Source organism: Dipodomys spectabilis, unplaced genomic scaffold (assembly GCF_019054845.1).
Source record: "Dipodomys spectabilis isolate Male_0828 unplaced genomic scaffold, ASM1905484v1 ptg000316l, whole genome shotgun sequence".
Taxonomy (NCBI): domain Eukaryota; kingdom Metazoa; phylum Chordata; class Mammalia; order Rodentia; family Heteromyidae; genus Dipodomys; species Dipodomys spectabilis.
Window position 1 is genome coordinate 77,179 of NW_024870993.1, and position 72,089 is coordinate 149,267.

Sequence of the window (72,089 nt, forward strand, 5' to 3'; positions counted from 1 at the left end):
AACACCCAGGCCCAGACTTCAACTCTTACAACTGACAACAACAACAACAATAAAAAAGACAGAAATAAACTAACAAAACTGAATTAGAGGGCTGAGAATGTGCCTTAGGGGTAGAGTGCTTTACATATATGAAATCCTGGCCTTGATTTCTTAGGACCACATCACTAGAAAATGTCTGAGGTGGCTCTGTGGCTCAAGTGGGAGAGGGATATCTTTCTACAAGAGAAACTAGGTACAGTGCTCAGGTCCTGAGTCCAAGCTCCAGGACTCATGTATGTGTGTGCATGAATACACACACACCAGCACACACACGCGCGCGCACACACATACACACACATTCACAGACCAGAAGTGATGTTGTTACACAAAATGGTAAAGCACAGGGCTTCTGCACTGAGCTCATGGTCAGCACCCAGGCCCTGGGTTCAATCCCAAAACCTAGCCATCCAGCCTTCAACTAGGAGAGGTCAAAGGTTGCAAAACCTGTTGAGCTTCACCAGCCCTAGATGATAGGAAGCTTTGTGATATCAGACATGTGTTTGGATTTCCAGAGCTTCCAGAAACCTAGGAGAGGCATCATAGGCCCATCATTGCCAGCAATGAAACATTTCATTATGTTCAGTGCCCTAGTTCTCTGCCTGAAGGACTCCTGAATTATATTGAGCACTGTATCTGAACTCCGGAATATAGTCCACAAAGGCAGGATAAGTGCACAGAACTTGGCCTGCCATGGAAGGTGGCACAAATGAAGGCTTCTTGTTAAAACAGAGCACTGGTGAGAGGGATAGCTTGGGGTACAAAGAGGACTTTTTCTCCTGGCCTTCAGAGCCCACCTACACTCATTCTCACTAACTAGTCCGGTTGGAGTTGTTTGTTACCTAGCTGTACAAGAGTGAAGCCTTTTGTCTGCCTGTCCACACAATGAGAGAGACTTTTTCCAGCAGGCCTGGGATGCAGAGAAACCCTCAGGCTACATGGGAACAGTGAGATGAGCCCCAGAACATGCACTGTCTTGAAGGAAGTCTCTGTGTTATGAACTCATTATATTGAATACAAATTTCCTAGGTTGGTGCCATTCATCATAGTTACTCGGGAGCTTCACCTATAGGAATATATCCATACATAGACAAAGACATGGAAGTACAGGCTCTTTTTGAGGGGGCAGGTCCTGATGTTGAACTATGAGCTTAGGCGTTGTCCCTGAGCTCCTTTTGCTCAAGGGTAGTGCATTAAGCTTGACAGCCTCACTTTTGGGTTTTTCTGTGATCTCTTAGAAATACCTGTGCCATGGACTTTCCTATATTGGCTGGAATCAAACTAAGATTCTCTACATCTTAGCCACCTGAGGAGCTGGGATTACAGTCAGCAGCCACTGGTACCTTCTTTCTTTTCTTCTTCATTTTTTACTCTTGACAATCTAACTTCTTAACAGGGTCATTCCAAAGGTTAGAATTTATACGTAAAGTACCCAATGTTTATTTTCTTTCCTCATCTTACCATCTGGTCACAGGTTTGAGGCCAAAATTGAGAAATGAGTGTCACAGGATTTGGGAGCAAATATCCAGAGGACATGCCAGTTCTGTCACTTAGCATTGAGCTGCTGTGAATTTACTGTCTCAGGATGAGAGGACTGAAAACTGGAGCAATCCTCATACTGTCTGCATTGCTCCTTTTCCCTATAAAATGATCTAATAATTATGAGTGTTTTGAGTCTCCAACCTTAATATCTAGAACACACTAGTAGCATCTTCATGTTTCCTTTTTTCTCTAGTACCTCTCGAGATTTATACGTAGGGTTTGTGTGGAGAGGGCTCCTCGGTGAATCCCTGAGGAAAGCCACTTGAAGCCTCCTCAGGAGATCGTCATTTAAGCTGGCCGAGCAAGAAAGTCTGTGAGACTCTTATCTTCAATAAATGACCAGAGAACCAGAATTGGAACAGTGGCCCAGAGGGTAGAGCTCCAGCTTTGAGAGAGAAAGCAGAGCAGGAGATGCAAGCCAGACCAGGCAGGAAATCCTGGGAGTTGCTTATGTCCAATTAAAGACCAGATAGCTGGAAGTGGAGCTGTGGTGGTGGTAAAGCCTCAGCCTTGTGCAAAACAACTCAGGAACACATCAGGCCCTGAGTTTAATCCCTGGGATGGCTTCAAAAAATTTCAAAAAGAGACGGCCAAGTTTATGTATCAGTGCCCTACCTACTTATGTGTGTATTTATATTACCTCCCCGAGTGCAAACAGACTTATGCAATGCTTCTGCTTTTATTTACTGGTTTATTTTTCAGATGCGCTAGTTGCTCATACTGAATCATTCTCTTCATTTCAGGCCCATAGCTTTTCTCTTCTAGGGTTGCAGGCCTGTGTCCTTATATGATGCACACTGAAGCTCTCAGCAGCCTTTATTTACATTTTATTATGAGGCTAAGGCAGGAGCAGTCTATAATCAGGCAGGGGAATAGAACATCAGGTTTCGTATAAGTAACTCCTATTCAGAAAATTAAACTTGAGAACATAAAATGATAGCATACTCATGTAAAAACTACCATTAAAAAAGATGAAGGGGCTGGGAATGTGGATTAGTGAGAGAGTGCTTGCCTAGCATACAAGACACCCTGGGTTCGATTCCTCAGGCACACGTACACAGACAAAGCCAGAATTGGTGCTGTGGCTCAAGAAGCAGTGTGCTAGAGGCAGTGCCTAGGCCTTGAGTTCAACCCAACAACTGGCAAAGAGATAGCTAGGTAGGTAGGTAGGTAGGTAGGTAGGTAGGTAGGTAGAGAGAAAGAAGGAAAGAAAGAGCAAAAGAGCAAAAGGGCAAGAAAGAAAGAAAGAAAGAAAAAAAGAAAGAAAGAAAGAAAGAAAGAAAGAAAGAAAGAAAGAAAGAAAGAAAGAAAGAAAGAAAGAAAGAAAGAAAGAAAGAAAGAAAGAGAGAGAGAAAGAGAGAGAGAGAGAGAAAGAAAGAAAGAGAGAAAGAAAAAAGAAAGTAAGAAAGAAGGGAGGGAGGGAGGGAGGGAGGGAGAGGGGGAAGAAGGAAACAAAGAAAGGAAGGAAGGAAGGAAGGAAGGAAGGAAGGAAGGAAGGAAGGAAGGAAGGAAGGAGGGAAGGAAAGAAGGAAGGAAGGAAGAGAGAGTGAGAACGAACGAACGAAAGAAAGAAAGAAAGAAAGAAAGAAAGAAAGAAAGAAAGAAAGAAGAAAGAAAGAAAGAAGAAAGAAAGAAGCCAAGAAACAAAGAAACAAAGTTGATAGATGAATCTGGTCTTTGACCTCAGAAGGAAAGAAAGGAACACTTCCCAGTCATGAGGCCTTCTGCAGTGTGTCAGGACACCAACATCACCTTCACCCAAACACAGAGCAGGAAGAGTGTCTCTGTACCACTTCTCAAGCAGACAAGAGCTTCGGAGTCAAGAGGGCAGAGCCAGGTTCTAACTCAGGTGCTTGGAGACAGAAGAGAAAGGGCCCTGCCTTTTCTTGGACTGGGAATTTGCATTAATGATGTGGAAAATGAAAGCAGGAGAATGGACTGGCAGAGATAGAAGGGCCTTCAAATCTGACAGAGGAGAGTCAAAAACTCACTCCCTAAGATCAGAGAGCAGAGTTTTTCTACTCTGTTCCTTTCTTCTCCCAATTAAACTGGCTTTCTATTGGTAACCAAAGATAGCCTGAGGCTCCCTTTACCTGAGGAAGGAAGGTTAATTAGTCATTGTTTGAAGAGTCTGAGAAAAGCCTGACCCTGGTGTACCTCTAACAAATGTTTCAGGTTTGCCCCCCATTGCTGGCTATGCCTGGAATAAATGAAGTGGTTTTGCAGCTCACTTCCCTGTTCAGTGTGTACATTCTTCCTCCTAATCCTGCAGTGCTAGGTCTCTGAACCTAGCCTGGCTTTTGCAACTGTTTTCTCTCCTTCAAATACAGTGTTGCACTGGAGTTCTTCCTGCTAACAGGGATAGAGCTTGGATCCTGAGAACTGAATTTGAACCACGGATGGGTCAATAATGTTTCTTTTATTTTTATTTTTTTGTGAACATACTGTACAGAGGGGTTACAAAACATGGGCAGGATAATGCGTAAATTTCTTATCAAGCATCACAGCCTCCTCCTTTGTTTATCCTTCACATCCCTTCCCAGCCTCCCCCAACCCCCCCCCACCCAATCCTCCTCCCCCCACCCCCCACCCCCGCACCAACTTTGTAAACCTCATTTTCGACATGACACCTTATACTTCTCATTGTTGCACAGGTCCACCTGTATCCTTAAACGACTTGTTTTTCCCCATCTCCTCCACAAGTTATACTGACATCAAATACAGTGAAAGCAGGGGTTATACTGTGGGGGAGGGACATACAAAACAACAAAGATAATCTTATAAATGCGTTAGAAACAAATGCATGGAAGAAAATCATGTTTCTTTCCTGCTTCTATAGCTCAAGAACTCTAACAACATTAACAGTTAAAGTAGCTTCTTATCACCAAGGGAAACACAGGAAGCTCTTGAACATCTGAACTTTGAGAAGTGAAAGTCAGTGTGTCATAGACTTTCCTACCCTGGCTGATTTCACCCTGTGATCCTGAGACCTCAGCCTCCTGAGCTAGGGTGATGGGCATGAACTCTTGGTTCTCTGCTAGCTTCAGAAGTGTAATGACATTGACAATACAAGTCAAATGCTTATCACAAAGGGCTTGGGGAGCATATTAAGCCTTTCAACAATGGACCTTTCAGAACCCTGTAGGACACGAGTTTATAATGCTAGAGTCTGAGAGGCTGGGCATATGGATCTGCTACACTTGAACCTTGAGCCCTGACTCCAATTCTGGTGTACATCAACGTTCATTTTCCAGAAAATGTTCTCATAATCAGCAAATAGGAAAAGTACTTTGATTATCCTTCACTCTATTTCCAGTTTCGTGTCTCAGACTGAAGCCTGGGCTCAGTGCCTGAGCCCTTCAGCTCAGGGTGAACATTCTACCACTTGACCCTCAGCACCACATGGAATCTTTTGGTGGTTCATTGGATTTAAGAGTCTAACAGGCTTTCCTTCCCTAGGCTGGCTTCAAACTCTGGTCTTCAGATCTCAGCCTGAGAAGATAGTGTTCTAGGTGAGAGCCACCGGAATCTGACCTATTACTTTTGCCAGACCTGGGGCTTAGGGCTGGGTACTGTCTCTGAGCTCTTTTTTTTCAAGCTTAGTACTCTACCATTTGAGCCATTCCACAGCTTCTGGCTTTTTCTGAGTATGTGTCAATGAGGATTCAAAACCTGGTTTCATGCATGCTGAGCAAGCTCACTACCACTAAGCCACATTCCCAGCCCCAACCTTACAATTTTATCCCTCCACTTGCCTATCCTCAAAAAAAGGCTTCTGAGTATAAATCATCTAATGAAATCCCTATAGGAAGTTGTCCAAAGATAAATGAGATAAAGTTCATACTGGGGATAGACCCCAAATATGTGATGGCTATGACAAATGCCTCCATTTAATTATGTATCATGTTTCAACACTTAATAAGTATTAATAAAAAAGAGTCAGTGTCCTAAATTATTTTGTATAATTTTATATTAGATGTACAAAACATAATAAATAGTATGTGTATTGTACTAAATACAATAAACAATAAAATGAATAAAATAAAAATAAAATTAATACAAAATCAATAATAATAATGATATGAAATAAACATATATATGTACCTATATATCATATATTACACATGTATACAAATATTTTTTTCCATTGCAGGGCCTTAATTCAGGCCCTGGGAACTCTAGCTTGAATTTCTTTTCCTCAAAGACAGTGAGTTTCCCCTTCACAAATGGTGTAAAAGAGTTACCAGGATGGTGAACTCAAATCCCATCAATGGCAGAAATACTGGTCCCAGTTCTGAGACAGTGAAATAATATTTGTAATGGAAGCAGTTATGTTTATTCAGTTCCATATTGAACATTAAAAAAATATCAATGTAGAATTTTGTACAGCTATTAGACATCCTTCCCTTACCCCCAAAGTGCTTCTTGAGCACTACATTATTTTTTGTATGTTTTTTATTGTAAAAATGTTGTACAGAGGGCTCACAGTTGCATTAGCAAAGTAATGAGTACATTTGCTATGGAGCATTGTTGCCTCCTCCTTTGTTTTCCCACTACCACCCCTTAATTCCCATCTCCACAACTACATTTCCCTGCCGAGCAGTGACTTGATTATTTGTTTTTGGTTTGGCATGGGGTTTGAACTCAAGTAGTGGCAACTGTGTACCTTCCCTCACAATTGCTACGGATTTACCAAGACCCTGAGTTCTAATCCCAGGCTAGGAAAGAAAACTGGCAGAAATTCCAAATCAGGGAATCTTCTTTTTTTTAAAAAAAAAATTATTTTATTTTATTTGAGGAGGGGAATCTTCTTTTTAAAAATTTAGTTCATTAATTAATTAATTAAGCAACCACAGGGCTTGAACTCAGGTCGTGGCAACTCTGCCTCAGCTTTGATCTCTCGAGGCTGGCGTGCAGTCTCGGGACCCATAGCCGATCCTGGGCCTAGGCCCAGAGGGCTTGCAGGAAGCAAAAAAAGTGGGACAATAAAAAGTGGGGAGCTGTAGAGGGCTTGGGGTTTTACAATTTTTTCTTTGCACAGTGTCCATCCTGGGTCTGAATGACACGGTTGCAAAGTGGACCTGGCCTGCCAGTGCTGATGGCTGGCAGGCTATCAGGGAAGCCATAAGCCAACAAATCAACATAGGCCCTGGGTTCAAATCCTGGTCCTGACACCAACCAATGGCAAGAGATCACAAGAAACTCATTCCTACGCATAAGAATACCCATTGAAAGAGTAGTTCATGCATTTGTCTAGTCTAAAATTGGATGCAATAATCCTAGGATGCTGACTGATCTTCATTAATAGTTTATTAAGCATGAAAAGAATATTAAATAATCAATATAATAAATAACTAAGATTTGGTAGGAACGTAGTAAATGTCATTCAATCATAGATAGATGGCTCTGGAACTCCTTAACAATATATATTTATTTGTATACCACCCTCTGCCTATCCATGTATCGCTGTTTTGGCCAAACCTGGAGCTCAATCTCAACACCTGGGAACCACCTGACAGCTGGGCTGGGAAGGTGGCTCAGTGGTAGAGCGCTTGGCTTGCATACATGAGGCCCTGGGTTTGATTCCTCAGCACCACATAAGCAAAAAGAAAAAAGCCAGAAGTGGCACTGTGGCTCAAGTGGTATAGCACTAGCCTTGAGCTGAAGAGCTGAGGGACAGCGCCCAGGCCCAGAGTTCAGGCCCCATGACCAGACACCCCACTCAAAAAAACAGAGTTTCATTCTTTCCTCAGAAGCCTGTCATTGCACTTGTTTTCCTCTCCTCTCCTGTGAAAGTCCCGGGTCTCAACTAGGATGGAGAATGCATAGGCAAACATATAACCTTGGGAACAGGTTGTCTTCCATGTAAGCACAGTTATAGCTGTCATCATACTCAGTAAAAACACAATACTCCCATGAATTAGAGACAAAATAAGGAGAAGAAGTGCACTGAATGCAAGATGCTAGCCACACATGTATGTAAATATAGACCCTATGTTTAAATTATGAATTTATGAATATCTGTCCCTCATTGGGGCTCGATGTCAGGTCCTGGGAATGGCCTATCTCCTTCCTTGCTCATAGGTTGGTGTCCTCGCCTAGACCCTTTCCCCAATTGGGACTGCAAGGCTCTGAGTTCAAATCACAACACTGCCAAAAGATGAATACTGGTGTGAGAAGCCCATGGATTCACCTGTCCTGTGAAAGTCCTGTGTCTCAGCTATGATGGAGAATGCATAGGAAACCCTATAGCCATGGCAATAAGTTGTCATCCATGTAAGCACTGGTATATCTGTCACTATGTTCAATAAAATACACAATCCTTCCATGGATAAGACAGAAAGTAAGTAGAAGTACACCAAACGCAAGATGCTGTCCACACATGTATGTAAATATAGATTCTATGTTTAAATAATGAATTTATGACTACCATGGCCCACCCTGGGGATCAATGTCAGATCCTGGGAATGGCCTAACTCCTTAGTTGCTCACAAGCTGGTGTGTTCACCTTAAACTATTTACCAATTGGTCCTGCTAAGCCCTGAGTTCAGATCTCAGCACTACTAACAATTGGATAATGTTGTAAGAAGCCGAGTGTGAATTTTTTTTTCTCTGAGAGTCCAGGGTGTCAGGCATGCTGGAGAACATGTCTACAAATCTAGATGCCATGTGATAGTATGTCATCAATGTAATAGACGGAGTGGCTGTTTTCATAGTAAAATCAAGAGTAAATAAATGAAGAAAACAAAAATTACAAGGAACAACCACACCAAATGTGTATGGACTGAACATCCATAGTTACAAATCCTGTCTTTACAATGTATATAAATAGTATCTTTTCCAGGGCTGAAGCTTGAATTTAGGCTTAGAGTACAAGCCTGACTTTCTTATCTTCAAGTACGGTGAGCTTCCCCTTCTTCCACAGAGCTGCACATTTACCCAGACCCTGAGTTCAAATCCAAAGCCTGGCAGAAAAAACGGGGTGAATTGCAAGCCAGGGAGCTAATTTCTTTTAATATTTTTTTTGGCTCAACAAGGGGCTTGAACTTAGGTCGTAGCAACTCTGCCTCAGTTTCGATCACCCAATGCTAGGGTGCAGCCACTGAACCCACAGCTGATTCTGGGATCCTAGATCCCCAGGCCTTGTGTGGGAAAAAAAATGCATAGAAAAAATGCAGCGAGATGGCTTTTTTGTTTTTTTACCATTTCTTCCTTTGCACAATGACCCTCCTGGGTCTGAATCACACTGTTGCAAAGGTACTTCACCTTGCATTGCTAAAGGTTGGCAGACTATTTGGGAAGTCATAGACCCACGTGGCAATGTAGGCCCTGATTTTAAATCCCCCTCCTGACACCAACCAATGGCAGGAGCTTCTAAGAGATTCGTTCCCATCCATACGAATAACAGTGGACTGATATCAATGTTACGGTTGAATGAGTTGATTGTGAATGATGCTCCTACAAAATTAGACAGCATGATTTCAGGAAACTGATTTTATTTAATGTTTATGAAGCATTAAAAGAATACTATTGCTTACAGGGATGCAATAATTTCAGCACACCCTGATTGATTTACTTAATAGTTTGTTAAGGATGAAAACAATAACATTAATTACATGGAGGCATAATAAATACCCCAGAATTAGTAGGAATGTAGTCTATATAACTGAATATTGGATAGACATCTCTGGCACTCTATAAATATATATATTTGTTAGTGTACTACCATCTGCGTGTCAATCTATTCTTATTTTGTCAACCACTGGGGCTCGATTTCAGGTCCTGGGAACTGCCTGTCAGCTCAATTTTCCCCAGAATGGCATGCTGACACTGACCCATTCATGAATTGGGCCTCAGAGGCTGTGAGTTCAGATGACAGCACTTCTAAAAAATGAATCATGGAGTAAGAAGCTGATGGTGACACGTTTTCCTTTTTTGTGAAAGTCCTGAGTGTCAGGTATGAAGTGGAATACATATGCAGACCTATATCCTATGTAATCAATGTTCTATATGTCATATTGACTATACGTCTATAGTCAATAAAATGAACAGTCAATACATGAATAAAAAATAAAATGAATAATTACACTGAACGCACTATGAAGACAACATATGTGTGTAAATATAAATCACATATTTAAAATGTACACAAAAAGGATACTTTCTAGTGGTGGGGATTGATTTCAGTCCTAAGGAACAGACTTGAATTTCTTGACTTCAAGGAGGCAAGCTTCCCCTTCCCACACAGTCCCACAGTGTTAACCAGACCATGAGTTCACATCCCATTCCTGGCAGAAAAATTGCCACTTTTATACTATGTGACGTCCGATTTTTAGGTATTTCATTATGCCTCCATTTAATGAATGTAATTTTTAAATGCTTCATAAAGTATTCATTAAAATCGATCAGTGTATCATAATGTAATTGTGTATAAATTTATCCTAGAATCATTCAAAAACTGCCCATGTGTGTCAGTCATGACACACATCACATTCCATTGGTAATCATATGGATAGGAATGAGTTTCTTAGGATCTCCTGCCATTTGGAGGTGGCAGAACCAGGATTCAAACTGTGAGCTCCAGCTCCTACCACTTAAACCCGAGGATAGGGAACTCACCGATCTGTCGGAGAATATCATCAAGACAAATGATTAGGCAGGCACCAGTGGCTCTCAGAAGTCCTCCTTCATACTTACAAGGCTGTGATGGGAGGATCATGGTCAAAGTTACCCTAGGCAGGAAAGTTGTTGAGACCCCTGTCCAATTGTGCCAACAAAACCAGAAATAGAGCTGTGTGGCTCCAGTGGTAGAAAGGTAGCCTTGAGCAAAAGCAGCTCATGAACTGTGCCTAGATCCTGAGTTTAAGGTCCAAGAGTGTCAAAAAAAAAGAGACATACAGAACAATCTGTGCAGCCATCCCGCTAATGCAGGTCTCCCTCTTGCCTCCAACTGGATTGGACAGAGTTTCCTGGGAAAGCCACTGCTGTCATCTTGACTCCACCCATTCTGCCTAGATCACAGGATCCAGACCCCCATTCTTTCATGGTTATTTCTGTCCAATGGGATACAAGAATGGTGGCCACACTCACATTCCATTCTGCCCTGTAGCACCAGGACTCCCTCTGTTGGTTGACACCACTACCAGCACTTGAGGAAGGTAGAGGTGACTGAGTGGTGAGCAAGAGATTTGAGGCCTAAGAGAAGAGGCCTTGCTCAGCCCCACCACATGCTCGCCTAGGCCCCAGCCCTCTACCACCCTTCCTCGCAGTGCAGCATTTCAAACCTTGTGCTGCCTACTCAGACCTGTGGTGTCTCTTGTAGTCCTCAGGCAATTGTGCAATAGTGCGCCACCGGCTGGCTTGCGGCTCTGATCTGGTCCTGGTCACCCTGTACTCTGCTCCGGGCCAGATTGTCCACCATGCCTCTGCTATCGCTGCTCACCAGAGCAGCTGCCAACAGCTTCTCCCTGCAGCACATGTGAGTGGCTGCCATGCAGGCCCTCCCTGCGACCCCATATTCCCCTTTTCCCCCCTCCTGACCCAGACCCGCACCTCCCTGGTGCCCCACATTCTGGCCCAAATGTGTCCCAGGGTGGAGGTGGGTGTTGACCCGAGGATCCCACCCCCATCCCTAGTGGCCAGTGTCCCAGGAAAAGGGGAGATGCAGGATTGGGTGAGGAGTGGGTGCCACAGAGTCACTGACTTGGAGCAGTGGGAGCCACACAGCTGCACATCTGCACTCTTCCTCTCCCTGGTGGGAACCTGGTGGCTTTAGTCAGAGGGGAACAGCACCTCCACACCTGCCTTCTGGTGTCTTTTCGTGTGGGTGAAGGGTGTTGGATGCAGATGATATAACCCCCTTGCTGTGTGAGACCTTGTCTTCTGTGCTTGGTCACCCTTTTAAACTGAAGAGGGTCCCAGAAAAGCCCAGTAGGGAGGTGAGAGTGCTGGGGGTCAGAACAGAAGGTGAATATCTAGGAGGAACACACAAACACACACACATACACCCGGCCTGTCTCCCCCTCCCCCCCACCAGCTGTCAACAGTTCTCATAGGCTGATCACATTTTCCAGCTCTGCCAGCTTCTGCTGGGGCTCCCGGTCCATCTGTTCTCCAACAAACTCAGGAGAGACACTGCTATGAATCTGTGTATGTGTGTGTGTGTGTGAGAGAGAGAGAGAGAGAGAGACAGAGAGAGAGAGACAGAGGCAGAGACAGAGATTGAGAGAGACAGAGAAAGAGACAGAGAGATAGAGAGAAAGAGACAGGGAGAGACAGAGAGACAGAGAGATCATCTTTCTCCTTGTACAGCCTGATTGTACTTAGGTGAGTGATAAATTGGCAAATTACAGGTGCTGCATGGATGAGTCTTGTCACCAGTCTGGAAGTGTGTGTGTGTGTGTGTGTGTGTGTGCGTGCGTGCGTGCATGCGTGTGTAGAAGTGGGTTGTAACAAGGAAGCTGGATGCTTTGGTAACTTCTATCTGCTTTCTTTCGGGGGTTCATGGGCTTCACAGCTGAAGTCTGGGGGCCTGGAAGGGTGAGACACTTGATGGGAACTCAGCACATTTAAAGTAAAAGAACAAGGGATCTCTTTTACCTGGAGCTGTGTAATCTCGGGTCTGGTAGTTGGCAGTGGGGAGCTTGGGAAGACCTGGGAGTGGCCCGCAGTGGGTGGCTTCCCAGGGGTACAGAGAGCATGGCCATCACTTAGTAAGGATAGGAGCCCTGCTAGTATGGAGCACAACAACATTGGTCAGACTCCGGGTCTTGTCATCATGATGTCTGATGGGCAAGGCCAACTCTATTTTGAATCTTGAGCTGTGATATTCAGATCACAGCCTCCTGAGTAGCTAAGATTATAGGCATGAGCTTCGGGCAGTGGGCCTCTGGTTCTTAGGTATGTTAGGGATTGACCTCAAGGCCTTAGGCTTGCCAGTCAGGTCTTCTACCATGCAAGACAAGCTTTTCTGTCTTGGGTATTTCTGAGATGGAGACTTAATATATGCTAAGGCTGGGCTGGATCGCAGTCCTCCTATCTGTGACATGTGTGCGCCACCAGGCCCTGTCCTCTGTAGTTGGGATGGTAGACATGTGGTGCTACACTCAGTCATTGGTTTAGATGGATTGTCGCAAATTCCGTCCATGGCAGCCGGTTCTTAACGACAGGTTAAGCTCTGGGTTGGGCCCCCACCATTGGACTTCAATCTCCTCATGGGACAGTTGTGAGGAAACAAGGGATTAATACAGAGAGATCTCTGGAGCACTGCCAGGCACAGACGGAGCAGCCCTCAGATATGGTTCTCAGCAGTTCTGTGAGCATATGACAGAAAGATACGAGGAAAGAGCTCAAATGGTGTGTGTTAATGGTGAGACAGGCATGGGATTATGAACAAAACATGGGTCTCTTACATTATGACCCTATCCCTATGAGGAAGTGGATCCTTCATTTTGTTCAGTTTTACAGATGTGGAAACTGAGGCACAGAGAAGCTGGGTGACCTACATGACTCCCACCTGACAGGAAGCTCAGCCTGACTTGCCGAGTCAGGCTCCCTAGGACAATGGGTGCTATTCAGTACACTTCTTGTGGTAGGAAGTCCACTTCTTTTCAGTCGTGGGGCTTGAAGTCAGGGCCTGGGCACTGTCTCCGAGCTCCTCAGTTCAAGGCTAGCACTCTACCACTTGAGTCACAAGGCCACTTCTGATTTTCTTGTTTTTTTTGGAGATAAGAGTCTCACAGTCATTCCTGCCCGGGTTGGCTATGAACCCTGATCCTCATATCTCAGGCTCCTGTGTACTTAGGGTTATAGGCCTGAACCACTGGCACCTGTCTTAAGTGTATTTCTGAACTTCTTTCTCTTTCTCTCTCTCAGAAACTGATTGAATGGGTGCTGGAGGAGGTGGCCCAGTGTCCCCATGTGGTTGGAACCAAGGTGGTCCTCTCATTCTGGAGGTGGGCTGTGGGTCAGGAGCTGTCTCGTTCAGTCTGTTGTATGAGCTCCATGAGGTAAGCCACTCTGTGCCTGGCTAGACCATGACGGTTATTCATTGTCCATCTAGCCTTACTTGACACAGTATTGTGTTCAATGTCCTTTTATAGCAAAAATTTCTGGACAAAATTATGATACATAGTTACAGAATGAAAATGTAATGCCATCTTAAGAAAGTCATTTAGGGCTCTGGGATTGTGGTTTCATGGTACGGTGATAGCTTAGCATGCCTGCAACCCTGGGATCAATTCCTCAGTACCACATAAACAGAAAAAGAAACACTGGAAATGGTGCTGTGCATCAAGTGGTAGAGGGTTAGCCTTGAGAAAAAAAATCTGAGGAATAATTCCCTATCCCTGAGTTTAAGCCCCAGGACTGGCAAAACAACAACAACAACAACAACAACAAATATTTACCTAGTAAATGCAAAATAAAGAACCTATACTTGGAACATATAATTACTCCTTCCATACTGATACCTGACAATAGTCCCTCATTCATGTACTTTACCTATATTAGGATACTGTGTTGAAAAAAAGTTTTCTTCATAAAGTCTTGGCAATTAATGCCAAGAATGTGCTTAGATGTCAGGTGAAGATTAAACTCTGGAAATTCAAAGATTCCAGGCTTTTGAGTGAGCACTGCTAATCACAATAAGAAGGGTAGTCTAAGTGAGATTTGGAAACCTTTTTGGCCAGTCATGGCACCAAAAAGGCAGAGGCTAATTAATAGTTGTGACAGAAGAGAAGGAATAACTCCAGATGGAAGGAATAAATGATAGTAACTATGGTATAGCAGAAACCGTTCTAGGGTACCATTTTTGGTTATTGAAGAACTAGTTATCAACTAGCCTTATTACTCATTGCCTTTAGCATTCTAAATCTCTTAGGCTAATTCTTAATCTCTGTGTGATATATGTATCTCCTTCTATGCTGTTCTTTCATACCTGATATCCTTTGCTGTCTAAAAACCTCTTTCTGTATATTTATATGAACATTTCCTGATACTAAATACACATACACAGAGAAGAGGATGCTAATGTAAGGGTCCCATAGCTCATGAGTCATTAATGTAACAGCATGGAAAAGTAGGACATGCTTATTGCCACCTCAATTAATCTGACATGCTGCAATGTCACATAATTTGGTTCAGATTTCCATTCTTTGTATTTTGTCTTTTGTCTAGTGTCATTAACTGCACTAAACACAAATATGAGCCGGGTGCTGTTGGTTCATGCCTGTAATCCTAGCTATTCAGGAGGTTGAGACCAGAGGATTGTGGTTAAGCCTAGTCAGGAACATTCATGAAATCCTTATCTTCATTAAACCACCAGAAACCCAGAAGTGATGCTGTAGCTAAAGTGGTAGAGCGCTCAACTTGAGTTGAAGATCTGAGGGACAGTGCCCAGGATCAGAGTTCAAGCCCCACAACTAACAAAAAAGTGCAAATATGACTTTAAGTTTCCCCAAAAGGAATGATGAAGTAAATAGTAATCTTCCCAAGCAGAGATAATAATTCCAAAATGATTCAGTGCACCTACTTTTGCTTAGTTACTTAAGTTATGTCTTCTTTGCTGAACATATTCTCTTCTTTTAAAAATTGTCAAATATTAGCTTAATAATAATCTTCATCTAATATTTCTTAGTTCGAAAGAGAAGTCCATACAGTTGATGTCACTTAGCTTTCTTACTATCTTAGTTCAAACCCAACCCAGGAGGCAGAGTCTGTCAAACTCTTAACTGTAATTAAACACCGAAAAAGCTAGAAGTGCAGTTCTGGCTCAAGCAGTAGAGTACTAGCTTTGGAGGCAGGTTGGCAGGAAAGATAACTGTAGAGGGACAGGGTCCACCCTCTGAGTTCAAGCCCTAGAATCAGCACAAACTAAACAAACAAGCAAACAAAATAAACCGCAAGTATTTCCTTGGGACCCTCTTTGAAGGAATACTGGTCTGAGGAGGGGCTCCTTTTATTGATCATACTCACTGGATCCTGGTTTTTTGAAATCCTTCTTGCTATTGAAAACTCAGGGCCAGACTAAAGGAATTGATAACTGACTCCTGCAACAAGAGAATCATCTCAGGAGTGAAACATCCATCCATAAGACACTTTAAACCTCAATATCTTTGTTTCTTTGCAGTATAACACTTTTTTTTGGGGGGGGGGGGGTCCGGTCATGGGGTCTGAACTCTGGGCCTGGGCCCTGTCTCTCAACTCTTCAGTTCAAGGCTAGTGCTCTACCACTTGAGCCACAGCGCCACTTCTGGCTTCTTTTCTTTTTGCTTATGTGGTGCTGAGGAATCGAACCCAGGGCCTCATGCATGCAAGGCAAGCGCTCTACCACTGAGACACCTTCCCAGCCCTGCAGTATAACACTTGTAAAAGAAAGTTATTTCTATGCTGGCCTTCAAATGGCATAGTGCTTCCTTTTTTAATACTCTCAACCAGAAGTTTACAAACAAGTATTATATGAGTAAAGAGCACCCTCAAAAAAGTCAGGAACAGAGTTTCCTTCAAGCCTTGGATACTTTTCTTGTACAGTAAAAAGGAAAGCAAAAGTTAACTTGAACTTTGTCATTTCTCTATGTTCAATTCCTCTCCTGGGATCAGTTTCCACATCCAGTAACAGTTACTTCCACTTACTTCCAGTAACAATCTATGGTGCTGCTCTCCTGGGATCAGTTTCCACATCCAGTAACAGTTACTTCCACTTACTTCCAGTAACAATCTATGGTGCAGCTCCAGATAAAATGAATATTTTCTGGCTTCATTGAAATAGCAAAAGGACACCTTTGGACACGTGGTAGCACATGTTTCAGAGACAACTTAGTAAAGAGAAAATGTGAAATTTAAATGGCTAATAAATACCTTATTCCTGAATACATTTTGTTCAATCTTCTTAATTACTCTGTAAATTACGGTGAATTTTAAATGGGAAGAAGGTTCTCAGATCTTTATTTGTGAGTGTATGTGCTGTGCATTAATTTCCCAAGTGTACATGAATTAACAGTAAGAGAAACAATAGCAATAATAGGAGAAAGAGAATTTCTGTGTTTAATTATAAGGATTCAATACAATATAGAAGACTACAAATATGACAACATTGAAACACTAAAGCCAAGTCTAGCATGTAGAGTTATGGGCGTGATATAGGGAAAGCATTACTCCTAACTGGAACATGAAGCATGAGGCCACTGTCTTTCTAAGTCATGCTTGCTAATCCCGAAAATTTGTAAAAAGTAGAATGGAAGAATGATTCTGTTTCCAATGCAAGTCAGATATACGATCATGGACTTAACTGGAAAGAAAGAGTCCATCTTAAGAACAGGGATCATATTAGCAATGGACCTGGTAGCTAAGATCACATTAATTTTTCTTTCTTTTTCTCATTTTTTTTTTTTTTTTTGCTGTTGTTGGTCATGGCACTTGAACTCTGGGACTGGGCGCTGTCCCTCTGCTATTCAGCTCAAGGCTAGTGCTCTACCACTTGAGCCACAGTGCCACTTCCAGTTTTATATTAATTATTGGAAAAAAAGGTCTCCAGCACTTTCCTACCCGGAATGGCTTTGAACCCCTGTCCTCAGATCTCACCACCACTCGGCTTACGATCACATTTCTAGCAGTGTACACTCAGGATATGGAATATGTATGTTCATCTATCCTTATATGAATTCTTGAGTTAAAATCTGGGCTACAGCTTACACTTTACATTCACAAAAATGTTTGTAGTTTAAAAGATGATACTCCTGGAAAAATAAAACCTAAGTATGTAAAGGAGTCTGGGAAGTGCAGTTTGCATCCAGGCTGGGCAGAACAGGCTTTGAGACACTACCTATAATTAACCAGCCAAAAGCTGGCATATCAGTCATGATCAAGATTGCTGAATAAGTGCTTGAGACTTTTGCATACATACATACAAACATACACAGACACACATAGGCACTTATATGTGCACACAAAATACAAAATGAAACAATTCTCACAATATGTAGAAAAGTTAGAAAACAATAGAAAATAAGTCCTGAGTAAGACTAGAATTAAGTGATAATTTTTAATATTAGAAAGCCCTCAAATGCACTATCTTCAAAAAAGTTGAGAATTTTACATAGGTAGAGACCAGAGATAGTAAGAGAGTCAAGTAATCATTATTAATGGGATCAGATCCATGGAGGAATGAATCAGAGACCCCTGCAGGTACAGCTGAAAATGTTCATATCCTGTGTCAAATGTAAGAACATCTTTGAAAATAGTACATAAACAGTCTGAGCAGTCAGTCTACTGGATAAGATCATAAGAGAAGTTGAGAATTGCTAGACTGTTTCTAGATTAAATAAACCAGCACATTATGGAAGGGCAATGTGATACAAGCTTGGAATTCTAGCACTCAGACTAAAACAGGAGATTAGAGAGTGGAATTACATAGCGATAACTTCCCTGGACGAGGTAGTATAATTTTGTCTCACAGCAGTTAACAGATGCTTTTATGAAATTAATGTGATACATTTCGTTGGTGATAGTGTTGTTGTTTTTGTTTGCAAGACATAGGCATTGTCCCTAAGCCTTTTTCTGCTCAAGGATAGCACTCTACAACTATAGGCCTAGAGCTAATTTATGTTTTTAAGAATCTAACAAGTACTTTTCTTTTTTTTTTTTTTTAATTTTATTTTATTTGAGAACATACTGTACAGAGGGGTTACAATTACATGGGCAGGATAATGCATACATTTCTTACCAAGCATTGAAGCCTCCTTCTTTGTTTACCCTTCACCTCCCTTCCCAGCCTCCCCCCCCACCCAATCCTTCCCCCCCTCCCCCCCACACCGACATTGTAAAGCTCGTTTTTGACATGACATTTTGTACTTACCATTGTTGCAAAAGGTCCACCTGAATCCTTAAACGACTTGTTTGTCCCCATCTCCTCCACATGTTATACTGACATCAAATATAGTGAAAGCGGGGTTACACTGTGGGGGAGGGACATACAAAGCAACAAAGAAAAAAATTTATAAATGCGTTAGAAACACATGCATGAAAGGAAAAAAAACATTAAAATACATATTTAAGGGATCATTTTCCTAACATCACATTATCTGACCTTTTCCGCTTGACTCATGCATATACTAGATATTGCATATAAGGGAAACCATGGGACCAATGTTTCTTTGGGCCTGGCTTACTTCACTTAATATAATTTTTTCCAAGCCTTTCCATTTCCTAACAAATGGGGAAATGTCATTCTTTCTGATGGAGGCATAGAATTCCATTGTGTATATATATCATATTTTCTTGATCCATTCATCTACTGAGGGGCATCTGGGTTGGTTCCATATCTTAGCTATGGTAAATAATGCTGCAATAAACATAGTTGTGCTGGTAGCTTTAGTGTGGTCTTTTTTGTAAACATTTGGGTAAATGCCCAAAAGTGGGGTTGCTGGGTCATAGGGGAGTTCTATGTGTAGTCTTTTGAGGAACCTCCATACTGCTTTCCAAAGTGGTTGAACAAGTTTACATTCCCACCAACAATGAAGTAAGGTTCCTTCCTGTCCACATCCCCTCCAGCATCTGTTGTTGTTAGAGTTCTTGATTTTTGCCGTTCTAACTGGGGTGAGGTGATATCTCAATGTTGTTTTGATTTGCATTTCTTTTATGGCTAGGGATGTTGAACATTTTTTCATGTGTGTATTGGCCATCCTTCTTTCTTCTTCAGAGAAGTTTCTCTTTAAGTCTTTCGCCCACTTATTTATTGGGCAGTTGTTTCTTTGTGGATTTGTTGTTGGGGGGTTTAATTTTTTGAGTTCCAAGTATATTTTAGATATGAGACCCTTGTCGGTTGGATGGCTAGTAAAGATCTTCTGCCAATCCGTGGGCTTTCTATTGATCTTGCTAGCTATGTCATTTTCCCTGCAGAAGCTCTGCAACTTTATGCAATTCCATCTGTCCAACCTTTCTTTGATTTGTTGTGTTTCCGGGTAGCTATTCAAAAAATTTCGGCCTGATCCAAGGAGACCTAGGGTTTCTCCTATTCCATCCTGTAATGTTTTCAGAGTGTCTGTTTTGAGTTCAAGGTCTTTGATATATTTGGAGTTGATTCTGGCGCAGGGGGATATATAAGGATCTAGCTTTAGTTTTCTACATGTAGTTAACCAATTTTGCCAGCACCATTTACTGAAGAGGCTGTCTTTCTTCCATTGTATTGTTTTAGCTCCCTTATCGAAGATTAGATGGCTATAGGTCTGTAGGTTCATTTCTGGGTTTTCAATTCTAGTCCATTGGTCCTGAGGTCTGTTCTTATGCCAATACCACGCTGTTTTGATTACTATGGCTTTATAGTAGAGTTTGAAATTTGGTATTGATATTCCTCCAGCAGTGTTCTTTCCGTTGAGGAGCGTTTTTGCTATTGGGGGTCTTTTATTGTTCCATATGAATTTTTGGATTGCCTCTTCTCTTTCCTTGAAGCATGAGGGTGGAATTTTGATAGGTATTGCATTGAATTTGTAGATAGCGTTGGGAAGTATTGCAATTTCCAAGATGTTAATCTTTCCAATCCAGGAGCATGGGAGGTTTTGCCATTTTTTAAGTCCTGTGTTGATTACCTTTTTCAAGATTTTAAAGTTTTCATCATAGAGGTCCTTCACTTCTTTAGTTAAGTTAATTCCTAGGTATTTTATTTTTTGTGGGGCTATTACAAATGGGGTTGCTTTCCTAATTTCAGCCCCACTTTTCTCATTGTTGGCATACAGAAAAGCCATTAATTTTTGGGGGTTAATTTTAACCTGCTACTTTGCCAAAGTTTTGAATCAGCTTGAGTAATTTGGGAGTGGAGTCTATGGGATTCTTTAAATACAAGATCATGTCACCTGCAAAGAGGGAGAGTTTTATTTCTTCTTTCCCTATTTGGATCCCCTTTATGTCTGCATCTTGTCTTATTGCTGTAGCTAGGCATTCTAATACTAGATTGAAGAGAAGTGGAGAGAGTGGGCATCCTTGTCTTGTTCCTGAGTTAAGAGGAAATGGCTTTAGTTTTTCACCATTGAGTATAATGCTGGCTGTAGGTTTGTCATATACAGCCTTTATTGTATTGAGGAATGTTCCATGGATTCCTAATTTTTCCAAAACCTTCATCACAAAGGGGTGTTGGATCTTGTCGAATCCTTTTTCTGCGTCTATTGAGGTAACCATGTGGTTCTTATTCTTGCTCCTGTTGATGTGATGAATAATATTAATTGATTTGCGTATATTGAACCAGCTTGGCATCCCTGAAATGATTCCTGTTTGATCATGGTGTATGATTTTTTGGATGAATTGTTGAAGTCGATTGGCCAAAATTTTGTTGAGAAGTTTTGCATCAAAATTCATCAAAGAAATGGGTCTATAGTTCTCTTTCTTTGATGAGTCCCTGCCTGGTTTTGGGATGAGGGTTATGATGGCTTCATAGAATGTGTTCGGTAGTGAGCTTTCTCTTTCAATTTCATTGAAGAGTTGGAGGAGAATTGGTGTGAGCTCTGCTTTGAAGGCCTTGTAAAATTCCACTGTAAAACCATCTGGTCCTGGACTTTTCTTAGCTGGGAGGTCTCTTATTGCTGTTTCTATTTCAATACTTGGTATGGGTCTTTTAAGACAGTTTCACTCATCTTGGTTTAGTTTTGGCATGTCAATATTTGCTAGGAAGAGGTCCATTTCTGTCAAGTTCTCAAACTTATTAGCATAAAGTTTTGAGAAGTATTCCCTTATGATGTTCTGAATCTTGGTTGTTTCCGTGGTGATGTTTCCATTCTCATCTCTGAGTTCATTAATTTGGGTGTGTTCTCTTCTTTTTCTGATAAGATTTGCTAAGGGTCTGTCCATTTTGTTAAGTGTTTCGAAGAACCAACTCTTTGTTTTGTTGATTTTTTCTATAGTTTTTTTGGATTCTAATTCATTTAATTCTGATTTAATTTTAATTCTTTCTTTCTGTCTACTGGATTGGGGTTTATCTTGTTGCTCTTTTTCAAGGAGGTTTAGATGTATCATTAAATTGTTAGTTTCAGATCTCTCCAATTTGTTGATGTAGGAGCTCAGAGCTATAAACTTGCCTCTGAGTACTGCCTTCGCTGTGTCCCAGAGGAGCTCTTAATTTGTGTGTTCATTTTCGTTGAATTGCATGAACATTTGAATTTCCTTTCTAATCTCTTCCATGACCCACTCATGATTCAGCAGTGTGTTGTTCAGTCTCCATGTGATGCCGGACATTCTTTGGTGGCTTTTGGTGTTGAGTTCTAAATTTATTCCCTTGTGGTCAGAGAGAATGCAAGGTATAACTTCAATGTTTCTGAATTTAGACGAGTTTACTTTGTGGCCTAAAATGTGGTCTATTTTAGAAAACGTTCCATGTGCTGCAGAGAAAAACGTGTATTCTGATGCTGCTGGGTGAAATGTTCGGTAGGTGTCTGTTAAGTCTAGTTGATCTATGCAGCTGTTTAGATCTGCGGTTTCTCTGTTGAGTTTTTGCCGAGTTGATCTATCTAGTGGGGAGAGTGGTGTGTTAAAATCCCCAACAATTAATGTCTTTGGATCTATATGGGATTTGAGGGAAAGTAGTGTTTCTTTGATAAATTTGCGTGCTCCATTGTGTGGCGAATAGATATTTAGAATTGTAATATCCTCCTGAAGGAGAGATCCTTTAATTAGTATGTAGCGACCTTCTTTATCTCTTCTCACGAATTTTCATTTGAAGTCTATTTTATCTGATATTAGGATTGCAAATCCCGCCTGTTTATGGGGTCCGTTTGCTTGGTAGATTTTGTTCCAGCCTTTAACATTGAAAAAGTGTTTGTTTCTACGGGCAAGATGTGACTCCTGCAGACAGCAGATAGAAGGGTCTTGTTTTTTAATCCAACTAGACAGTCTATGTCGCTTAATTGGAGAGTTCAGTCCGTTAACATTAAGAGATAGGACTGAGAGGTATTTGGGAGTTCCTGCCATGTTATCCACCTTCTTGGGGGCTGTGAAAACTGGGTTCTTCCTATGGTTCTTGGATTCTCAGTTTGGGTGCAGTTTCTTGGCCTTTATTGCGGTCTTGTTGGTTTTCTATGTGTAGGACATCTTTAAGAATCTTTTGTAGGGCTGGTTTGGTGGAGATGTATTGTCTCAATTTTTCTTTGCTATGGAAGGTTTTTATTTGGCCTTCAGTTATGAAGGAGAGTTTAGCTGGGTACAGTATTCCTGGTTGATAGTTGTTTGTTTTTAAGGCATGGCATACATCATTCCAGGCTCTTCTTGCTTTGATTGTCTCTGCTGAGAAATCTGAGGTGATTCTAATTGGTTTCCCTTTATAGGTGATTACCCTTTTCTCCTTGACAGCTTTAAGGATCTTTTCCTTAGTCTGAGTTGATCCTGTGTGGATTATAATGTGACGGTGGGATGTCCTATTCTGGTCTGGTCTATTTGGGGTTCTAAAGGCTTCTTGTATCTGAATAGGCCTATCTTTTTGCATGTTTGGGAAGTTCTCTGCTACAATCCTGTTAAACAAATTTCCTACACCATTAACTTCTGTTTCTAGGTGCTCCTCTACAACATTATCCTTAGATTAGGCCTTCTGATGGTGTGTTCCAGGTGTTGGATAGATCTATCATATTTCTTGGACTTGTCTTGGATGGCTGTATGTTCTTTGTCTATAATATCTAGGCTGTCTTCAATCCCTGAGATTCGATGTTCTGCATGGTCTAACCTGCTGTCAAGACTCACTACTTTGTTTTTTATCTCTTTTCCTTCTAATTGGTCAGCTTTGATGGCTTCAAATTCTTTGTTGAAGCTCTGTTTTAGGTCTTGTATGAATTTTTTACTTCCTTAATTAGGTGTTCAGTGTTTGTTCTCAAATCACTAAGTTGATTGGTTATGGTTTCTTTGGAGTCCCATTCCTTCTGTTGGGTTCCATTCAGCATTCCCTTTGTGGTCTCCCTGACTTCCTTCAGCTCTTTGTTAATGGATTCCATGAATGCCTTTAGTGATCTTTGTGTGTTCTCTACCTGGTCTCTCAATTTCTGAATTACTCTTTGATTAGCTTCCTCCCGTTCGTGGGATTCCTACAGTTCTCTTTCCTCCCATTCTTGGTATTCCTGCAGTTCTCTTTGAGTGTTCTCAGCCTGCTCACGCCATTCCTCCCTTTCTCTTTGAGTATTCTCACGTTGTTCACGCAAATCCTGTATTAGTTTTTGAGTAGCTTCCTCACGCTTATGATATTCCTGTATAAACTTCTGGGATGCCTCCTCTCTCTCCCTATCACGCTCATACAGAGTCCTTTGTAAGTTGTCAAACTTCTCATTTATCATGTTTGCCAGTAGTGTTTGTAGAGCTATTTGGGAACTTTCCTCTGGGTTATTCATTATCTGTTCTGACCGCTGATTATCATGATTGGGAATTGAGATATCCGAATTTGCCATTTTTCTTGTGTTTTTCCGGCTTACTCTGCCCATTTGAGATGAAAATAGCACCAGTTTTGTGCTAGAACACTATCTTAAGTCAACCATCAACCAAAGTTTGCATTTGTACAGTCAATAGTCTACAGATACAATCTAGTTCAACAGATACATCTATTCCACATCAAACAACTATACGTTAATGGACTTCGAACCGCAGAGAAGAATTTGGAAAACCAGAAATTATTAGGGTTAGGGTGAAATGTGCATAAAAAATAGTGATAGATTGGTGTGGGGAGGCACAGGGAGAGTTAACTATGTCCTAATCACAATGCAGGAAATAGGTTGGGTAGGATGCAAGTAGAGAGAGAGAGGAAAAGAAGAAGGGGAAAGGGGAATGAAAAGAGACCAGAAAAAAAATAGAAACATAAAAATTAATGTTATTTTATAGATTAAAAGACCATCTATTTAGAGAGGAATGTGAATAATTTGAGAGAAGCTGAGGGACACAGAGGAGATGTGAAAAACTTAAAAAAATGTTTAAAATATTATATAGGTATAAAGGGGTAGTACTGCTATTAAGGAATTTAAGTCTCAGAGGTTTTGAATTGAGTAATAAATTTGTGGATTAAGTGTGTACACAATGGGGGATAAGGTCTACTAGTTAAGTACGGGTTTATCTGAGGATGTGCAGGACAAGAGTTAAGTCACATAAGGAAGAACAAAAGAGAGGAAAAGGTGAAACGGATAGGAAAGGGAGAAGAAAAGATCAGAAGTTCAGTAGAGCTAGACAAAAAACAAAAAGATAATTAAGAAAGAAAGAAAAAGAAAGAAGACAAGAAAAGAAAGGAAAACCCACATTCACGTATTCCTAAAATAAAAATTATAAGAGGAAAGAAAAAAAAAGTTTCCGGAAAACGATTATTTTTTCAAAAGAGACAAAAACTAAAGATTAATAAAAGTTTTAGAAAAGGAAAAAAATATTTTTATATATATAAGGTACCAAAAAAAAAAAAAGAAAAAAAAAAAGTTCTTTGATTTTTTTGGGAGGGGTGGGAAAAATCCTGTATCTCCCTTGTGTCTGTAGCCAGCCTCTTGTTGGAGTCTCTGGTCTGCTTGAGGTCCTGTGGCTTGATTGGTTTCTTAAGTCAAATTGTTCGAACAGGCAGAAAAATGCTCTGCTTTCCCCAAGATTTTGAGATCCCCTTCCCAGGTTAGTTTAATGGGAGGGTGATCTGGTTTAAGAATCACAAAAGAGGGGAATGCAGTGATGAGGCTAGGTTCTGGGTAGAGTTGAGGCCTTTCAATAAACAGTAGCTTTTCCTTGGGGCTATTTTGTGAAAACCTCACAGAGCCCAGCCTGGAGCCATTCTCAGGGTTTCTGTTTTTCAATTGATTGTGGAGGCTGCTAGAAGGAGGGGCAGCCTCTGGCTCTGGTTACCCAGTGCGGAAAGCCACTCCTATGGCTGGCGCCCGAGCTGGGTGACTTTTCCCTGGATGGAGCTGAGTCTGGCAGGTCACACCGCTGTTAAGTTCTTGTGATCTGCTAAATGACTCGTTTTATTCCAAGGCCTGAGCTGGAGCTAGCCGCTCCTCCGAGCTTTGTTGGTATCCAAGATGGAGATCACCGGTGCTGGGGGGGAGGGGTGGCCTTCCCCCCTCTGCTCCCTGAGAAGGAGTGAGGAAGTCGGGCTTCTACTCACGCCAAGTCTTGGTTCCTGGGTCGGTCTCTGGTCCGCAAACAGCAGGATGAAGATGTCTGATCCTTGTCCGTTCTTGCTGGTGTTGAGTAGAATCCGCTCGCCCGCCGCCTGGCTCCATCGTCCCGGACTCTGTGGCTCAGTTATGGTGCCCTTCAGTAGCCGCCGCGACTGCTGCCGCTGCGGCGGCGGCGGCTGGCAAGCGCTCAGATGTGTCTTTTTTGCCTTGATTTCCCCTCTCTTGCCTAAACCTCTGTCCTGTGATGGCACACTTGGTGTGGTTCTCTGGCTTAGGGCTGTTCACTGGAACTCTAAAATTGCTTTCTATGCGAGAGCTTGTTCAGATTCCAACTTCTCCTCCGCCATCTTCCCGGAACTCCTAACAAGTACTTTTCTGTCTGGGCTAGTTTCAAACATAATTTTAAGATCTCATTACCTAGAATAAGTTGAATTATAAGAGTGAGTCACTGCCACTTGTTTTGATGTATTTTTAATTTTAATTATGTTTTAAGATTTTTTTTATATCTCTCTACAAATAAATTTAGATATATGTATATATTTCTGATGACAAATAATCTCTAAAAATGTGTGATTGGAAATATAACATTTAAATATATATGCATATATATGTATATATATCTGAAGACAGACTCCCTCTAAAATTTTTTCTACTGTTTTTGACCTTTTTCATTTCAAAGGTATACAGTCTATTTTTCGAAAAGTTTCCTAGTATCAAATAATTAATATTTCAATAGAAAGTAGAGTTTATTATTTTCAAGGGAATTTTATATATACACATGATATTGTAATAACATTTACAGTATATTACTTGAAAAAGTTCTGTCCGAACTCTTAAATATTTTTGTGTTGTGAGGAGGAAAGTGGAAGTTAATTTATACTGGTTAGGAATTTGCAATGCTTCAAAAGTCTATTCCATAATTTGTTATGAGCACCTAGTCAAGCTACCTGATATGGTTTAGTTTTTGTTGTTTCTTTATTTGTTCAAAATGTTAATATGGATGTATGCACAGTGGTAACATTAAAATTATTAATCAAAAGAAAAATAATGCCAAAATCATAGACACGTATCAGACTTCCAATGATTAGCACTATGATGCTAATAATAATTTTGATGAAGATGATGATGATGACCACAGTGTAGCCTGATAATGACAATGTTGTGATTGAAAAGGAAAAAAACTTTAGACATCTTTGAAGGTAGATTTCCCACATTGAATACATGGATATAAACAGTGTTGGATTACATACAATAAAAATAACAAGAGGAGAGTTTCAATATCAATAAATAAAATCACATAAACAGGTACAGACAGTAAAAAACACTAACATTATTCCTACAGTTTCTCTAATGTGTACTCACTTTTCTTGGTGGTATTTTTTTCTAATAAATAAAATCATTTATTTCCACATTTTGATGGACTAAGCTATAGTTTTCGACTAAGTGTGATTAGTTCAAATAACATTCTCATATAGATAGTATTCAAACCAATGTTTCCAATGATATATTAAGAGTATGTTCTTCAGTACAGCTGTAAACATATGACCCAATTTACATAATACCACTTACATATCTGTAGTTACCATAAAAATACACAGGCCGTAGAGCCAATAGTTAAAATTTATTTTTATTTCTGCATGAAACCATTTGTGAATTTATACCAACAACTTGAATTTGACTCTTTATTTATAAGCTAAGGTGGCAAATGTAAGGACTCTTCACTTATCTTTTTTCTTGCTCCAGAAGTCAACAAATATATTCTTCAATATTTCTGGTTGATTACCTCCATTTACAGATGAGAAATGTAAGGCCAATAGTCAATACAGTGAGTAAATAATGATACTGGAATTTGTATCTGTGCTCTTCACTCTGTGTGCTTACAAGGAGAGTAACTTGGTGATGGAGAGGACCAATATGAAAAGACGATGTGGAAAAATCATACTTTGTAAACGGTTGTTTTAGGGCTAGGGAATCAGTGATGAGTATTTGAAACAGGCTGGTGTCAGGCGCATTAAAGGGAGTACATGAAATTGTATTAGTGACAGAAACAGAAAATCTTGTTCATTCATTTTATTTAATGACAGGTAGTAGAAGGGTAAGAAGAAATCTAAAGTGCATCCACATATCTGGCGAGGATTTGTGTTAGTTATATTGTTGGTGATAAGGACTACAAGTGGAAATGATGGATTTAGAGGAAAAAACGCTCAGAAAATTCTAAAGTTTATGTTAAACAGATGCAAAGATAGGTCTGTTGAGATATCATCAAAATATCCACGACCATGAATATGAAAAAATAATAAAATCAGGGGTATTATTAAAGAAGAGGAAAAGGAAAATTCTGACACATATGTGAGCAATGTGAGCAACAGTGTGCACAAGATTAGAAGAAAGAGATAAATAAGGAAACAAAAAAGTAATAAACACAGATTTACAGAAGTAAAGGAAGGAAAGAATTTGCAGGAAGGTATTGAAGAAATATGCTATTTGGATTTGAAAAGTAAAGGACATAGATAAGTTCAAAAAGAACAGTGTTTTGGTGAAAGTCATATTGATAAAATTTTGAGATATGAATGTGAAGTCATGAAATTCTGGATCCATGAATTCAACAGATCCTGTTGATTTTAAAAACAGGGAACAAATGCTTTTATCCTGACCTTAGAAGAATTATACAGATATAACTCTAATTAACTACTTAGAGTTATTCTGTGAATATTTTTGAAGATTTTGTTTAACCAGGTGAATAAAGATTGAACTACAGCACAGGCAAGCCTAATTTGTGCTACAGTTCCAAAGAGTGACCCATGTATCCACACCAATTTGGGATTTTATTGAAATGTCTTTAGATATGTTTGGATATCTTATGAGCCTAATCATTATAAATGTAGGACAATAGCACCAAGTATTAGGATGAACATACAGCTTTACTGATGTGACTGAAGACTCTTCGAATTGATTCTTCTTTAGAATAAAAAATGCCTCAATAGCCATTGACAAATCATAACTGCCATATACTCTATTTAAATCTAATTTTTGTTAGGAATATCTCCATGCTGTAATAACCCTGTCAATCAACCTGCCACAAATTCTTATATGTAGGAAGTGCTCTTATAACCTTCAAGATTTAATTGAATGGAAGAGTTCATACATTACCCTCACCACTAGTATTAAATGCCTAAAAAGATTAGACATTTTGTGCTAATGCCTTTTTTTATTTTTTCATACACATTGGAAAGTGGGGAAGGATTCTGATGTAACAATAATACAATTTTGACTTTTACTAACACAATATCTAGGATCTAGTGTTAATTCAGATACTTACTAATTAGCTCCATATTTTGTGGATATTTATATTTCTCCTGGGAAAACTAATGAGCTCCAAGAAAATGCCCCTACGGAGCCTTTCAATTCCAATATCACTGTATGTCTCATAATGATTTAAATTCAACAATACAACACAAACACAATGAAAACAAAAACCCAAAACCTAGCATATTTCTCATTGTATACAGAGGTACGTAATTGAGGAAATTTCTACGAACTTTACAACTTTGTGTGGAGGGAGGGGAGAAGAAGATTGGGTGGGGGCGGGGGAGGATGGGAAGTGATTGGAAGGGGAAACAAAGGAGGAGGCTACAATGCTTGATAAGAAATGTACTCATGATCTTGCCCATGTAATTGTAACCCCTCTGTACAGTATTTTCACAATAAAAAAAAGAAATTTCTTCCTGTGTTATGTATAGGTAGAAGAAAAAATATGTCTCAAAATAACTCTCTTCATACCATGTTACACCAAAATCTCAAAATATTGCTTTTTCTAAATTTATAAATTACTATCACCCATTTGTTGGCACCTCTTTCTAGATTATTCATATTATCACGTTATACATGAACTGTTGGAATTATCTATTAAGTCCTAATTATAACTCTCTTGAGAGAATATTCTAGACAAATAGAATGTCAGAATCATTTGTGAATTTGTAAATTAAAACTTCTACTTAAAAAGAATTTTGTAACATTCTGTAGAATATGAAATTACAAACAAAATATTTATTTTGAATCTAAATTCTCATTTAGCCAGGTCTACAATGTCCTACATTAGATATCTTTTCTATTTCTCCAGGCTTAAGCTTTTGTAATCTTTCATCATTTCTTTGGAATCCAACAGAATGATGCTTAATTTTTCAAATTTTTGGTTCGGAGTCATGAGCTATTTTGCATCTAGGAATATTCTGTAATGAAGAGAGCACGTAAAACATGACTGAGGATGATATATGAGCTGCATTTAAATAGGAAACTTGACTTCTCAAAACAAAATGACAAAATTATCCCAAACTTCCAATTGTGAATTCCATTCTTGTCCTTTGGTTTGTTTTATTGAGCAAAATTATCGTACCTAGCCCAAGGAAGGTATCTCTATTCAATCCACTCTCTAAACTCCTGTCCTAATATGAGTGCTAGAATTTCAGGTTTGTATCACATTGCCCTGCCATTGGTTGTTGGTTTATTTAATCTAGAAACATACTAGTAATTCTGAACTTCTCCGATGATCTTATCCTCTGGACTGACTGCTCAAACTGTTGTACATTTTTCAAAGATATCTTATCATTTGATATAAGATATGAACATTTTCAGATGCACCTGCAGGGGTCTCTGATTCATTCCTCCATGGATCTGATCCCTTTAGTAATGATCACTTGACTCTCTTTCCATCTCTGGTCCCTACATATGTAATATTCTCAAGCTTTTGGGGGGAAAGTTCACTTGAGGACTTTCTAATATTAAAAATTATCACTTCATTCTAGTCTTACTCAGGACACATTTTCTATTATTTTCTAACTTTTCTACACATTCTGAGAGTTGTTTCATATGTGTGTTTGCTCATATAAGTGCTTCTGTGTGTATGTGAATGTTTGTATGTATGCATGCAAAAACCTCAAGCTCTTATTCAGCAATCTTGTTCATAACTAGTATTACATCACTTGAGCCATTCTTCCAATGCAGCTTTTGGCTGGTTAATTATAGGTGTTGTTGCAAAGACTATTCTTCCCAGGCTGGATGAAAACTGAATTTCCCAGACCTTTTTACATTCTTAGTTTTTATTTTTTCCATGAGTATCAAGTTTTAAACTAGAAATAATTTTTTAATGTAAAGTCTAAGCTGTAGCCCAGATTTTTAACTCAAGAATTCATACAAAGATAGAAGAACATACACATTACATATCATGAGTGTACACTCCTAGAAATGTGATCTTGAGCCGGGTACTGGTGGCTCATGCCTATAATCCTCTCAGGAGGCTGAGATCTGAGGACTACAGTTCAAATGCTGCACAAGTAGGAAAGTTTTCTGAGGCACTTATCTCCAATTAACCACCAGAAAAAGGAATTGACACTGTGGCTCAAGTGGTAGAGCTCTAGCCGTGAATTGAAGAGTGGAGGGACATCACCCAGGCCCAGAATTCAAGACCCATAACCATCAAAGAAATAAAGAAAAAGAAATGTGATCTTAGCTACCAGTTCATTTGCTAGTATAATTCCTGCTCTCTCAACATAGCCTTTTTTTTCTAGTTAAGTCCATGCTCTTATATCTGACTTCATATATCTGACTAGAATAATTCTTCCCATCTACTTTTTACAAATTTCCATAATTAGCTACCATGATTTAGATTTAGTAGAAAACAAGAGTGGCCTCATCATTCATGTTCCACTTAGTAGTAATGCTCTCTATATCCCATACATCTACATACTGGAATGGCTTTATTGTTTCAAAGTTTTTTATTTGCAGAGTCTTCTGTACTGTATTGAACCATTATACTTAAGCACAAAACTTCTTTTTCTTCAATTATTCCTATTGCTTCCCCTAATGTTAACTTATGTACACTTGGGAAATAATGCACAACACACACACTCACAAAAATATGTTTCTGAGAACCTTCTTCCCACGTAAAATTGGTCTTAATTACAGTGCACATAGGAAGTATGAACTTAAACTACTCCACGATGGTTTTTTCATGTTTTTTTATTATAAAATGGTGTAAACAGGGGTTAGAGTTACATAAGTAAGTAAATGAGTACATTATCTATCAAGCTCTGTTACCTCTTCTTTTGTTTTTCTCCTTCCATCCCTTTCCTCCCCACCGCCCCAACTCCCTTCTCCCTTGCTCAAGTTGTAAAGTTCATTTTCTACGTAGTGCCTTGTACAACTCATTGTTACAATGGGTCATACTGTATTCTTTTTTCAGCTTTTTGTTATTTCCCTTCCCCTCCCCATTAGAAAAATGTATATGCAATATGCAGGTCGCCGACATCAAATATAGTGAAAACAGGGGTAATACCATGGAGGAAGAAAAAAATCACATAGTACATGTTAGATACATTAAAACAATAGCAAGAAAGTAAAAGCAAGTTGTGTCCCTATCTTGGGGTACATTTCACTTAACATCATCTTATATGGTCATGTGTACATGGATAATGTTTTATAAAACATTTAAATTACATATTTTCTCATTACAAAGTTATCTCTGAAACACGTTACCACATGTCCAAAGATGTGCTTGTGCTATTTCAATGAAGCCAGAAAATATTCATTTTACCTGGGGCAGCATCATAGATTGTTACTGGAAGTAAGTGGAAGGAACTGTTACTGCAAGTGGAAACTGAGCCCAAGAGAGGAATTGAACACAGAGAAATGACAAAGTTCAAGTTTATTTGTGCTGTCCTTTTTTACTATACAAAAAAATAATCCAAGGCCTGAAGGAAACTCTGTCCCTGGTATTTTGTAGTGTGTCCTTTACTCATATAAAACTTGTCTGTAAACTTCCAGTTGAGAGTATAACAAAAGAAAACAATATGCCATTTGAAGGCAAGCATAGAATAAAAGAAAATAACTTTATTTTAAAAGTGTCCTACTACAAAGAAAGAAAGACATGCAGGTTTTAAAGTGTCCTATGCACGGATATTTCTCTCCTGAGATGATTCTGTATTGCAGGAGTCAGTTATCCATTTCTTTATTCTGGTCCTGAGTTCTCCATAGCAATAAGGATTCCAAAAATCAAGATAGAGAGAGCATGATCAACAAAAGGAGCCTCATCTCAAAACCAGTGCTTTAAGGATGGTCCCAAAGAGATATGTGGGTTTTTTCATTTTCTTGTTTGTTTGTTTAGTTTGTGCTGGTTCTGGGGCTTGAATACAGAGGGTGGACACTGTCCCTGTACAGTTGTCTTTCCTGCACACCTGTCCCCTAACCTAGTACTCTACTGTTTGAGCCAAAACTCCACTTCTGTCTTTTTTAGTGTTTAATTACAGATCAGAGTTTGACAGACTCTCTTGCCTGGGTTGACTTTGAACTGAGACAGTAAGAAAGCCAAGTGACATCAACTGTATGGACTTCTCTTTTGAAACAAGAAATATTAGATGAAGTTTATAATAAAGCTAATATTTGACAATTTTTAAAAGAAGAGAATATGTCCAGCAAAGAAACCATAGCTTAAATAACTCAGTAAAAGTAGGTGCACTGAATCAGTTTGTAATTATTTTTTCTGTTTGGGAAGATTACTATTGACTTCGTTGTTCCTTTTGGGGATACTCAAAGTCCTATTTGCAGGTTTTTTGTTGGTCATGGGGCTTTAACTCTGATCCTGGGCTCTGTCCCACAGCTCTTCAGCTCAAGTTGAGTGCTCTGCCACTTAAGGTACAGCACCACTTCGGGATTTCTGATGGTTAATTAAAGATAAGGTTCTCATGGACTTTCCTGACCAGGCTGTCTTTGAACCAGTTTCATCTTCCTGAGTAGCTAGGATTACAGGTGTGAGCCACCAGCATCCGGCTTATATTTGCATTGATCTGCACTTAATGACACTATGTAGACAAGGAATGGAGATTTCAATCAATGATGACATTGCAGCTTTTCAGAAAAATTGAGGTATCAATAAATATATCCTCCTTTTCCATGTTGTTACATTAATGATTCATGTGTTTTGGGACTCTTACATTAGCATCCTCTGCTGTCTGTGTATGTGGACTTAGTATCAGAAATAGTTCATAGAGAAATATAAAAGACTAAGATTTTTAGAAAGTAAAGGAAGTAAGGTATGAAAGAATAGCATAGAAGGATATACAATTTATCACACAGATTAAGAACTAGTCTAAGTTACTAGAATGCTAAAGGCAATGAGGAATAAGCGTAGTTGATAACTAGTTCTTCAATAACCAAAAATGGTTCCCTAGAACAGTTTGTGGTAAACTTAGTTATTATTATCATTTATTCCTTCCATGGGGAGTTATTCCTTCTCTTCTGTCAAAGCCATTAATTATCCTATGCCTTTTTGATGCCGTGACTTACCAAAAAGTTTTCCAAATCTCACAGACTACCCTTCTCATTGTGATTAGCAGTGACCACTCAAAATCCTGGAATCTTTGAATTTCCAGGATTAATCTTCACCTGATATCTAATCACATTCTTGGCATTAATTGCCATGACCTATTAACAGAACTTTTTTTTGTCTTTTTTTTGTTTTGTTTTTTTGAGGTCCAGTCGTGGGGCCTCAAATCTGGGCCTGGGCTCTGTCTCTCAGTTCTTCAGCTCACTGCTACCGTGCTACCACTTTTGCCACAGCGACACTTCTGACTGTTTTCTTTTTGCTTATATGGTGCTGAGGAATCGAACCCAGGGCCTCATGAGTGCAAGGCAAGCACTCTACTACTGAGGCACCTTCCCTGCCCTTTAAAAAAAATACTATTCTAATATAAGTAAAATAAATGAATTACAGATTATTACTAGGTATCAGTTGGAATGAACAATTGCATATTCCAAGTATGGGTTATTTATTTTGCATTTACTAGCTAAATGACTTTTTTGCCAGTCTTGGGGCTTGAACTCAGGTACAGGAAACTGTTCTTGAGCTTTTTTTTTGGCTGAAGGTTAACACTTTACCACTTGAGGCACAGCTCATCTTTCAGTGTTTTTTTTTTTTTCTATTTATGTGGGATTGAGGAATTGAACCTAGGGTTTGATTCTTGCTAAGCAATAACTGTTCCATTTAGCCACATTCCCAAAGCCTTAAGTAACTTTCTTACTTTTTTATATTAATACGTTTTCTTATTGTGAAAATACCGTACAGAGGGGTTACAATTACATGAGCAAGGTAAAGAGTACATTTCTTAGCAAGCATTGTTGTCTCCTCCTTCCCCTTAATATCCCTGCCCACTGATTCCCCATCCTTCCCCCGCCAAAGTTGTAAAGTTCCTTTTTCAACATAAGGTCTTATACATCTCATTGTCGCAATGGGACTTGGTTAAGATGGCATTATTTTTTCATTCAATTACTATGTATCATAATTTAGGCCAAGGGGTAGAAAAGGAAGTGGAAAACAATATCAAGTCCAGTAAAGCTGACATTCCTATCACATCACTAAGGAAGTACACTGTTAAGGCCTGCTGGACTCATAAGGCTGTTACATGTGACATTATTATGTAAAACATTATTGACCATCATCTCCGACATCCCTAATATTGTGCTTCCACTTTCAAGGTCACAAGCCAAATATCTAAGCCTTTTATTGATAGGGTGTGTTTCCTAGGAAGGAAGAAGGAAGATGTGGAAGGTGATGGTGGAAAAATATGTATATTGGCTCCCTGTCCACATTTTTTGCATTTTTAAAAAGTGCTACTGATGAACTCCCACTTACATCTAATTGACTATACTGTCTGCACAAGATGAAAATAAATGATGACATTTATTCTGGTGGATAATCATATATATTAACAAAATCCATTTCTGGAAAAAAATGATACTAGGTAAGAAAGTATAAAGTATTGTCTATAAAATGGTTTCTTTTCTTGGAGAACAAAAAGTGGAATTGAAATGCTTACTCCAACTTTCTTTGAGATTTGATGCTCTCTCAGGATCAAAATGTTCTCTAATTCCTGTAACATCCAAGCATAAAAGACATGATTTGAAGATCTCAGTAATTTTAGAAACAAAGGAACATTATAGCTTCCTTCTTGCAGAGACATATGATAGCAAGTATGAGTGATTATACTGTAGTTCTCTTTTTTTTCCTCTTTATCTCAAGTGTTGCATATCTGGGCATTTTACTGTATGTCCTGCATCAGCTTCCTGTAGGTGAGATTTACTTCTACTCTGCAATGTCAAGATGGGTCATGTGACTTACTTCCGTTTACAAAAATGAAACAGAAGTGGTGAAAGTCTATTTCTAGGGGAAGATTTCTGTCTCATTGTCTGTGTTTAATAGCTGACTTGTATTCCCTTAGCTATAAAAATAGCATATTTTCAGAAGGAGTCTTATTTCAACTTATATATTGGAAGAAGATAGCATGTGAAATTGAGGCAAAACTCAAATACAGCCTCATAGAGATAACTCAGGCAGAATTAAGCTAATATTAGAATATGATATTAAGATGTTAGTTTCTTATCATTCTTGTATACCTTTATGATTGTTCACTATAGCACATCAGAATTTAACAAATACTAAACAAGAACTAAGCAAATATATAACATTTCCTGTTGGAAATTACTACAATTTTTAATAAATAAGGATTCTCCATGTGATCACATATGAGGTTATATTTTTTCTATAGATGGGGGTATCACTCTAGACCCTTGCATCTAATATCCTTAATCATTATCCAGACCGTGTGATTGAGATGAGGAAGAACAAAATATCTAGAATTCTATTTCTCTTTTCCTCTTCCCCATTTTCCTAGTGTGAATTCTCATGCTTTCTCCAAATTCTTCTATTAATAAAGGAAGAATGACACGCTGTGGATATCAAGGAAAAGGCTTCAAATCAAGAATTTCATTCTTTCAGAATTAGATGAATGATAAATAAGAGTGCCTCAAGGAAGAAAAAAAACATGAATTTTTTTCTCTTTCTGGCTTCCACCATAGAGTCTGAACATGAATGCAAATATCTAATAAACCATTTGCCTTGGCTAACTTTTTAAAAAATATAGTTTGCTAAAGAAAAATTCTAAAACTAAAAAGATAAAATTTAATTAAATAGTAATTTGTGGTTTGCTTTTGAGAGGCATGAAATAAAACTGCATTAACGCTGTGTGAGTTGAGAGGCTAAATTCTATCAGAATCTAAACATAATGAAAAATAGATGATTTTAAGGTAAATAGCTTGTAGGTACATTTTTAATGTGACATACCTACAGAGACATCTATTTTCTTTTCCTCTCCACACTGATTCAACTTCAATAAGCAGTTCACGTAATTCAAATAGCTGTGTTTCAGAAATAGATTAGACACAAAATGTTACAAAAAGAGAACCAATATTGGGTGGTGATTTATTTAAAAATAGCAGTCAAATAAATATTAACCATAATTCCACAATAATAACAATCAACTCCTCTTGAAAAGAGAAGATTGTAGCAGAATGTATAAAAGTGATAGTGCCAGAACTGTTTCAGGAGCTGCTCTCTTGCATCTAGGATTTCTAGTACAGGACAATGTTTTAATCAGGATTAATTGCTTTCAGGAACTAATTTTTTTCTAGTGATATTTCATTGAAGAAATATGTTGTTCAAAATTAATGAACGGATAACAAGTTATAGTAGAAAAAAGTGCTAGAAACTCATTGTGGTTGTCAGTAAAATACCTTCCAATAATGCCTCTCATCCCCTAAATGTCTAATCCTTCAAATGTAGATATGCACTATACATATATATATGTATATATACATATATATATATGTATATATATATGTATATATATATTTGTAAAATATTCATCTCTCATTACTCAAGGAACACCAATTTGAATAATTACCAGATGGGGGAAGTATAACTCAAATGGGTACTTAAAATCCCAGCTATATTTCAAAGGGGAAATGATCAGGTAAGAACCATCAGAAAGATGTAAAGATGCTACATGAGAAGATAAAGGAAAAGACAACAACCCAGATTCTGAATTTCTGAAAAGCGGAATAGGTTGTAAATGCCTTTCCACTAGAATCATCTAAAAATTCTTTTAGCCCTGTAGGTGGCTAGATTTTAATGTGGTGAGACTTCTTTTAGATTTCTGTCCTTTAGAACTGTAAAATGATAAATACGGATTATTCAAGCCAATTAACTTGTAGAAATTTGTTACAGCATATTTGGTTTAGTAAACTAACTCAGCTACAGCCTTTTCCTGATTGCAAGTATAGAGACATCACATATCCTAGTTTCTGAGAATAAGAAAAATTTGCCACTGGCTTTGTACACATGTATGAAGGATATAATACGAAGGCCTTGCATTAATGAAGTCTTCAAATTCTAAATAATATTTAAATAAGAAACTCTCTATCTTTAGTTTCACGTTTGGGGATCAAAGTACTAAAGTTATGTATAAAGCTAGGGTAAGAATATGGAAATGAAATCTGTCTCCTAATATTATAAAGATAATTAATGTCATTTTCAGTTACAGTTTCTAAACTGTTATAAAATAAAGTAAAACAGAAACAGAAACTCAATTTTCCATCCTTCCTAATTTTCCAACAGAAATTAGAGAATCTAGTAAAGATACAGCATTCCCAGGATGGTATAGGATGATATAGGATCACTAAACAGTGACAAAGAAGATAACAAAAATGGTTCCCTGGAACCATGGGAAACAAAATCTACACCTACAGGTTGTGATATAGCTACAAAATAGTTTCCACTATGCTGTCTTTGATATTTTATGTTTGTTTTCACAGCAACTTTCCTCTCTTAGGAAATGACTCGTTATTAATACTCAAGCGTTTGCAGCTTATAACCCAGCAAAAAATAATGCTTCTAAATGTAAACAAGCATGATTTTAAGAGTAACCAAGGCTACTTGTGTTGCTATAGCTGATAAATAAGAATGTTGTTGGGGAATAGTCAAACAATTTTGAACTTTTTCATATCTTTCCTCTTCTCCAACACGAATCATCCTAGTCAAGATACGTATGTAAAACATTAATAGAGGATTTTTATATTTTTTATTGTTCACACTAAAACAAATACAGTTTTCCTCTTTCCAAGCCTGACTTTGAAAGAGTTAGACCATCACAATTATTTTATATACAAAAGTTTACTGCTTTTTAGGTGTTTTCCTGCCTTTGGGTGTTGCTCTTTATTATTTTGGTAATTACATAGAAAAAACAACATAAAGCCATTATGCTTATGTTGAATTATTCAAAGTCAAGCTGTCTTCAAACACAGTTTTCTGTTCCCTTCTTCACTGCTAATTAAAGTTTAATTATTGCTCTTTAATGATTAAAAAAAACGTGATACTTTAAGGTATATTCTCATTGAAACTGATTAAAACAGGAGTGTCTGCGATTACTTTTAAATTTTTTCAAGTATTTTCCTTGGCTATTTTCATTATTACCTTTATTCCGGTCTTCTAATCAGGAACACAGGATTACACAAAAAGACCTTCCTAAGATATAGGATGTTTGGCAGAAAAAATTAGATGTATATTTAAAGATTTTCATCTCTTAAGAGACTAAAAAGCTCAGAAGATATTTTGCTATTATTGGCATATTTCAGATGACTTAAATGTTTTGGTTCTTAAACGAAGTGAAATACATGTAAAATGTTACAGTTTTTCCAAACAATGATTATGGCTTATACTTTTCTGCTCCAATGAGTTGAAACTTCTGACAAGATTGGAGGGCATATCGATTTCAGGGGAGAAGTGTTAATGTTAGAATGCCAAGGGAGATTCCTAAAACAGCACTGCCGATCACATATCTGTTAGTTATACTTATGGCATATAAGTGTATAAACCTACAAATATGATTTGAATAAGAAATGTGTGATTTACACAATTTGTTCAATAACAACTAAAACCAGAAAACACTTCTATCTATTTATATAAACTAGTATATCTAGTGAGGTTTTAAAAAAATTTTTAGAATATATATTTTAACATTTATTTCAAAGTACGGTTTATTTTTAACTGTTTATTTTTAATTGTTGTCAGTTTGGGGGCTGGAAATCTGGACCTGGACACTGTCCCTCAGTTCTTCAGCTCAAGATTAGTGCTCTACCACTTGAGCCACTCCAGTTTTTTTGTCTCATTGGAGATAATATACTCACAGACTTTCTTGCCTAGGCTGGCCTTGAGCCATGATTCTCAGCTCTCAACCTCCTTAGTAGCTAGGGTTACAAGCATGAGCAACTATATCCATTAATTTCAGCATGTAACATTTCTTTTTAGTGAGAATGCTCAAAAACTTATCTTCTCGCTGTGATGAAATATCTATTCTTAACTATGATCACTTTTTTTCTTGTAGTATAAAATTAATATATTAACTTTTAATCATGGAAGTCTGCTAATTAAAGTTATATAAAAATTAATTGTAAAGTGAAATTCATGGTTCTATTTCTTGTTTTAAGTAAACAATTCTGCGTTTTGTTTTCAATTATATTTCTTTGGGAATGTGTAATATTCATTGATTTAACTGTTAAAATTGATAACAATTACATTATATCAAGTTGATTCAAACTTGTATTTGAAAATTGCACCCTTACCACAAATATACTTCCACTTTCCTCTATCACATAATTAAAATAACAGTAAAGCAAAGATTGGTGTTAGCCATTCATGTGTAGAATCCTAGAAACTCAGGAGGCTAAGACCTGAATACTTTAGTTCAATGTCAGTCCAAACAGACAAAAATGTGAGAAAACTTATCTCCAATTATCCAGCAAGAAGCAGAAGGTGAGAATGTGGCTCAAGGAGTAGAGCAAAAAATTAGAGCAAAAGAAATAGAACAAAAAAAAAGCTATGAGCAAAAAATTCAAGGAAGACCATAAAACATTGAGTTCCAGCCCTACAAATGGCATGTACACAAAAGACAACAACAAAAAGTAACATGAATAATGAATATGAACATGAATAATGATGACAAAATAGTAGAAAAGATCATGAGAAATATGTAAACATCTGGAAGACAGAAATCATTTCACAGAATTTTGATTCATGAAAGGGAAAAGTGGCAGTCTCATTTGTACAATCTCCTTGTAGTCATTTTTATTGAAACCAGGCTATTGGGTAAAATGTGAAAGAGTAGACTGGATTACCTGACTTAGCAGACCTTGCCTGTGACTATGCAACATCCCACTATGCAAAATCTAAAATAATGCTTGTTAATTTAAATAAAACCTCATGTTAGGGACTGTTTGGCCCACATAGACTGAGTTCCTTATATTGAGGCTTCAGACCAGTACTTTTGTTTATAACCACTCCTGTTTTAACAAGTTGGGACAAATAGAAGTAGTGGGTTTAATTATAAAAGGGAAGCATGCTACAGACTTATTTTTGTTGCTAAGGCTCTAACCACTTTAGATTATTTTTCAGGCCAAGCCACCCTTGAGTAATGATCACTTACCTATGGTTTCCACAAACGTGAGATATCAGAAAATTTCATTATATCTAGCTTTCTTTGTTTTTGTAGTTCCTCATGAATTTGTGTTTTTCAGAACTGGCCCTCATATCAGTCTTCTAAATCTCCGCCTTCTAATTAGCAAGGTATATTTCATCTCAAGCTTGGACCCACATTATTTTTCAATGTAAACATTCAATATTGACTTCTGTTTTCTAGATATTAAATTCTATCGAGGTTAGTATGGATCTTTATGACCTTATAAGAACATAGATAAATCCCTTGAATATTTTTCCAATTTATTTAAATACTTCTAGTATGACATCACAAATAGAACATTAATGTCTCAAGTACCTTATGCAGAACAGTTAATTTATTTTGTGCACATATTAAGTCCAACATAATTTTATCAAATCTATATTAATATCCAGTATTTACAGATACATTTCTTTACCAAAAATAATTGTCTCATGTTTCCCTTTTATAATTAAACCCACCACTTCTCTTTTTTCCATCCAAAACCTGTTTTATCCTGGCAACCAACACATTTTTTTTCTCCGACTTTTAGATCATGCAATAAATAAACATGATTGCCATCAAATCTATGGTAGATTATTCTCAGTTATTGTATGCCTTAACTCGAGTTGCCTTTTGGTTCTGTTATTAGAGAATGTAGCACAATTCGTTTCCCATTCACTTGAGGAAAGCCTGAATTGATTTCCTTTTCTTTGACTAGAGGAAATAATGCTGCTATAATCCTCTGTGTTTTGGCGTTTGGGTGAATGTTACATTTTATTTCTATGAGACAAAGCCTGGAAAGATCAATTATTCTGTTATACTGTGGGTATTTGCTTATTTCATATGCTAAGAACCTGTCAAATGTTTTCAGAAGTGGATTTCGCATTTGACATTTCTGCCAGCATCCATTTTCTCTGTTTCTAGATAACATTTAGTATGGTCATTATTGTATTATGTGAAGTAATTCTTATACATATTTTATGATGTCATTTTGGTTTTAATATGCACTTATTTGGCGACTGATGATGGTTTTCTTGTGCTTATTTTTCACAAGATATACTTTGCTGGTTTCTAATTGATGTTCTTTTTAACATTAGGTTTTGAGGGTTCTATGTAGAATCTAGATTTGAGGCATTCTTCAGGTATAAGATTTATACATGTTTTATCCTTGAATATGGGTACACCTCATCATCATTATAATCATAAACATCATCATCATCATCACTACCAGTATTACTACTATTACTTTTCTACATGCATGTATGGTCCTGGGGCTTGAACTCAGGGTCCCTGAAATTTCTTGCAATTTGTTAAAAATTTACCATTTCAGTCATGCCTCACTTCTGGCTTTTTGCTGATTAATCAGAGATAATATTCTCAAGGACTTTATTTTGTGGAGGGCTGGCTTCAAACAGCAAACTTAAATCACAGGATCCCAAGTAGCTAGGATGAGATACATGAGCCACCTGATTCCAACTTCTATTCACTACTTGTATATGAGCTTTCACAGACCAAATTATTTTACACTTTCATTGAGTTCTACTATATTGTTTTCCTTACCTATAATTTTAATGCCAAATTTAAGAAAGCTTCATCTCCAAAATTGTCAAGACATCTTTCTTTGTTTTACATTTACATCACTCGATTTGTTTTATATGCCACGTTTTAATCCTGCTTGAAGTTAATATTTGAATAAATTGTTATGTTTAAGTCAATGTTTACTTTTTAATTCTCCCCAATATTGTCTACCCTATCACCACTTATTCAAAAGAATGTCATTCCACAAATGTTTGGTTTTACCCCTTATTAAATATTCCTTGATAATATTTATGTGGAGCTAATCTGGTGCTGTACAGACCCATTAAGCTGTAAAATTTTCCTCTCCAAATATAACAATTTTATACTAACAGCTTTAATATTGGACAGAGAAATATATTCCATTTTATTTTCCTTTGTGAATGAGTCAGAGTGCTGGTCAGGTGTTTTTTAGAAGTTGTCATAAACATAAATAAAACTGTGAAGCTGGACGATGTTGGCTCATGCTTGTAATCCTAACTGCATAGGAGGCTGTGATCTGAGGATTGTGGTTCAAAACCAGCTGGAGCAGGAATGTCCGTAAGACTCTTATGTCCAATAAACCACCAGAAAACCATTAGAGCACTCATTTGAGCTGAAATGCATTGGGTAAGTGCCCAGGACCAGATTTCAAAACCCACGAATGACCAACAAATAGGGGAGGAGAAAATTTATATCTTGGCTCAATTGTATCCTCCAATCCACAAAAATTATATGTCTCCATTTATTTTGATTTTTGCTTTTATATTCAGCATTGTATAATTTTCAATGATGGTGGGTGAACAGCACTTTAAAATTTTGACGATGTTTGAAGTTAGCAGAAAGAAATTCACAGAAAACAGTTGAAAAATAAAGGGCAATGGAATGGAGAAAAAAAAGTTTAATCAGGCCCTTGGTCAATATGAGAGTGTGTAAAGTATTTCAATAAGATTTCTTCGTACAATTAATATACATCAATTAATAAATATCTTCCAAAGGCATTTGTATTCAAGTATGACATAAAGGATATATACAGATTCTGTGGTAAAATGAAAGAAAGATAGATGAGAAAATACATACTTATAGTAACTGTGTAAATAAACTAAGAAATTTGGTTAACATTCTGAGGACACATGGCTCATTAGATGAGAAGGCTGTTGGCATCTAAGATAATACCAAAATGTTAGACTTGAGCCTAACTTTAAGACTGCTTAATACTATTGCATTTTGAGTCAGTATTCTTTTTGTTGTTGTTATTGGTGGTGGTGGTGGTCGTGGGCCTTGAACTCTGTGCCTGGGTGCTGTCCCTCAACTCTTCAGCTCAAGGCTGGAGCCATAGCACCACTTCCAGTTTTCTGGTGGTTTATTGGTGATACCAGTCTCATGGACTTTTCCTGCCCAAGCTGGCTTTAAACCGCGATCATCAGATCTCAGCCTCTTGAGTAGCTTGGATTATAGCTATGTGTGAGCCCCCAGCACCAGGCTTCAGTCAGTATTCTTAGTACAAGGAAAAAATACAAATGGTTTGGAACCAAGCTGTAGAAGACTGCCTTTTTTTCTTTAGAAGAGAGCTGTCAGGTACCTTATGAGTAGATAGATTTAACAAATATTGAACATATCAGTCCACACTGAATGCTACCAAACATTTTGCAAAGTTCCAAAAGTGATAAGAACATTAACTGTAATAATTACCTCGACAATAAAGGACATGTTTGAGTGTTCTGTCTTTATTGTTACTGTTGTAAACGTACAATGCCATTATATTCATTTTTGTTATTGTTTCCTTTGTATGTTCTTTCCCCTATTGCATATCCCCTCTTGTCACTCTACTCAGTTTTGATACCCTGCATCTTGTATATACATGTTTAAGCTGGGGAGGGGAAGGAGAATTATAAAACGGTGAAACAAGGACACAGGATGACACATTGCAACAAACATACTCACAAGACAGTATATTGTAAATGAACTTTATTACTTCATGCAGTGAGGGGTGGGGAGATAGGAATGTGAGAGCTGGGGGATGGAAGGGATAGTTGGACAACAACAAGGAAGGGAAAGGGTAACAATGATCAACAAGTAATGTACTCATTGCCTTACTCATGTAACTGTAATCCCTCTGTACATCTTAACCATAAAATAAAATAAAGTAAAATCAATAAAGGACATGTTTGGCAAAGGAAGTAAAATGATAACTTACAGAGAAATGAAAATAATAATATACATATATGTCTGTATATATGTATATACACATACGTATTTTCATATATGTATACATATATAGGCATTTGTATGTATACACATAAAAGTATGAATATATGCACATGTATACATAGTGTGTATACATATTCACTTACTTAAAACACTTGAATCAGAAATATATTAAGAGCATATTAATACCAATGAAAAAATTTAACCATCATGAATAAATTATCAAAAATTGAAATGCATATCTCTATATTAATATAACAACAACCAAGGACATATGGAAGTATAATAACATACCTAGACATTGGCTACATATAGAGAGTAGTGAAATAGAAACAACAATGAGATTGCACTGCACAACCACTATGTAGAAATTGGAAATCTTATACATTGGCGCTTGTCACTTAAAATGATATAGTCAGTTTGTTAAACATCCTGGCAATCTTTAAGATATTACACATAGAGTTGCTCTATGATGCAGCGTATTTTTTGTTTTCTTTTTGGTCAGTTGTGGGGCTTGAACTCTGGGCTTGGGCACTGTCCCTGCACTCTTCAGCTCAAGGCGAGCGCTCCACCGCTTGAGCCACAGCGCCACTTCGGTTTTCTAGTGGTTTATTGGAGATAAGAGTCTCACGGACTTTACTGCCCTGGCTGGCTTTGAACCATAATCCTCAGATCTCAGCCTCCTGAGTAACTAGGATTACAGGCATGAGCCACCGACACCCAGTTTGATCCAGCATTTTGAATCATAATTTTATATACAAAATATATTTCAACATATATCCAATGAGACACATGTACAGGAATAGACATAGCAAAACCTTTTTCAATAACATATAACAAAATATTGAAATGTCCATTGAGGATGTTATATAATTATTCACATCCATACAAAACAATATACTCCATCCATGAGAAAAATTTACATGGTCTTACTTGGAAACAATAATATTACATGGGAGAAATGGATAGACTACATTTTATAATAATGTGAGCTTTTTAAAATTGGCACATCTGTAGAGGTAGAATATGAAATAATAGCTGCTGAAGAGGAGGTAGGTTGAAATGATGACAGGAAGAGACTACTAATAAATATTGGAGTATGTTGAGAGGGTAGTGATGATAAAATGTTCTAGAACTGAAGTTGATGTTCTTACTCCAACTCTTTAAGATTTTAAGAATCACTGTACTTTATTGAAGAATTACAGAGTGCATTTGCATTAACCTTAGGAAAAATTTTTATAATAGTAATGTGTGAATCTGAATAGTATGTGTGAAAATTCAGAATTTAAAATCCCAGAATTCTGTAATGCATAACTTTAGTATGTTGATGAATAAAACTATCAATAAAGTATAATCAGTGATATATTCTCTGAGTGACTATATATATCATTGCAAGTTAGTGAATATTCTACAAAATTATGTAAATTGAGGGATGAGATAGGATTGAGAAGGATGAGGGATAATGATCTTCAAGGTGCACTGTATTGGCCATGGAATGAATGTGGCTTAGTGGTAGACTGCTTGCCTTGCATGTGTGAAGCCTTGGGTTTGATTCCTCGGTACTACATAATTTAAAAAAAAAGCTGGAAATGGCAATATGACACAAGTTGTAGAGTGCTAGAGTGAGGAAAAGAAGCTCTTGGGCATTGCCAAAGCCCTGAGTTCAAGCCCCAGGACTACCAAAAAAAAAGCTTCATTGTATAAGCCAGGCACTAGCTGCTCATCCCTGTAACCCTCAATAATCAGGAGGCTGAGGATTGAGGTTTGAAGCCATCCCAGGCAAGAAAGTCTGTGAGATTCTTATCTCCAATTACATCTCAGAAAAATCTGAAAGTGCTGCTATGCCTCAAGTGGTAGAGTTAAAATGTTCATGCAAAGGAGCTCAGGGACAGCGCCCAGACCCAGAGTTCAAACCTCAGAAGACAAAAAAGAAAAAAAAAAACCCTCACTAAACACTATTCATAAACTGCTTTGTCAAACAGCAACTCCCATACAATTACTTAAAGTTAATTAAAAATATGATCAGAATAAAATACAAATCATTTTGGGAACCAAACATAGATAGAATACAGGGGACAGGGTAAATTTTATATCACACAGATTGAGTTGAAATGTGTTCTTCATTCTTCTTATATCATTTATGAAATTGACAATACTGCCAAATATAGGTCAATTTCCTTGAGGAATAGATTGAATTCTATTGCCTTTTTTTGGGGGGGGGGGTCTGCTTGTGGGGCCTGAACTCTGGGCCTGGGTGCTGTTCCTCAACTCTTCAGCTCAAGGCTAGCGCTCTACCACTTGAGCCACAGCGCCACTTCCAGCTTTTTTCTTTTTGCTTATATGGTGCTGGGGAATCGAACCCAGGGCCTCATACATTGCAAGGCAAGCACTCTACCACTGAGCCACCTTCCCAGCCCTCTATTGTCTTTTCATAGTAAACCATAGATGTGATTTTTTTGCCTCTTATTGAAGTATATCTGACACTTTAAAGTAGATTTTTCCTAATATAATATTAATTTAATCAATAATTTATTAGGGTGATGTTGGTCAGATTTTTTTCCAGTGAATCTTATTCCTTATAATAAGTGAAAGCGTGCTGTGTCAGTCTCCTACCAATATCACTAAATACTGTATAAAATTAACTTAAGTTAGGAAAAGATTAATCTTGGCTTCTGATTTTATACATTTCAGTTTATGTTTCTTATCCTCCTTGCTTTTGGTTGCTGGTGGCACAGTATCCCATGTCAGGAACATGTGATGGAATTTATGTATTCATGGAAGCCAGGAAGTAAAAAAGAGGAATAGGAGTGGGAGAGGGAAAAAGAGGAGGAGGGGAAGAGAGAGAGCGAGATGGAAAAGAGAAGGGGAAGGAGAAGGAAATAGAGAAGAAAAAGAAGGAAGAGGAGGAAAGGACTTTGATCTTAACATCCTCTTTGATCACAAGTTCTCAGTGACCAAATCTCTACAACTACGCCCACTTAAAAGGGTTCACTGCTTTAAGGCAACATAATGAAAGCTAATTATTAATCCCAATCCTTTATGTCTTCAGATTTAATTTCTAGAGTGGTGGGTAGATATTTCTACACATTTCGATAACTTCTGTTATTAAATATTGACTTGAATTAATCAGAGAAGCTATTTGTCATGGAGGTGGTTTGGTTATACCATTGCGGAAGAGATGAATGAAATATTTTTAGTGCAAATACATTGTATTTAACAGATAAGAAAGTTTTAAGAGATTTCATTTTGTGACCTTCAAAAATGACTATTTCATCTAACTCATAATGACTTGAATTTTTCATAAACTTTATGGCATCTCCATTCAAGTTTTGTCATCTATAGTGAGGTTCTTTCTTTCAACTTGAAGGAAAAATTAATATTATCATGATCATTTATTTCTTAAAATATTTTATAGAGAGTAGGTATAATATGAATTTCCTACCATTCAAAAATAAGTTATATTCAAGTCTATAGTGTAAAATATTTTATAGAGAGTAGGTATAATATGAATTTCCTACCATTCAAAAATAAGTTATATTCAAGTCTATAGTGTAATGCCAAGGTCTCAGGAGAGACCCCCATGAGAAGACCACCGAGAGTCAGAGTCTACAGCTGTTTTATTTAAAAGGGATGCAGCTGGGGCCTCTTCCTACACTCCGACACAGTGGAGCACAGGAGGAGAGGCCCAAGCTAAGGATTTGCAGGTCTTTATATAGGCACACAATCACCCAGGTGTTTTGATTACCACCACGTGTTGCTTAGCAAAGCAACACGTGGTGGTCACTGCCTCAAACTTTAACCTTTCATTCCCCACCTTGGCTTTTGGTCCTGAGCCACAATCTTGTGGCTCTACCCCAAAACTAAACTCCTACAGCTCTTGATCTTGAACGAATATACCAATAACAATCAGTCCATTTTTCTTTTCTTCAGAAGTGGTTGGGTAGGATGCTTGGAGACTTCCCATGTTTCCCCACGGTCGTCCAAGACAAAGGGGTCAGCTGGTCTAGTGTGGGAACAGTGGATCCAAGCACCAATGCCATCCACCTTAAGGCAGTAGGTGTAGCCGGTAGCACCATGTAAGGCCCCTTCCACCATGGTTCCAGAGATCGCAAGTTGTGCCTTTGAACAAACACCCAGTCCCCTGGTTTAAACAAATGTGGAGTATGAATAGAAGAAGAATCATATAATGCTATAAGCTGGGGCCCCATACTCTTATGCACCAGCTGTAAATAGTCAAGCTTACACAGAAATTCAGTATCATCCAAATCAGCAAGCAATTCAGTCTGAAGGCTAGGGATAATTGGTGGAGGGTGTCCATACATTATTTCAAAAGGAGTAAAGCCAAGCCGATAGGGTGAATTTCTCATTCTAAACAAGGCAAAAAGAAGGAGCGATACCCAGTCTGCGCCACTCTCCAAGGCCAATTTAGTTAAGGTCTCTTTTAGAGTCAGATTCATTCTTTCTACCTGCCCTGAACTCTAGGGTCTCTAAGCACAGTGCAATTTCCAATCTGTCCCCAGTACCGCGGCTATTCCCTGACTTACTTTTGAGACGAAGGCCGGTCCATTGTCCGACCAGATGGTGGATGGGAAGCCATAACTGGGTAAGATTTCTTCCAGGATCTTCTTAGTCATGACGTTCGCGGTCTCATGCTTTGTTGGGTAGGCTTCAACCCATCCTGAAAAAGTATCTACAAAAACTAGCAAATATTTATATCCAAAATGTCCAGTTTTAATTTCTGTGAAGTCTACTTCCCAATGCACAACTGGCCTATCTCCACGGAGGCTAGCTACTTTTGTAACTGGTTTATTGGGGACATTGGTGAGCTGACAGGTTTTAAAATTTTTAACAATGTCCTCAATGAGTTGATTTCCTTGCCTAATTTTTACATCTGAGTGTCGGAGCAAGTCCTGCATTTTTCGGGTTCCTGCCCCAGTTTTCCACCAGTATTTGTTTCCTTCTCTGTCTGGGGGTTTATAGGCCATGGAAATTTTCTTTATCCACTCCAAGTCTTCTTGGGAGTACTGAAGCTCAGGAGGCAACATATGGTGGTCACTGCCTCAAACTTTAACCTTTCAATAGGAATAATTGGAAGTGATGGAATATCTTGCTTTAGTTCAAATTTAAAGTTAAATTTTCAAAGTGCCTTATAGTTCAATTTTGGCAATCAAAATGAAAAACAGGCATGATTTATCCTCAAGAATGTCATTATTTTATGTGTGAAAAATTAAAATAAACGTAATATTAACTCAGTGGAAATACGAAATCAAATCCTTATGCAATGCATCAATTCCATAGGTTATGAAATACATTGGTAAAATTAATAAAACTTGTATTAAGTATGTTACTTAAGACATGAAGCAAGTGATAATTTTGTTTTCTAGGTGACGTTGATACAGAAATCAAAGCCCAAAGATTGCCGAGTTCTGTGTGATTTATACGTGTCAATTTACACATATGCTTGTCTCATCTCAATGTTATTTCAGCATAACTGAGAACAGAACTAAAAAAAAATCACTCAAATGTTTAGCTTTATATTGTTACTAAACATGCCATATTATATCTCTTTATTTTATTTGAAAAATCTGGTAAATGTATTTAAGTCATATCAACAATAATGAGAAATAAACAGGATCTAGCTCCTTAAAAGACAATGAATAAGAAAAAAAAATGACTCTTTTGTTTTCTTCCAAGGCTGAATTAAGCCAGGTCCAAAGAAACATAGATCCCATGCTTTCCCTTATTTGGAATAACTAGTATTTGTCTGAGACAAGCAGAAAGGGTCAGATAAGTTTATGTTAGGCAAAATGGACCCCAAAATAAGGATTCAAATGTTTTTTCTTTCTTGTGATTGTTTCTAAAATATTTATAAGATGATTTCTTTGTTGCCTTGTATGTCTCTTCCCCATGGTATAACCCCTGTTTTCACTGTATTTGATGATGGTATACTTTGTGGAGGGAGAGGAAAAAAAACTTATTGTTTAAATAGTGATAAAGGTGGACACATTGGAATAAAGAGATGTACAAGCCATTTTGTTGAAAAACAAACTTTACAACTTTGGCGGAGGGGGGCTGGGGTGGGCATGGGAAAGGATGCGAAGGGGAAACAAAGGAGGAGGCAACAATGCTTGTTAAGAAATGTACTCATTACCTTGCCCATGTAATGGTAACCCCTTTGTACCGTATTTTCACAATTAAAAAAGAAAGAAAGAAAAAAGTGAAACAACAAAGAAAAAAATTGAACCTCATTTTGCATTTTGTCTTCGTATATTGTGATGCTTTGCAATTGTGTATTATGTGACTATCCCATAAATCTGGGCTCAAATCACTAGGGCTACTGGAAGAAAATTTCAAAATCTAAAGCAGCTAACACAGCTGTGCAGTTGTTTGTGAGTTTCACTACAGTAGCAGCAGGGCATTGTTATACCTGGACTGGAGACTCTCCAAAGATCACCAGAAACCAAGATCAATATAAGTGAAAAAAGAGTCGTTTATTTGCAAGTTCAAGCTTGGTCCTCCACGCACTCGGTAACCCGTGATACTAAGAGGCCCTGAGCATAGAATCAGTACAGTTTTTATGGTATTGAATAAACAACCTTAAGAGAGTGTTACATGAGATATTACATGATTGGCTAATATTTTAAGCAAATTAAGCTACATATATATGATTGGTTATTATTAATACTGACTTGTTATTGATAGGTACCACCTGGCCACTGGGTCACCGTGTCTCGTATAGCCATCCAGTGTTTGGTTGATGGATCCAGAGAAAATTCCTGTGGCTTGCCCAAGTATTATTTATGTTTCAGTTGCCTGGCAAGTGTTTTCTTTTCTATATCATTTCTGGGTCAAATTCATGGTTCTTTTCTAATCTGTACCTCACAAGATGGTTGCTAGTCTGTAATGGAGTTACTTAGTTCTTTATTTTGCCTCTTTAAGTCTTAGACTCTTCATTCGCCCCTTTTTATTATGCACCTGAAAGGCTAAACATTGTCCTTATGGGCCTGTGTTATGTCTTTCATCAGGGATTAATTGATATTGCGTTCTCAAGACCATCAGTTGTAGGTATTGACTCGTTTCTTAACACACATCACTAGTCGATTTACAACACAAGGGCCTATAGTGAACACAAGCACTAGAATGATAATGGGAACCAACAGAGTGGATATTAATGTAGTAATCCAAGGGGAATAGTTAAACCATGATTCAAACCATCCTTCTTGCTGTTCCCTTATTCTTTTACAACTCCAGAGTGATTTGCATAGAAGCAACATTCTTCCCTAGGGCAGCACATAGACCTCCTTGTTGTAAGAAAATTAACTAGAGCCATTGCCTGTTTTGTAACACCACCTCAGGTAAGGAATCATGAGATTTTTGAAGGTAGGCTGTAGAACTTTCCAGGTTTTTGATATCCTCATCTATAGAAGTACAAAGATTCGAGTAGGGTGTTCTCTGAGTAACCAGTGATGCTACTTGAGCCCCTACTCCAGCTAACCCCACCAGGTCCCCGATAGTCACGGCTGTTATTATTTCTATTTTAGCTCTTCCGGGCCAGTAGCTTGCTGTGGACATTTTTATCATCTTGTCTTGCAGAGAATTGTAAAGTAGTCATGGGATGAGTTGCACCATGACACAAAAACTGTGGGTCCTATTTAAAATTTCCAGTGCACAAAAGGGGTTAGGCCAGTTGAACATGTCTACCAAACATCTTGGGGAGGTAATCGATAACCTTTCTCAGGAGTCCATTCTTGGGTCTGATTACATAAGTGAGTAAAATTAGTTAATACTCGTCCTACACATAACTGTTGTCCTATAACTTCCTTTAGGGTAAGTTTTGCCTCTTTTGATTCCCATCTGGATGATTTACTTGTTTTAGTTACATTCTGTACCACTGCAATACTCTCATAAAATGGGGGTCTCATATCATAACACATCCAATATGTACTATTATCAGGGCGGGTCTGATTGATTACATTATAAGTTTGAACCAACAGCTGCCATAGAGAACCCTCCAGCAAGGGGATGTTCTCCCTGACGGGGTCTCCTCTTTTCGGAGGAGATGGGGTCACTACAGCCTGGGGCTTTTTCTTTTCACTTGCTTTGGCTTTTGTGGCAGAAGCCGGTCTTAAAACAGTGTTTGGTCCCATTACTGCAGGGAAATAGCTAGCTGTGGCAATTGCCTGTAGAGTTCTAAGTATGCCATTGTGAGTCTCTCCACATCGGTAAAATCTTAGTCCCCAAGTCTTTCCTAATTCCCATCCTAGGACTTGTTTGCCCTTGTCTGTGAACCGAACTTCCACTCAGGCATCGGAATCCTGGGGAAACCTAATTTGTTGGTGCACAGACATCCCATTAAACTGGATGCCCGCTGGCCCTGATTTAGTAAAAGTAACAAGGTCTCCTCCTTTTCCTTTCCATTTTCCTGAGGTACTTGTTTTGCAGCCCCAGCTCTTACAATAAAAGTCCTCTGGTCCTCCACAATTATTAGTCCTTCCTTCCCCTGAGCAAACATACCAGTGTCACCATCTACACTCAACAAGCCTAGGTCCTTCCCATAGTCCCTCAGCGAGCTGGCACAAATTAAATGTAAGCCTGTCTCTAAACCATAGGGAGGGTCCCTCTTTCACAGCCAGAGGGAAACGTTTGTCCATTACCTGATTACTAATAATCCACGTCCAATTATATGGGTGATTAGGATTGCAGGCACCCACTATTATGTCAATACAATTTCCAAGTAAGGTATACATCAACAACCATTTCATGACTTAGTCTTTTTACAGCTCAATTTGAGCTTTAAGGATTGTCTTTGGAAAGTGAGACTTATCACTCTGGGTGCTCTCCAAAACTGGTTATGGGATATGCAAGCTTTGTATGCAAATGATGGATCCAGGTAGCGATGCCGTCGACTTTGAGGACAGTTGGATTCGTCAAGATGACCACAAAGGTCCTTTCCACCGCGGTTCCTGGTTTTCCTGTCAGTGTCTTTTCACCAGGACCCAGTCTCGGGGCAGAAGTGATGTGGGATCGGTGGAGGGCCTGACTCGTACAGCACATTCAATCTAGGCCAGACATAAAGGCGGGTACTCTACAGGACCCTGAGAGAGGACAAAAGTTCAGAGTCATCATCTTCCCGGAGAAACTGCTCTGAAAATTAGGAATTAAGGGAGGGGGCATTTCGAATACAATTTCATAGCGGAAAAGACCAATTTTCAAAGGGGAGTTTCGTACTCTGTATAAGGCAAAGGGAAGGAGAGTTACACAGTCACCACCAGTCTCCATGGTCAAGTTGTTCAGGGTCTCCTTCACAGTTCTACTCATCCTTTCTACCTGTCCTCAGCTTTGGGGGTCTATAAGCGCAATGCAGTTTCCAATCTGCCCCAAGAGCATTAGAAAGTCCCTGACTTACCTTCAACTCAAAGGCTGGTCCATTATCTGATCCTATCATACTAGGCAAGTCAAACCTGGGTAAGATTTCTTCCAGCAACTTCTTAGCCACCACCTGTGCTGTTTCACTCATTGTAGGAAAGGTTTTTACCCATCCTGAAAAGGGAAAACTAATAGATATTTATATCCATAATTGCCAGATTTGATTTCTGTGAAGTCCACCTGCCAATAGGTTCCTGATCTATCTCCTCTTATCCAACTGCCTGGTCCTGCCTGAATTTTCCCTGCATTAATTAGCTGACATGCCTTACAGTCCCTGACAATCTGTTCTATTTTAGCATGACTATTCTTGACCCTAAGACCAGTATTTATCACCAGGTCTTGCATCTTCCTCGAACCCATGTGGGTGCTTGATGCATTTTCAGTAGTATTTTACTCCCTAACTGTTCTAGCAAGATACTGTTGCTCTTAGAGTCTCTCCATCAACCATTCAGGCATTGTGCCATTGTTAGTTTATCAATCCATTTTAAATCTTCTGTGGTATATGTAGGAGTGTCCAGGAGAGTTCTTGCACCAGGGTCTGGGAGGTTTATCATCATTATAGAGTCTCTTTGTGTTGTCACTTCCCGGGCAGTTCTGTCGGCCAGGTTATTGCCTTTATTCACAGCATCTTTAACTTTTTGATGTCCAGGGAAATGAACAATGGCCAACTTCTTAGGCAACCAAAGAGCAGCGATTAAGGCCAAAATTTCATCTTTATTTTTTATAGACTTTCCCTCTGCTGTCAGTAATCCTCTTTCTTTGTAGATAGCTCTGTGTATATGAGCCATTGCAAATGAATACCGACTATCACTGTACAGAGTTTGTCTTTTATTCTTTCCTACCGTTAGTGCTTGGGGTCAGGGCTATTAATTCAGTTCTCTAGGCTGACATGCCTATGGGCGAAGGTTCGAGCCAAACCACATCAGTCTCAGTCAATACTGCTGCTCCCGCATACCTATGTCCTTGATGAACAAAGCTGCTCCCATCTGTAAACCATACGAGTTCAGCATCCGGTAACGCTGATCTCTTAAGTCCTCTTGGAAATTACGGACTTGCACCAGGATCTCCAAGCAATCATGTAGTGACATGTCTAAGTCAGGATCTGGTAGAAAAATCGCTGGGTTGACAGCTGAGAGAACCTGGAAATTAATTCTGAGAGGACTGAGTAGCAGTCCCTGGTAATGGATTAGTTGGGCATTGCTGAGCCATCGATCTGGTGACTGCTTTAACACACTCTCAATAGTATGGGCGTGGTCACATACAGTTCCTGCCCCATAGTTAATTTGCATCTTTTACTCTTAGAGCAGTAGCCACTATAATTCTCAGGCATGGTGGCCATCCTGCTGCCACCGGTCTAATTTCTTTGATAAGTAGGCTACTAGTCTTCTCCATGGGCCTAGATATTGGCTTAGGACTCCTTTCATAATCCCATTATGTTCATCCACATACAAATAAAAGTGTTCAGTTGTATCAGGGAGTCCTAATGCTGAGGTTGACAATAAGGCAGTTTTTATCTGTTCAAAGGCTTGTTCAACCTACTCCATCCATAAAAACAGTTGCTTTTCTTTGGTAGCCTCATAAAGGGGTTTAGCCAACTCCACAAACCAAGGAATCCACAGACAGCAAAAGCCTGCTGAGCCCCAAAGCTCCCTTATGTGGTGCTGAGACTGGGGTGGTGGAATTTTAAGGACAGTTTCTTTTCGTCCTTTTGTAAGCCACTGCTGCCCCGCTTTCAATAAATAGTCCAGATAAGTTACCTCTGATTTGCAGATTTGAGCTTTCTTGGCCAACACTCAAGAAACCAAGGCTTCCCAAAATCTGGAGTAAATCCTCCATTCCTCGGATGCATTCTCTTTCAGTTTTAGCAGCAATTAATAAGTCATCCACGCATTGCAACAAAGTCAAGCCAGGGTGGCTTCCCCTAGCCTCACCTAAGTCCTCATGCAGGGCTTTGTCAAAGAGTGTAGGTGAGTTTTTAAATCCTTGAGGAAGTCTTTTCTAGTTCAGCTGTCCATTAATATATCTTTCCACATCTGTCCACTCAAAGGAGAAGAGATCTTAGCTTTTAGCTGCCAAGGGTAGGCTGAAAAAGGCATCTTTAAAATCTAATACTGTGTACCATTGCCTATCGGGAGGCAGGGTACTCAGGAGTGTGTAGGGGTTGGGTACAGTCAGGTGAATGTCCATTACCCATTTGTTGACCTCCCTTAAGTCCTCTACTGGCTTATATTCATTGGAGTGGGGCTTACAGACTGATAGCAGGGGAGTGTTCCATGCCAACTGACAGGGCCGCAGTATAACCAGTTCTAGCAGACACCTAATGTGGGGTTATTCCCACCCGTGCCTCCATGGATATAGGGTACTGCCGGACTCTGACTGGGTCAGCTCCTGGCTTTACCTCGATGAATAGATCTGGTCTATTCTTCACTAGTCTCACTCCTCCAGTCTCTGCCCATGCTTCTGGATACCTTTCCAGCCAGTAGGTGATTTCTTGGTAACTTAATATTAGACATTAGGGCAAAATGCCAGAAACAGGCTCTGCAAGAAGGACATAGAACTCTTTAAGATATATTAAAGATGACCTAGGGACAAGTAATTTTACCTACATTTTCTATTATATGATAGCACATTTGTGTCTGCTGATCAGAGAGACTCAAAAAGTTTTTAAATGTGGTATGAAAAATGCATTGTCATGAATGAATGAAATCAGGGATTAGATGGCTCAGGAGCTGGATGGTTCTGTTAAATAATCTCATTATTTTGAATGATCAAGTTTTTTTGTATGTGTGGAATTATGAATGTATGTTATGACTGGGCAAGGAAGTTTGATTATTAGATCATTTTCTCATACCCAATGTCAGGAACCTAACCTAAGTTAGAGTGGTAAATATGTGAGTATGAGTGTGTGTGAGTGTCTGCAAGCATGTATTTAGAAGGAAGAATCTTCTTTCTCTCAGGGTATATACTTAATTGATTTAGTTATAATACATTAATGACAGCACATAAAGGTAATTAATATTTTCTGCCATATGTTTATGTTCCTAAAAATGCATGAACAAACCAAAAATTATGTATGGGGTATGAGTTTTTTAGGAAGGTCAGCTGAGATTATAAACATTTGGAATCTTGAGAAGGATATCAATGGTGATGATTTTAATGTAGATCAATTTTAGACAACACTTGCAAGGATATGTAATCCTATATGAAAATGCAATATATATTGATTTTTCTATAGCTATGTTATTCTATAAATTTGTGGGGAAACAAGTTAAATTACAGAAACATAAAGTAATGTTATTATTTATTGCATACAGTTTTACACTTTAGTTTCTTCAAGTAGACATACCATTTGTTTCTATTATATAAGAAGGAAAACCCTAAATATTACATTTTGTGCCATGTTTCACATTGGGAAGCTTTGTCTATATCAATATGTTTATGTCTTTTGTTTCTGCTTTCCTATTCATAACTCTGTTTCTCATAGTATCTTTTAAGAATTTTTTTCTTTCTACCAGTTTGCGGCTTGAACATACCTCATGCTCTCAGTTTGTTTGCTAATAGTAGTCAATCTACAATAAGAACCATGTAGTTATTTGGAGATAGAACCTCATGAACTTTCCTACCAGCCTGAAAACCATTATCCCTCAAGTCTCATCCTTCTTAAACACTAGAATTATAGAGATGAGTCACGGACCCCAAGCATCAATGACTTTTCTTGTCTTATAGATTCCTCATGTTTGCTAGTAATTGTAATAATAAACTACCACAGATTGGGTAGCGTTAATAATGTAAATACTTGCCTCTGAGTTGGTGGAACTAGAAATCCAAGATCAGAATTGGCTTCTTCAGAGTCCTCTTTCCTTAGTATATTCAATTCCTTCTGCTTCTCTTGGAGGAGAATTCAACTTAAATGCTACCTTTGAGATACTGTTTCCACATGCAGTTAACGAGTTTTTGATTTTAATATGATTTCAATGGGACAGTATCCAACACATAACATGTTCCTTAATGGATAAAAGAAAATCTCTAATAGGAAATTATTTGGTTTGGCCATGGAAATTATGATTATACTTTAAAAATTAACAAAAGAGGTAAAGTTTTTATAAGAGCTTGTAAAACCTGTATGAAGTCTTGACCTTAGACATGCCATTCTTTTCCTGGCACACACTTAAATTCCTTGTGGTACAGGAGGATTGAACCCAAAACCTTGTCCCTGTGAAACAACAACTCTAATACTGTCATACCTGCAGATTGTAATTGGATTTCTTATTTTGAGGTAGTATCACTATGGTGGGCCTTATTGGACTGTGGTCCTCCTAACACAGGCAAGAAAACATTGCACCGAACAAATGGTTAGAGTTTCTGAAACTTCTTTTTTTGTCTGGGCTTGCCTGGAACTGGAATTGTCTAATATTTGTTTCCCAAGTAGATAAGATTATAGGTTTGAGTCACTTTATCTAGTAAAGGTATACAATTTCAAAATGTCTGGATATTGCCTGAATTTGTGCTTAACATATATACCTAACCTTAATTTTCTCCCTCTTATATTTATTACTCTGAGTTGAAAACATTGGCTTTCTTGATATACATGGCTTTGTTTGGAATGGAATCCCATAACAATCAAAAAAATCTCCCAAAAGTTTATATCAAAAACCATGGAAAAGAAGGCTTCATGCTGGAATAAAACACTAATCCTTAATTTATAAATGCAATATATTTATAGTGTTAGACAGTGCTTTCTTAAGTATGAGAAGAGAAGGAAGGCAGAAATGTGAAAAATGTCAGATATAATTTTGATAACTTTCTAGGTCTCTGTAGAAATTTTGTAGTTGTCACATCATGTTATCTTACTATCTTAAAGCTTGCTTTATTAAAACCCTCTGGGTAGATATTTGTTGGGCTAACTGGTCACCTTCTCCAAGAAGTGAACCTGAGTTTAGAAGGCTGATGGTGTAGTAAATAAAGGAATGTTGAGAAAGAGGAGAGGTATTGTCACAGAATGAGCCAATCAGGTTCAACAGCTGAACAGCAAAACAAAGCAAAGTTTCAATTCTGATGATCCACTAGGGAAAATATTTGGATATCTATATATACATATGCATATGCATGCATGCATGAAATCATAATTCTCCAGTAGAATGTCAAGAAACTTGGCCTGACAATTATAAATCTATATCAAACTGGTTGCAAGAAAGGTACAGTAAAATATTAATATTTTAGCATAGATTTTGCATAGATTTTGTAAAGAATGAAAAATCTTCCTTCATTTTTTACTTTACAAATATCCTTAGTAGATTCTGTTTTTTCATATTTTATTAGGAGAATCTATACAATGCTGAGAATTGGAATTACACAAAATATGCAACATGGCTGGGCACTGGAATTTGAAGTATGTAATCTTAGCTAGTTAAGAGATTGAGATCTGAACATTACAGTGTGAAGCTAGCCTAAGTGAGAAAGTTCATTAGATTCTTATCTCCAATTAACCACCAGGGGAAATGAAGATCCAGTTCAACTTATATGTAGAGCACTGGCCTTGAACACAAAAGCACCATCCAGGCCCTGAGTTTAAGCCCTAGGATCAACAGAAACAAAAACACAAAATACAACATGGAATTAGATATTTTATAATGAAGTATATTTTAATAGAGTCTACATTGTTACAAAGACTAGACTTCTGTGTTAGCTTTATAACCTACCATAGTAAGTGATATTGTCCATTTATTAAGCAGAAAGGCTTACTCAGATTTATAAGTCTGAAGGTTTCAGTGTATGTTCAGTTGGTTTTATTGCTTTGGAGGGCTGTGACAAGACAATGTCAAGGTGGGAAGTATGTCAAAGAGAAATGTTTTTTACCTAGAATGATTTAAAGATAAAAGAAGAAAGTATGTGAGAGGCTATGTTCTCATGGGTTTCACTCTAAAGAACTTAATCTCCAGAAGAACTATTCTGGTATTCCCCACAATCTGGGAGGAAGTGGAAAGTAATTTTTCTTTAACACATAGGTCTTTCTGCGGCATTCTAAATTCAAATGGCAACATTTTCACCAATGATAATGATTTGTCCAGGGGTGTAAGCAATTAGATATTTCAAGAAATTCTAAGCGGATCTCAGCAGACTAAATATTTTATGGAATTCCTATTAAAATATTTTCTTGCAGACTGACTGGGTCTTCATACTAAACATGTGTATATCTGTGTTTTTGTATGTGTGTATGTGTTTGAATAAATAATACAATGTAGCTGATAAAAATATTCCTATGGTCTGTTGATTTTCTTCTCATACTATGAAAGCCTGCAAAAATTAGCAATCAAATAGCATCCAAGATTAAAACATTAGTGCTGTCCAAAATAATTGCATGCAAACCCAAGAACATCCACCTCATTTCAGACTGCCATGTTTTAGGAAAATTTTAAGTCTATCAATTATGTTGTCACCAAGGAAACAACATACAATATTTCTTTTAAAAATACCTAGATTGGAGAACACTTTAGCCAGAAAATTGAAGGAATATAATTTATGGGATTTAATATAAATATTTAGTCAATTAAATGGATATTCTATTATTATTATTATCAATGTGAAAATATCTTACAGAGGGTTTACAATTACATGCGCAAATAGTGAGTACATTTCTTATCAAGCATTGTTTCCTTCTCCTTTTTTTCCCCATACCATCCCTTCCCCTCTCCCCCTCATCCACACATCCCTCTACCACCACCCTCCCCACCACAACCACCACCCACCGACCAAAGTTGTAAAGTTCGTTCATTGACATAACGTCTTATACATCTCATTATTGTAAAATGGGTCCACCTGTAAACCTATTTAAACAGTTTGTTTTTCCCATTCCCTCCAAAACTTATATCAACATCAAATACAGTGAAAGCAGCGCTTATAGCCTGGGGGAAGTACATACAAAGCAACAAACAAATCATCTTATAAATATGTTGAAAACAATAACAAGAAAGAAAAGAAAATATTTGAATCTGTATCTTGGGATTCATTTCTCCAAACAGCCACCTGTCTGACAGTTTCTGTTTGTCTCAGACATATATTAGTTATTGCAAACAAGGGAAACCATGGGATCTATGTTTCTTTGGGCCTGGCTTACTTCACTTAATATAATTTTTTCCAATCTTTCCATTTCCTAACAAATGGGGCAATGTCCATTGTGTATATATACCACATATTCTTGATCCAATCAAGAATATATCTAGATTGGTTCCATATCTTAGCTATGGTAAATAATGCTGCAATGAGCATAGTGATGCTGGTAGTTTTAGTACGGTCTTGTTTGTGATCATTTGAGTAAATGTCCAAAAGTGGGATTGCTGGGTCATAGGGGAGCTCTATGTGGAGTCTTCTGAGGAACCTCCATAACAAATTCCAAAATGGTTGAACAAGTTTCTACTCCCACCAACAATGCAGTAATGTTCCCTTCTGCTCACATCACATCCAGCATTTGTTGTTATTAGGGTTCTTGATTATAGCCATTTTAACTGCAGTGAGGTAGTATCACAATGCGGTTTTCAATTGCATTTCTTTTCTGGCGAGGGAGGTTGAGCATTTCTTTATGTGTCTATTGTCCATCCTTCTTTCCTATTCAGAGAAGTTTCTCTTTAAGTCTTTAGTCCACTTATTTATTGGCCAGTTGTTGCTTTGAGGATTTGTTGTTGGGTGATTTAATTATTTGAGATTAAGTCTTTAGTCCACTTATTTATTGGCAAGTTGTTACTTTGAGGATTTGTTTTGGGGGGATTTAATTATTTGAGATCCAGGTATATTTTAGATATGAGACCTTGTCCGATGTATGGCTAGTGAAGTTCTTCTCCCAATCAGTGAGCTTTCTATTGATCTTGCTAGCTATATCCATTGCCAAGCAGAAGCTCTGCAATTTCATGCAATCCCATTTGTTCCACTTTTCTTTGATTTGTTGTATTTCTGGGTCTCTATTAAGAAAATATTGGTCTGTGCAAAGGAGACCTAGGGTTTCTCTTACGTCATCCTGTAATGTTTTCAAAGTGTCTGCTTTAACTCTGAATTCTTTGATCCATTTGGAGTTGATTCTGGTTCAGGGTGATATATAAGGATCTAGCTTTAGTTTTCTATAAGTGATTAACCAATTTTGCCAGCCCCATTTACTGAACAGGCTGTCTTTCTTATATTCTTGTTGTTAGCACCCTTATTGAAGATTACAGTGCTATAGGTCTGTAGGTTCATTTCTGGGTTTTCAATTCTATTCCATCTATCCTGAGGTCTGTTCTTGGGTCAGGACCAAGCTGTTTTGATTACTATAGTTTTGTAGTAGAGTTCATAGTTTGATATTTATATTCCTCCAGCACTGTTCGTTCTGTTAAGGATTATTTTGCTATTTCGGGTGTTTATTATTCCATATGAATTTTTGGATTGCCTCTTCTATTTCCTTGAAGAATGAGGTTGGAATATTGATAGGTATCTCATTGAATTCGTAGATAGCCTAGGGAAGTATTTCCATTTTCATGATGTTGATGATTCCAATCCAGGAGCTTGGGAGGTTTTGCCACATTCTAATTTCTGTTTTGATTCTTTTTTAAAGTTTTTAAAGTTTTCATCATTGAGGTCCTTCACTCCTTTGGTTAAGTTAATTACTAGTTATTTTATTTTTTGTGGGGCTATTACAAATGGAGTTGCTTTCCTGATTTCAGCCATGCTTTACTCATTGTTGGCATACAGAAAAGCCATTGATTTTTGAGGGTTAATTTTATACCCTGCTACTTTTCCAAAGATTAGAATCAGCTTGAGTTATTTGGGAGTGGAGTCCGTGGGATTCTTTAAGGACAAGATCATGTCATCTGCAAAGGGGAGAGTTTTACTTCATCTTTCCCTATTTGGATCCCTTTTATGTTTGCGTCTTGTCTTATTGCTGTAGCTAGGCAATCTAATGTTAAAATGAAGAGAAATGGAGAGAGTGGACATCCTTGTCTTGTTCCTGAGTTAAGAGGAAATGGCTTTAGTTTTTCACCATTAAGTTTTATGCTGGCTGTAGGTTTGTAAGTTTGTCATATTCAGCCTTTATTGTATTGAGGAATGTTCCCCAGATTCCTAATTTTTCCAGAACCCTCATCACAAAGGGTTATTGAACCTTGTCAAATGCTTTTTCTGCAACTATTGAGATAACCATGTGGTTCTTATCTTTGCTGTTTATGATGTGATGAATTATACCAGATTATTTGGTTATATTGAACCAACTTTGCATCCCTGAAATGAAACCTGTTTGATCATGGTGTATGATTTTTTTGGATGAATTGTTTAAGTCAATTGGCCAAAATTTTGTTGAGAAGTTTTGCATCAATACTCATCAAAAAAGAGAACAAAGAAATGGGTCTATAGTTCTCTTTGTTTTCATTTTTTTCTATTTCTTCCTTTTTTACATGACTTAATTGCTGTTCCGCTCATCCCCAGATATATACCTGCCATTGATTATTAGATCTTATGCCCATTGGGTACATACTTAATCCAGAAGTTTATCACTCAATTGATAACCTCAGGCTTAACTTCTTTAATAGCAGTATTATATCTTTATACCTATATAATTTTCAAGTAACTAATTTTAGGAAATTTTATTTTTTAGTTTTTCATACCTCTTTCATATCTCTCCCCTCTTCTCATTCTATCCTTTCCTTCTCTCAATATCACTTCCTTAAACTTATATAATTTTTACATGTTTCATTTTTAAATTTAGATTTTTGTTTTTCCATTTTTTCTTGTTTTTTTGTTTGTTTTAATCATTCTCCTATCATTCTGTCCAATCCATTTCCCTCTCTGCGATTAGGATTTGGTTAAATTCACTCTTTTTTTCCCTCTCCACATCCCTCTAATCCTATTTTTCAACACATTTCTCCTTAAATCTAAAAATTTCTGGTTTGCCAAATTTATCTTTGCTGTTTTTAGCCCATTAATCCACAGTTGTTTGATATTGAATAGATTGTATCTGATGAACTAGATTGTATCTGCAGCCATTTTGATTGTGCAACTACAGTACTTTGGTTGATGCTTGCCTTAAAATAGTGTTCTAGCACAAAATTCGTGTTACTTTCATACAAAATGGGCAGAACAAGCAAGAAAAATGGCAGGTCCGGGTATCTCAAGTCACACTCATTACATCTGGTAACAGAACAATTCATGAATAATCCAGAGGAGAGTTCTTATAAAGATCTACAAATACTACTGGTGAACATGGTGAATGAAAACATTGAAAATCTGCAAAGGACTCAGTGTGAACATTATAAGGAGAAAGAGGAGGCAAAGCAAAGGTTAATAGAGGAATCTCGTGAACGTGAGGAAGCTACTCAAAGATTGATATAGGACTTGAGTGAACAGGTTTAGAACAGTCAAAGAGAAATTAAGGAATTGTGTGAACAGGCTGAGAACACTCAAAGAGAAAGACAGGAATTGCATGAGGAGACTGAGAACAGTGAAATTGAACTATAGAAATTGTGTGAAGATGAGGAAGCTAATCAAAGAGTAATACAGGCATTGTGAGAGTGGGATGAAACTAGACAAAGATCAATAGAAGCATTCATGGAATCGATAAACAGACAGCTGAAGGAATTCACAGAGATTACAAATGGCATGCTGAATGGAGCCCGACAGAAGGAATGGGAATCCAAGGAAACCATAGCCAATCAACTAAGTGATTTTAGAATAAACTCTGAACACCAAATTAAGGAAGTAAAAAACTTTATACAAGATCTAAAACAAAGCTCCAACAATGAATTTGAAGCCATCAAAGCTGACCAATTAGAAGGAAAAGAAATAAAAACCAAAGTAGAAAGCCTTGACAGTAGATACAATCTACTTGCAGAAGATACAATCACGGGCATTGAAGACAGCCCAGATATTATAGTGAAAGAACATACAACTATCCAAGACAAATCCAAATAATATAACAGATCTATTCAACATTTGGAAGACACCATCAAAAGGCCTAATCTGAGGATAATGGGTGTAGAGGAGCACATAGGGACAGAAGTTAATGGTTTAGGAAATTCATTTAACAGGATCCTAGCAGAGAACTTCCCAAACATGCAAAAAGTTAGGCCTATTCAGGTACAAGAAGATTTTAGAACCACAAATAGACCAGACCATAACAGGACATGCCACCATGACATTAAAATCTGCAGAGGATCAATTCAGACCAAGGAAAAGATCCTTAAAGCTGTCAAGGAGAAAAGGTTAATCACCTATAAAGGGAAACCAATTAGAATCACCTCAGATTTCTCAGCAGAGACAATCAAAGCAAGAAGAGCCCGTAATGATTTATGCCATGCCCTAAAGATAAACAACTATCAACCAAGATACTGTACCCAGCTATATTCTCCTTCACAACTGAAGGTCAAATAATAATTTTCCATAGCAAAGAAAAGCTAAAATAATATATCTCCACCAAGCCAGCCCTACAAAAGATACTTAAAGATTTCCTCACATAGAAAACCAAGAAGACCACAATAAGAGCAAAGAAACCCCACAAAAGTGAGAATCCAAGAACCATAAGAACACATTTGCCTCAGCACCCAAGAAGTTGGATAACATGGCAGGAACTCCCAAAAACCTCTCAGTCATATCTTTCAACATTAATGGGCTTAACTCTCCAATTAAGCAACATAGATTATCTAGTTGGATTACAAAGCAAGATTATTCTATCTGCTACCTTCAGGAGTCACACCATGCCTATAAAAACAAACATTTTGAAAGTGAAAGACTAGAACAAAATGTACCAAGCATTCTCATTGTGGTGATGTGGTATCACAATGTTGTTTTGATGTGCATTTCTTTTATGGCTAGGGAGGTTGAGCATTCCTTCATGTGTCTAATGGCCATCCTTCTTTCCTCTTCAGAGAAGTTTCTCTTTAAGTCTTTTGCCCACTTATTTATTGGCCAATTGTTTCTTTGAGGATTTGTTGGGGATTTAATTTTTTGAGTTCCAAGTATATTTTAGATATGAGACCCTTGTTCATTGTATGGATAGTAAATGTCTGCTCTCAATCCGTGGGCTTTCTATTGATCTTGCTAGCTATAACCTTTGCAGAGAAGAAGCTCTGCAATTTCATGCAATTCAGTTTGTCCAACCTTTCATTGATTTGTTGTGTTTCTGGGTCTTTATTAAGAAAATTTCGACCTGTGCCAAGGAGACCTAGGATTTCTCCTATTCCATCCTGTAATATTTTCAGAGTATCTGCTTGACTCTGAGCTCTTTGATCCTTTTGGATTTGATTCTGGTCAGGGTGATATATAAGGATCTAGCTTTAGTTTTTTACAAGTGATTATCCAATTTTGCCACACCATTTCCTGAAGAGGCTGTCTTTCTTCCATGCTCTTTTTTTCTCTCCCTTTTTTATCGAAGATTAGATGGCTATAGGTCTGTGGGTTCATTTCTGGGTTTTCAATTCTATTCCATTGGTCCTGAGGTCTGTTCTTGTGCCAGTACCAAGCTGTTTTGATTACTATAGCTTTTTAGGAGGGTTTATAATTCGGTATTGATATTCCTCCAGCACTTTTCTTTCTGTTTTTGATCATTTTTGCTATTTGGGGTCTTTAATTGTTCCATATGAATTTTTGGGTTTCCTCTACTATTTTCTTGAAGAATGAGATTGGAATATTGATAGGTTTCGCATTGAATTTGTAGATAGCCTTGGGGAGTATTGCCATTTTCACGAGGTTGATCTTTCCATTCAAAGAGCATGGGAGGTTTTCCCACTTTCTAATATCCGTTTTCATTTCCTTTTTCAGATTTTTAAAGTTTTCGTCATAGAGGCCATTCACTTCTTTGGTTACTTTAATTCCTAAGCATTTTATTTTTTGTGGGGTTATTACAAATGAGTTGCTTTCATGATTTCAGCCACACTTTTCTCATTGTTGGCATACAGAATAACCATTGATTTTTGAGGGTTAATTTTATATCCTGTTATTTTGCCAAAGTTTTGAAGACGCTGGAGGGGATTTGAACAGAACGGAAAATTACTGCAATGTTTGTGGGAATGTAAACTTGTTCATCTACTTTGGAAAATGTTATGGAGATTCCTCAGAAGACTCCACATAGAGCTCCCCTGTGACCCAGCAATCCCACTTTTGGGCATTTAACCATATGATCACAAACAAGACCATACTAAAACTACCAGCACAACTATTTTTATTGCAGCATTATTTACCATAGCTAACATATGGAACCAACCCCGATTCTCCTCAGTAGATGAATGAATCAAGAAAATGTGGTGTACATACACAATGGAATTCTATGCCTCCATCCGAAAGAATGGCATTGACCCATTTGTTAGGAAATAGAATGACTTGGAAAAATTATATTAAGTGAAGTAAGCCAGGCCCAAAGAAATATAGGTCCCTTGCTTTCCCTTATTTGCAATACCTAGTATATATCTGAGACAAACAGAAACTGTCAGACAACTTGATGTTAGGTGAAATGAACCATATGTTAAGGATTCAATTTTTTTAATTTCCTGTGATTGTTTCTAAGATGTTTCTAAGATGATTTCTTTGTTGCTTTGTATGTATCTCCCCCAGAGTATAAGCCTTGCTTTCACTGTATTTGGTGTTGATATATTTTGTGGAGGGAAACAGAAAAAAACAAACTGCTTAAATAGGCTTACAGGTGTACCCATTACAACTATAAGATTTACAAGACATTATATTTATAAATGTACTTTACAACTTCGGTGGGGTGGGGGATGGACGGGTGGGGATGGGGTGGTAGGGGGCTGTAGGGATGGGGGTGTGGAAATGGGAAGGGATGTTATGGGGAAACAAAGGATGAGGCAACAATGCTTGATAAGAAATTTACTCACTATCTTGCATATGTAATTGTAAACCCTCTTATGATATTTTCATGATAAAACAAAACAAGCCAAACAAACAAAAAAATCTACCAAGCAAATGGCCCCCATAAACAGGTGGGAGTTACAATCCTAATATCTGAAAAAATTGACTTCAAATTAATATTAGTTACAAGAGATAAGAAAAGTTTATCATATACTAATTAACGGATCTCTCCTTCAAGAGCATATTACAATTCTGAATATCTATTCGCAAACAATGGAGAACCCAAATTTGTGCAAGAAACACTACTTTCTTGCAAAGATCACATAGATACAAAGACATTAAGTATTGGGGGATTTAACACACTACTATCACCACTAGATTGATCAACTCTTCAAAAACTCAATAGAGAAACTGCACACCTAACCAACTGCATAGGTCAACAAGTTTTAACAGACATCTACTGAGTATTTCAACCAGCAGCATCAGAATACATGTTTTACTCACCAGCACATGGAACATTTTCCAAAATAGACCAGATTTTAGGTAACAAATCAAACTTGTCTAAATTCAGAAATATTGAAGTAATACCTTGCATTCGTTTAGAACACAATGGAATAAAATTAGAACTCCACACCAAAAGCCACCAAAGAGAGTCCTGTAACACTTGGAGGCTGAACAACACACTGTTGAATCACCAGTGGGTCACGGAAGTGATGAGAAAGGAAATTAAAATGTTCATGATATTCAACAAAAATGAACACACAAATTACCAACTCCTCTGGGATACAGCAAAGGCAGTATTCAGAGGCAAGTTTATAGCTCTGAGTTCCTACATCAACAAATTGGAGATATCTGAAACCAACAATTTAATGAGACATCTGAACCACCTTGAAAAAGAGGAGCAAGATAAACGCCAATACAATAGATGGAAAGAAATAATTAAAATTACATCAGAATTAAAAAAAAAAATTAGAATCCAAATATGAAAACAGAAAGAATAAAAATAAAAGAATTGGTACTTTGAAAAATTAACAAATTTGACAGACCCTTAGCAAATCTTATGAGAAAAAGAAGAGAATACAATAAAAAAATAAACTCAGAGATGAGAATGGAAACATAAATACAGAAACAACCGAGATTCAGAATATTATAAGGTAATACTTTTCAAATCTTTATACTAGTAAGTTAGAGAACCTGGCAGAAATGGACGTTTTCCTAGCAAATATCCTAATGCTGAAAAGTAAACCAAGATGAGTTAAACCGTCTTAACAGGCCCATATCAAACATTGAAATAGAAACAGTAATAAGAGACCTCCCGTCTCAGAAAAGCCCAGAACCAGATGTATTTACAGCGGAATTCTACAAGACCTTCATGGCAGAGCTCACCCCAATACTCCTTCAACTCTTCAATGAAATTGAAGGAGAAAGTTCACTACTGAAATCATTCTATGAAGCCATCATAACCCTCATCCCCAAACCAGGCAGGGACTCATCAAAGAAAAAGAACTATAGACCCATTTCTTTGTTCTCTTTCTTTGATGAGTGTTGATGCAAAACTTCTCAACAAAATTTTGGCCAATTGACTTGAACAATTCATCCAAAAAATCATACACCACGATCAAACAAGATTCACTTCAGGGATGCAAAGCAGGTTCAATATAACAAAGTAAATTGGTATAATTTATCGCATCATCAACAGCAAGGATAAGAACCACATGGTTATCTCAATAGTTGCAGAAAAATCATTTGACAAGGTCCAACACCCCTTTGTGATGAGGGTTCTGGAAAAATTAGGAATCCAGAGAGCATTCCTCAATACAATAAAGGCTGTATATGACAAAAACCTACAGCCAGCATAAAACTTAATGGTGAAAAACTAAAGCCATTTCCTCTTAACTCAAGAACAAGAAAAGGATGTCCACTCTCTCCATTTCAATTTAGTATTAGAATGACTAGATACAGCAACAAGAAAAGAGGCAAATATAAAAATGATCCAAATAGGGAAAGATGAAATAAAACTCTTTCTCTTTGCAGATGACATTAGCTTGTGTTTAATGAATACCCCAGTCTCCACTCCCAAGTGACTCAAGCTGATTCTAAACTTTGGCAAAGTAACATGGTATAAAATTAACCCTCAAAAATCAATGGCTTTTCTCTATGCCAACAATGATAAAAGTGTGGCTGAAATCAGGAAAGCAACTCCATTTCTAATAGCCCCACAACAATAAAATACCTAGGAATTAACTCAATTTCTCTGTGATGAAAACTTTAAAAACTTGAAAAAGGAAATCAAAACATAAATTCGAAAGTGGAAAAATCTCCCATATTCCTGGATTGGAAAGATCCACATCGTGAAAATGGCAATACTTCCCAAGGTTATCTACTAATTCAATGCAGTGCCTATCGATATTCCTACCAGATGCTTCAAGGAACAAATGAAGGACCCAAATAGCAAAAACAATCCTTAACAGAAAGAACAGTGCTGGAGGAATATCAATACCAAACTTCAAACTCTACTACAAAGCTATAATAATCAAAACAGCTTGGTACGGGCACAAGAACAGACCTCAGGACCAATGGAATAGAATTGAAAGGCCAGCAATGAATCCACAGACCTATAACACTGTAATCTTCAATAAAGAAGCTAAAAACTATAAAGGAAGAAAGACAGCATCTTCAGTAAATGGTGCTTGCAAAATTGGTAAATTACTTGTAGAAAACGAAATCTAGATCCTTATATATCATCCTGAACCAGAATCATCTCCAAATTGATCAAATACCTCGGAGTCAAAGCAGACACTCTGAAAACTTTAAAGAATGGAGTAAGAGAAACCCTAGGTCTCCTTTGCACAGACCAATATTTTCTTTTAAGGGACCCAGAAACAGAACAAATCAAAGAAAGGATGGACAAATGGGATTGCATTAAATAGCAGAACTTCTGCATGGCAAACACATAGCTAGCAAGATTAATAGAAAGCCCATGGGTTGGGAGATCTTCACTAGCCATACAAAGAACAAGGGCCTCATATCTAAAGTATACCTGGATCTCAAAAAAATTAAATCCCCCAACAACAAATCCGCAAAGAAACAACTTCCCAATAAATAAGTGGACTAAAGACTTAAATAGAAACTTCTGTGAATAGGAAAGAAGGATGGCCAGTAGACACATGAAGAAACGCTCAACCTCCTTAGCCAGAAAAGAAATGCAAATCAAAACCACATTGTGATACCTCCTCACCCCAGATAAAATGTCTATAATCAAGATCTCTAATAACAACAGATGCTGGAAGGGATGAGGACAGAAGGGAACCTTACTGCATTGTTGGTGGGAGTGTAAACTTGTTCAGCCACTTTGGAAATTAGTATGGATGTTTCTCAAAGACTTTACATAGAGCTCTCCAATGACCAAGCCATCAGACTTTTAGGCATTTACCCAAAAGATCACAAACAAAACCATACTAAAGCTACCATCATAACTATGTTTATTGCAGCATTATTTACCATAGCTAAGATATTGAACCAAACAAGATGCCCCTCAGTAGATGAATGGATCAAGAAAATGTGGTCTATATACCCAATGGAATTCTATGCCTCCATCAGAAAGAATGACATTGCGACATTTGTTAGGAAATAGAAAGAATTGGAAAAAGTATATTAGGTGAAGTAATCCAGGCCCAAAGAAACATAGTTCTCTTGGTTTCCCTTACTTGCAATCCCTAGTATATGTCTGAGACAAGCGGAAACGTTCAGATATGTTAATGTTTAACGAAATCTACCCCAGAGAAAGGATTCAAATGTTTTTCTTTCTTATGATTGTTTCTAACATAGTTATAAGATGATTTCTTTCTTGCTTTGTATGTCCCTTCCACAAGGTATAACCCTGCTTTCACTGTATTTTATGTTGGTATAATTTGTGGAGGGGAAGGGAAAAAACATATGTGGACCCAATGCAGCAATGAGGTGTACAAGATTTATGTCGAAAAACGAACTTTACAACTTTGTCTAGGGGGAATTAAAGGGGGGGGGGAGT